Source organism: Stegostoma tigrinum, chromosome 10 (assembly GCF_030684315.1).
Source record: "Stegostoma tigrinum isolate sSteTig4 chromosome 10, sSteTig4.hap1, whole genome shotgun sequence".
In the NCBI taxonomy this organism is placed as follows: domain Eukaryota; kingdom Metazoa; phylum Chordata; class Chondrichthyes; order Orectolobiformes; family Stegostomatidae; genus Stegostoma; species Stegostoma tigrinum.
In genome coordinates, this window is record NC_081363.1 from 1,990,749 (window position 1) to 2,062,837 (window position 72,089).

At 46.6% G+C, this 72,089-nt stretch overlaps 2 protein-coding genes and 1 pseudogene across 3 annotated transcripts in view; 1 reads left to right on the forward strand and 2 right to left on the reverse strand.

The window, feature by feature from the left end:
• Positions 1-1,939: 1,939 nt before the first annotated feature.
• Positions 1,940-3,284, reverse strand: LOC132210086 (mitochondrial cardiolipin hydrolase-like; annotated as a pseudogene).
• Positions 3,285-4,090: 806 nt separating this feature from the next.
• tgfb3 (transforming growth factor, beta 3) lies at positions 4,091-57,522 on the forward strand. The gene is made up of 7 exons (XM_048538571.2): positions 4,091-5,001; positions 16,464-16,624; positions 39,550-39,679; positions 45,869-45,973; positions 52,018-52,210; positions 53,465-53,618; positions 54,534-57,522. Exons 1-7 carry the CDS (start codon positions 4,656-4,658, stop codon positions 54,690-54,692), a joined length of 1,248 nt encoding a protein of 415 aa, XP_048394528.1. The 5' UTR covers positions 4,091-4,655; the 3' UTR covers positions 54,693-57,522.
• Positions 57,523-68,037: 10,515 nt separating this feature from the next.
• The window catches only part of ttll5 (tubulin tyrosine ligase-like family, member 5), a 419,059-nt gene continuing 415,007 nt past the window's right edge, over positions 68,038-72,089 (reverse strand). For both annotated transcript variants that reach the window (XM_059648892.1, XM_059648891.1), the window contains one exon: positions 68,038-69,173. In XM_059648892.1, the coding sequence (XP_059504875.1) occupies positions 69,095-69,173 (79 nt within the window). In that variant the 3' untranslated portion in view covers positions 68,038-69,094. The remainder of the gene's footprint in view (positions 69,174-72,089) is intronic.

Sequence of the window (72,089 nt, forward strand, 5' to 3'; positions counted from 1 at the left end):
ACAGAATATGGCTTGTGCTGCATACATTGCAATAAGCTCTCCTATGATGAAGGTCCATGTCAAAGTATTCCTTCAGAGATAATAGGAACTGCAGATGCCGGAGAATCCAAGATAACAAAGTGTGGAGCTGGATGAACACAGCAGGCCAAGCAGCATCTTAGGAGCACAAAAGCTGACGTTTCGGGCCTAGACCCATCATCAGAGAGGGGGATGGGGAGAGGATTCTGAAATAAATAGGGGGAGAGGGGGAGGCGGACTGAAGATGGATAGAGGAGAAGATAGGTGGAGAGGAGAGTATAGTTGGGGAGGTAGGGAGGGGATAGGTCAGTCCGGGGAGGACGGACAGGTCAAGGGGGCGGGATGAGGTTAGTGGGTAGGAAATGGAGGTGCAGCTTGAGGTGGGAGGAAGGGATGGGTGAGAGAAAGAACAGGTTAGGGAGCGGGGGACGAGCTGGGCTGGTTTTGGGATGCAGTGGGGGGAGAGGAAATTTTGAAGCTGGTGAAATCCACATTGATACCATTGGGCTGCAGGGTTCCCAAGTGGAATATGAGTTGCTGTTGACAAGAGAGTTGCAGTGGGAGAGACATCCTCTCAGCAACTCATATTCCGCTTGGGAACCCTGCAGCCCAATGGTATCAATGTGGACTTCACCAGCTTCAAAATCTCCCCTCCCCCCACTGCATCCCAAACCAGTCTAGCTCGTCCCCACCTCCCTGACCTGTTCTCCCTCTCACCTATCCCCTCCTCCCACCTCAAGCCATACCTCCATTTCCTACCTACTAACCTCATTCCCCCCCCCCCCACCCCGACCTGTCCGTCCTCCCCGGACTGACCTATCCCCTCCCTACCTCCCCACCTATAGTCTCCTCTCCACCTATCTTCTCCTCTATCCATCTTCAGTCCGCCTCCTCCTCTCTCCCTATTTATTTCAGAACTCTCTCCCCATCCCCCTCTCTGATGAAGGGTCTAGGCCTGAAACGTCAGCTTTTGTGCTCCTGAGATGCTGTTTGGCCTGTTGTGTTCATCCAGCTCCACACTTTGCTATCTCAAAGTATTCCTTGTCATCTTCGTTAGAGTGCTCAGTATCTCACTGCCAGAAGAACTGCACTAAACTGTCACATGTTAATGATGTCAATGCTGATTGGTCATAGCATTAAGAACCTGCTTTAATTTGTGATATTCCCCGTGGAGGGTCATTAGAACTGTGCCTGATGAATCCAACTACACCAGGGGTTCTCGTCACTGTTGCTGCGATGCTGCAAAGGTATAGAGAAATGGAAAAGGAACAGATGTGGCAGTAATCCCAGGGGCAGCAACCTCCAACAGACAGGACAGGCTCAAAGTAAAGAGGTCACAGCTGACAGTCCCCTCAGGAGGACCAGTATTTATGGCCCTTGATGTCATTTTCTCCAAATGATGAAGGTGCAGTGGGGATACAGACTGACGATGCCCGGGACACTGTCACTGAACGATCATAGAATCTCTACAGTGTGGAAGCGGACCATTTGGCTCATCTAGTCGACACTGCCCCTCCGAACAGGATCTCACCCAGGCTCACCCCCCTACCCCATCTCTGTAACCCTGCATTTCCAATGGCCAATCCACCCAACTGCACATCTTTGTACTGTGAGAGGAAACCCACACGGATATGGGAAGAATGTATAAACTTACACAGACAAGTCACCCAAAAGTGGAATTAAACCTAGGTCCCTGGCACTGTGACACAGCTGTTCTAACCACTGAGCCTCCTCTCCTGCCCTGTTTTCTTTTCCTTCTTTAAATACAACCTCAGTCATTCACCTTTCAGTCAAATGTAAGTGATTCACAGAAAAACAGTTTCAAAACCAAATGTCAGTTATCCAACCTACATTTTGACACATCTTGATTATTATTTTTTAATACTTCCATACTGGTTCAAAACCTGTTGGGGGTTCTTATTCATCTTTTAGGAGAAAAACTAATCCTTGCTGGATCATTCTAAAATCATCCAAATTCTTCAACAAGTGCCTTCACAATATCACTGTTTTTAATTATGATTACTGTTTCTTTATTTCCAAAAATGCCTTGGACACTGCAGTTCAAAGATCCAGTTATGAGGATCAATACAGCAAGTAGAGCAAATTTGTGGTGCATGTAGGTGGCATCCTGATCATGTCAGACTTCTGTACCCGCTCTCCTGAGCTATCAGCCCATGAGATGGATAGTGCCATGTAGTCCAAGTCAGTGATAGACCCATACCCACCACCCAGTGACCATGCAATGCCAACAGCTGCTGAACATCTCCCAGTGTGACACACCACAGTTACAATGATCACACGCACACATGTCACCGGTGTCGGGAAGAACAGTATCTGTGACTGCTGTTCGCCAAACTGCGTTGAGGTAATGGATTAGATCGTAGAGTCTTTTGACTGCTACAGAAAGGCCGACCATTGTCAGTGAGTCTTGCCAGCTTGATACAACCAATAAGATCGTGGTGCCTGCTTCAGCTAACAGTCTGCCTATGCACAGAGTCTTCCTGCGGTTCTCAGTTGATGCCAATGATCTGAAGGTGTGACTGGTCACCAGTGGATGGCAGCACCAAGGTTTGATACAATGGCCTGCTTCCAAGGAGCACCTGTGTGGTTCTCTCAGACCTCCACCACAAACATGTCAATGCTGTTACTGATGCACTTTGAGCCAGGTCAAACCACCTCATCTCATCTCCCAGTGATGAGGCCCAGGCACTAGGCTTAGCCAAAGTAGCTGGTTTTTCCCCTCAGTGCCAGGTGTGACCGACAGCGCACATCCTGTACTGAGAGCACCATATCAGAAGGTGAGGATTCCATTCCATCCGTTTGCAACTGATGTGTGATCAGTGGCACCATATCTTAGATATCTGCTCCACGAACCCTGGGAGGTGCAACGATGCCCATATCTTTGAGAAACCTCATCTTTCTGCTTGATTTAAAGGTCCAGAGGCCTCACAAGAAGGGTTACTGAGAGACAAGAACTAGCTCATACAACCATTTGATAAATGCCTGCCTGAAGCGGAGTGTTGGGACAGCGCTGCCTGTCTTTCACCCAGGGGCACTATGGTGGTGCAGCAAACAACATGCCTCAGGACTGACATGAGGAAGAATTTCTTCACTCAGAGAGTTGTGAATCTGTGGGATTCTCTCCCACAGGAAGCTGTTGGGGCCAGTTCATTAGATATATTCAAGAGGAAGCTGGATGTGGCCCTTGTGGCTCAGTGGATCAAGGGGTTTGGGGAGAGGGTGGGAATGGGATACTGTGCTTGCATTGTCAGCCAAGATCGTATTGAATGGTGGTGCAGGCTTGAAGGGCCGAATAGCCTAATCCTGCACCTATTTTCCTCTGTTTCCTCAGGTGAGATTTGTATGCTTGGATCTGTCAGGGTTGGGGAAGGAGCCTACAGTACAGCTCAGACACAACATGGTAGCAATCTTATCATGCTGTACTATGTACACATCAGCCTCGGTAAACTCTCACTGCATAAAAACTAAAAGAACTGTGGATGCTGTAAATCAGGAACAAAAACAGAAGTTGACGGAAAATCTCAGCAGGTCTGGCAGCATCTGTGAAGAAAAAAATCAAGAGTAAACGTTTTGGGTCCAGTGACCCTTCCTCAGTGAAACCTTCACTGCACTCTGTAGCCAGAGCCACCTTCCTCAGATGGTGCTGGATAGCATGAGAGCAGCACTGTGGGGGCGAGATGCCAATTTAATCAGGTGAGTGGCAGAGAGTTCTGTGAGAACTCACTCCAGCTCACAGGCAGAATATTACCCCCCACCATCCCTCCCATTGCTGCCTCACCTCCTGAGCTTTCCCAGCAACTTTGTTTCTGATTTCCAGCATTTGCAGTTGTTTGGGGTTTGATGCACCGCTGTTTCATTCTTTCTGTAACCTGTCTTTTTTTGTCCAATCTCTCTCTCTCTCTCTCTCTCTCTTTCTGGTCTCTCCATCCTGTGTTTTTTTTCTCTCTCTCTGCACCCTGTCTCTGTGTCTCTCTTTTCCTGATCATCCTGTTTAAAGATGGCGCTTTGAGCCGGGATTGAGCTGAATGAGCCAACCCGCCCAGAACGTCACTCGAGCCTGGCTATAAAACCCAGAAGGGGAGAGGAGAGAGTGGGAGAGGAGTCGGACTGAGAGGTAGACAGTGTATGCATGTGTATGTGTGAGGGGGGAAGCTGCCAGGTGATCTCACAGGGAAAGGGGTGTATAAACACCCAGGAGGTTTCCAGAATCCCCCCTCCCCAAACAAAGAGACAGAGAGGGAGGCGGAAAGGAGTGGATCCACACTGGGAAAGAGCGGAACATCTGGGAAGTTTAGGAGCCGGGTTTGGAACGCGTTTATGGAGCAGAGACACAGTGTGCCCGGAGCAGTGGATCCCCGCAGCTGGAGAAGTGTGTTCCCGGAGCTGTAGCAGAGTGTTCCCGGAGCAGATACAGAGTACCCCCAGGCTGGAAAGAGTGTATTCCTGGAGCAGAGACTGAACGTCCCCGGAGCTGTAGCAGAGTGTTCCCGGAGCAGATACAGAGTACCCCCAGGCTGGAAAGAGTGTATTCCTGGAGCAGAGACCGAACGTCCCCGGAGCTGCAGCAGAGAGAGATTTTCCCCCCAGCCCCGGGGCTGCAGGCCTGAAGCGGCAGTATGTGTGTACGGCGATTCGTGCTGCTTCTGAGCGCCCTGGACCTGGCGGTGATGACTGGGGCACTGTCTACGTGCACTACGCTGGACACTGAGCACATCAAGCGGAAGCGGGTGGAGGCGATCAGGGGCCAGATTCTCAGTAAACTGAGACTGACCAGTCCCCCGGAGGATCCGAGTCCAGCAGAGGTACCACCCCAAGTGCTGGCCATGTATAATAGCACCCGGGAGTTACTGCAGGAGCTGGCCAGGGACAGGCAGCAAGGCTGTGTCACCCACAACACCGACTTCGAGTACTATGCAAAGGAACTGTACAAGTTTGATATGATCCAGGGCCCTGCTGTGGACAGTAAGTGTGTGAGCCAGGAAAAAAAGCCACCCCCCCCCCGTCCCCCAATGAGTACAGACCCCAACCCAAACTGGAACACTCACTCAGCTTATCATAGCCCAAACTGTAACTGAGCTCCTAGGAATGTCATAGGACCCATCCCCTGGACTCAGCAGCACCTCAGGCTGCCCCTCAAGGGAGGGAGGGGTTTCATTGCACCCTTGGCAGGTGCGAGGTTCTTGCTGCAATTGTTTCCCCCCCCCCCACCAATCTAGTAACAGGTATATCAACTCAGTCACTTCACACTCCCTGCTCTCCCCCTCCCATCCTCTCCATCTTGGTCACCCTGCCCTCAGCCCCACACCACATATCAAAGTCACTGGCCCCTCAGGCAGCTCCCCTCACATTCCCTGTCGCCCTCCCCACTCCTCTCTGCCTTGGTCACCCTGCCCTCAACCCCTCAGACAGTTGGTCAATCTCACTGGGCTGTATTGGGCGTTATGGTGGCCAGGCACTCCCAGCATTCCTGGTGCCAGGGAAAGGCCTGTATCAAAACTTCAGGTCCTGTCATACAAAGAGAGTGAGCTGGGGAGAGTTCAGCGCGAGCAGGGGCACCACAGCAATACTGAGCCAATAAGCTGCAAACAACCAAATCATCTAGGCCCTTTACTCAATGCATCACGTTAACCAAGTTCATTCAGTGGGTCCACAGAAAGATCATGTATTTATAGAATGCTTTTCCCCACCCCCAGTCATCTCAAAAGTCTTTGTAACCAATTAGGTGCCTTTAGAGTGTAGTCACTGTTGGATCGTAGAAGGGGCAGAAGCAGAGATGTGCACAGCAAGCTCCCACATTCCAAACTTGAAATGATGGGATAAACAGTGATATGTCAGCACAGTCAAATACTGGCCATGTGTCCACGGTTATAGAACATAGAACAATACAGAGCAGAACAGGCTCTTCGGCCCTCGATGTTGTCCCAACCTGTGAACTAATCTAAGCCCCTCCCCCTACACTATCCCATCATTTTCCAGATGTTATCCTAGTAACATCCAGCAGTACTGACATAGGTACACGGGAATTGTTTAATATACAAAGCCATTCAGATCACTGGAGTTCAGCCAGCATTAATACTCAGCTCTGCCTGAAATCATTAACGAAAATATCCAACTTCACATTGAATAGGAGAGTACCACCCATGATTCCCCATCAAACACTCCCAGGACAGGGACAGCACGGGGTTATATACAGAGTAAAGCTTCCTCTACACTGTCCCCCCATCAAACACTCCTAGGACAGGGACAGCACAAGCTTAGATACAGAGTAAAGCTCTCTCTACACTGTCCGCCCATCAAACACTCCCAGGACAGGGACGGCACAAGCTTAGATACAGAGTAAAGCTCTCTCTACACTGTCCCCCCATCAAACACTCCTAGGACAGGGACAGCACAAGCTTAGATACAGAGTAAAGCTCTCTCTACACTGACCCCCATCAAACACTCCCAGGACAGGGACAGCACAGGGTTAGATACAAAGTAAAGCTCTCTCTACACTGTCCCCCATCAAACACTCTCAGGACAGGGACAGCACAGGGTTAGATACAGAGTAAAGCTCCCTCTACACTGTCCCCCATCAAACACTCCTAGGACAGGGACAGCACAAGCTTAGATACAGAGTAAAGCTCTCTCTACACTGTCCCCCCATCAAACACTCCCAGGACAGGGACAGCACAAGCTTAGATACAGAGTAAAGCTCTCTCTACATTGTTCCCTCAGTAAAGACTCTCACCACAGGGTTAGATAGAGAGAAGGGCTCTCTCCACACTGTCCCCATCAAAAAGTTCCAGGTCAACTGTAGCATGGAGCTAAGTATAAATGACAATGGTAAGATGTGTAGTTCTTAGTGAGGATCCCGTATTAGGCCTTGGTCAGATTTCTCAGGTTTTGTGTCTAATGATCTGCTGAAATACCATATAAAACCCAAAAGAACTCTGGATGCTGTAAATCAGAAACAATAAACAAAGTTGCTGGAAAAGCTCAGCAGGTCTGGCAGCATCTGTGAATTAAGAAACAGAGTTAACGTTTCGGGTCCGGTGACCCTTCCTCAGAACTAAAATACCATAATGTTTTGTTAATTTAGTGCAGTGTGTATTCCAGGTGTGAGCTTTTTGTAAGTGGGGTCTCAGCTAGAGCTCTTCATATTCCTGGAGACACTAACCCCAAGCCCAGTTTATACAGACTGACTGCCACACTTCCTGTCACTGCCCCTCTGTGACAGTTTTAATGCTGAGGCCCTGACTACCCTGAGGACTGACTCCTCTGCAGAGGAACCTAGCAGCCAGCAGAGGGAGCAGACTGCCATCAGACGGAGCCGAATGTCCCTGGACCGCTTTGCTGCTTCGTCCTATTTACAAATAAGATGTGGCCTTTCTCCTGCCAAACTCTAGATTATCGAGGCGCCAGGCGCTTCACAGGAAACCCTGGCCCCGAGAACCTGCACGCAAGAATGTGAACATTGACACTTGCATAACTGTCTTCACAAGGCCCCTCCCTGACCGGGGAGCTCCTGATTCAGCACCATCAAACATCCAAGAGCAGTGACACAGTAGACAGCAGCCTGTCCAATTGAAAACTCAATACACTTTGCTGAATTCTTGAGCAATATTTTTCACAGGTTGCTGATTGTGCTACCTCCCTTATCACTGACCCAGGTCTGCTCTATGTTTGGGCAGACAGAGCTCCTGAATTATCAATGCCAGCCATATCCCGAGCATAAACGTGCAGTTGATTTTGGCTGTTTGTAGGGGTCTTCTGGTCGGGGGAGAATCAGGGGCAGTTTCAATGTTGAAACTTAACAGTGACAGAAATTCTCCCTGTAATAACCTGGGCTATTAACAGTAACAGGAGGTAAGAGGAGGATCACGTTCAGCTCCGTGCTCTAGCAATGTCACTTCCCCTAGGGAATGTTGTATCTTCAATGGACTGAGGGAGAGGGGCTGTGCTTCTGTTAAAGTGTCAATTGGTTACTACAATACTGAGTAAGGCTCCTGATCCTGGACAATGTGAGACTCCAGCACGGCACTGAGTTAGGGATGATCATTGGGAGCAGTTGCTGCACCTTTTGCATCCTCACTGCCCACTGGACTAGTACCAGATGACTGGAGGGTGACACATGTCATTCCCTTGCTCAATAAAGGGATTAGGGATAATCCTGCGAATTACAGACCAGCCAGTCTTACTTCTGTGGTGGGAAAATTATTGGAGAGGATTCTGAGAGATAGTATTTATGATTATTTGGAAAAGCAGAGTTTGATTAGAAATAGTCAGTATGGCTTTGTGAGGGGCAGGTCATGCCTCACAAGCCTTATTGAATTCTTTGAGGATGTTACAGAACACATCAATGAAGTTAGAGCAGTGGATGTGGTATATATGGATTTTAGTGAGGCATTTGATAAGGTTCCACATGGTAGGTTCATTCACAAAGTAAGGAGGCATGGGATTCAGGGAAATGTGGCTGTCTGGGCACAAAACTGGCTGTCCAACAGAAGTCAGAGGGTGGTAGTAGTTGGAAAGTATTTAGCCTGGAGCTTGGTGATCGGTGGTGTTCCTCAGGGATCTGTTCTGGGACCTCTGCACTTTGTGATCTTTATAAATGACTTGGATGAGGAAGTGGGAAGGTGGGTTTGTACGTTTGCAGGTGACACAAAGGTTGGTGGAGTTGTGCATAGCGTGGAGGGCTGTTGTAGGTTGCAACGGGACATTGACAGGATGCAGAGCTGGGCAAAGTAGTGGCAGATGGAATTCAACCTGGAAAAGTGTGAAGTGATTCATTTTGGAAGGTCGAATTTGAATGCAGAATACAGGGTAGTGGCAGGATTCTCAGCAGTGTGGAGGAACAGAGGGATCTTGGGGTCCACATCCATAGATCCTTCCAAGTTGCTACCCTAGTTGATAGGGTTGTAAAGAAGGTGTATGGTGTGTTGGTTTTCATTGGCAGGGGAATTAAGTCTAAGATCTGCGAGGTTATGCTGCAGCTCTATAAAACTCTGGTTAGGCCACACTTGGAATATTGTGTTCAGTTCTGGTCACCTCATTATAGGAAAGATGTGGAAGCTTTAGAGAGACTGCTGAGGAGATTTACCAGAATGCTGCCTGGACTGGAGGGCAGGTCTTATGAAGAAAAATTGATGAAGCTAGGGCTTTTTTCATTGGAGCGAAGAAGGATGAGAGGTGACTTGATAGATGTGTACAAGATGATGAGAGGCACAGATAGAGTGGATAGTCAGGGACTTTTTCCCAGGGCGGAAATCTCTATTACGAGGGGGACATAATAATAAGATGATTGGAGGAAGGCATAGGGATGATGTCAGAGGTAGGTTCCTTACGCAGAGTGTGGAATGTGCTGCTGCCAGTGGGAGTGGAGTCAGATACTTTGGAAACTTTTAAGTGATTCTTGGAGAGGCACATGGAGGATAATAAAATGTAAGGTAAGCAGGGCAGATTAATCTTAGTAGGATGATAGGTCAGCAAAACATCATGGGCTGAAGGGCCTGCACTGAGCTATAATGTTTTATGTTCTATGTTCAGTTAGACTGTTATCATTGCTTTGAGTTGAGATCTGTCATTGGACCAGAATTCTTCAATAGGAGGTCGGTATGGTGTGGACTGAAGGAAATTCAGAAAGTGCCTGCAGAAGGCAGTCAGTTTTTATAACTCAAGTTCAGATATCGCACATTCTCTTTGTTAATACTGGTCAGTTCCCTTCCTGAACATTGCAATCAGCATAGACCAATTGATCGTTGGTAGAAGTGAGTTTAGAGGATTCAGGATTAGAGATCCTTGTCAGAAAATGTCCTTAACACAAGCATCTTCAGCTGCTTCATCAATGACCTTCTCTCCATCATAAGGTCAGAAGTGGGGATGTTCGTTGATGTTTGCACAATGTTCAGCACCATTCATGACTCCTCAGGTACTGAAGGAGCCCATCTTCACATGCAACAAGATCTGGATGATATCCAGGCTTGGACTGGAAAGTGGCAAGTAACAATTATGCCGCACAAATGCCAGGCAATGGCCGTCTTTAGCAAGAAATAATCTAATGACCACCCAATGACAGTGGTGTTATCATCATTGAATCCCCATCTGTCAACATTATGGAAGTTACTATTGACTAGAAAATGAACTGAACTAACCATATAAATACAGTGGCTTCAAAAGCAGATCAGAGGCTAGGAATACTGCAGTGAGTAACTCACCTCCTGACTTCCCAAACCCTGTCCACTATTCACAGGGCACAAGTCAGAAGTGTGATGGAATACTCCCCACTTGCCTGGATGGGTGCAGCCCCAACAACACTTCAGAAGCTCGACACCATCCAGGACAAAGCAGCCGCTTGATTGGCACCACATCCACAAACATCCCACTCCCCCCACCACTGACGCTCAGTCGCAGCAGTGTGTACCATCTACAAGATGCTCTGCAGAAATTCACCAAAGATCCTCAGACAGCACCTTCCAAACCCACAATCACCTACATCTAGAAGGACAAGGGCAGCAGATACATGGGAACACCATCACCTCCAAGATCCTGTCCAAGCTACTCCCCATCCTGGCTTGGAAATACATCGCCGTCCCTTCACTGTCACTGGGTCAAAATCCTGGAATTCCCTCTCTAGTGGCATTGTGGGTCACCCACAGTGGTTCAAGAAGGCAGCTCACCACTGCCCTCTCAAGGGCAAATAAGGACAGGCATAAAATGATGGCTAGTGACTGATACAACCCATGAGTTAAGTAAAACTATTATTTGTGTGCTCTATGTGGCTGATCATCACAGCTCTGTCTATTTAAGATAATAGGTTACTTAAGTTAATTTTATATAATAGCTAAATAAAATGTAAACCCCTGACGCTAGAGCCTAACCATAGTCTGACCCTGACCCTGAGTCTAACACTAACACTGACCTGATGAAGCAATTTTGTGCTTTTGAAAATTTTGACAAAATCCCATAAACCCCTTCAATACCAGCCAATATCTTCCTGCATTATGTAATCACTCCTTTGAATTCAACTCTTGAGTGCCACATATTATTCCATTCCATCTACTCTGCACTGCTACTGAGGTCAGTTACCTTGGAAGTTTGGAAAAGTTGAGACTGTTTCCCTTGGAGAATAGATTGAGGGGAGATTTGATCAAGGTGTTTAAGATGCTGAAGGGTCTGGACAAGATAGAGAGGGAGAAACTGCTCCTGTTGGCGCAAGGATTTCAAGCCAGAGGACCCTAATTTGTGATAATTCGTAAAAGAAGCAGGAGGCGGGACAAGGAGAAGGCAGTGAGTTGTTTCGGTCTGAAATGTGCTGGCAACAGCCTTAGCTTCCAAAGAGATTTGGATCATTATCTGAACGGGAGAAAACATTGCACGGCTACAACACCAAGAGTCATAGCAGCAGAATCAGGCCATTCAGCCCATCGAGTCTGCTTTTTTAAAAACTCACTTAGATGTGAGCTTAGTCAGCATTTATTGCCATCTCTAAATGTCTTTGAGGAGCAGCAATCCATGTGCCACAGGTTGACCCATAATGCCCTTAGGGAAGGAATTTCAAGCATTTGACCCCACAACAGTGATATATTTCCAAGTCAGGATGGTGAGTGGCTCAGAGGAGATCTTGCAGGGGGTGGTGTTCCCATGTATCTGCACTCCTTATCCTTACAAGTGGAAATGGTCTTGGGTTTGGAAGGTGCTGTGTGAGGGTCTTCGGTGGATTTCTGCAGTACATCTTGTGGATGATACACACTACTAATAAGTGGAAAGAATAGATGTTTGTGGATGTAATGCCAATCAAGCATGCTGCTTTGTCCTACATGGTGTCAAGCTTGTTGAGTGTCGTTCGAGTTCTATCTGCCCAGGCAACATTCCTGACTTGTGCCTTGTGGATAGTGGGCAGGCTTTAGGAAGTTAGGAAGTGAGTTACTTGCTGCAGTATTCCTAGCCTCTGACCCGCTCTTGTAGCCACTGTGTTCATGAGTTTCTCCTCAATAGTAACCCCCTAGGCTGTTAATGTTGGGGAATCCAGTGATGGTAACACCGCTGAATGTCAAGGTTAGCTGTTAGATTGTCTCTTATTGGTGATGGTCATAGCCTGGCATTTCTGTGGTGCAAATGTTACTTACCCTTTGACAGCCCAAGCCTGGATATTGCCCAGTTTTTGCTGCATTTGAACATGGACTGCTTCAGTATTGGAGGAATTGTGAATGGAGCAAAATTTGCATCACAAAGGGACATGGGGAACAGGTTCACGAAACAGGAAAGCTAATGGAATGTATTTCAAGTGGTTTGGAGTACAGGCGTAGGGAAGCCTTACTGCACCTGTACAAGGTGCTGGTGAGATCACATCTGGAGTATTGTGAACAGTTTTGGTCCCCTTATTTAAGAACAAAGAACAAAGAAAATTACAGCACAGGAACAGGCCCTTCGGCCCTCCAAGCCTGCACCAATTGCAGGAACAGCAACTCATATTCCGCCTGGGAACCCTGCAGCCATATGGTATCAATGTGGACTTCACCAGTTTCAAAATCTCCCCTTCCCCCACTGCATCCGTAAACCAGCCCAGTTCATCCCCTCCCCCCACTGCACCACACAACCAGCCCAGCTCTTCCCCCCCACCCACTGCATCCCAAAACCAGTCCAACCTGTCTCTGCCTCCCTAACCGGTTCTTCCTCTCACCCATCCCTTCCTCCCACCCCAAGCCGCACCCCCAGCTACCTACTAACCTCATCCCACCTCCTTGACCTGTCCGTCTTCCCTGGACTGACCTATCCCCTCCCTACCTCCCCACCTACACCCTCTCCACCTATCTTCTTTACTCTCCATCTTCGGTCCGCCTCCCCCTCTCTCCCTATTTATTCCAGTTCCCTCCCCCCATCCCCCTCTCTGATGAAGGGTCTAGGCCCGAAACGTCAGCTTTTGTGCTCCTGAGATGCTGCTTGGCCTGCTGTGTTCATCCAGCCTCACATTTTATTATCTTGGAATCTCCAGCATCTGCAGTTCCCATTACCTCTGTCTAAACCTGTCTATTTTCTAAGGGTCTGTATCCCTTTGCTTCCTGCCCATCCATGTACCTGTCCAGATACATCTGAAAAGACACTAACGTGTCTGCGTCTACCACCTCCGCTGGCAACGCATTTCAGGCACCCACCACCCTCTGCGTAAAGAACCTCCCATTGGAGGCAGTTCAAAGAAGATTCATTAAGATGACCGCTGATACAAAAAGATTGCCTTATGAGAAAAGGCTAAACAAGTTTGGATTCTACTCACTGGAGTTTAGAAGAATGAGAGGTGATCTCATTGGAACATACTGGATTCTTAAGGGGCTTGACAGGGCAAATACTGAGAGGATGTTTCCCCTCATGGAAGAGTCTAGGACCAAAGGCATATTCTCAGAATAAAGGGGCACCAATTTAATACTGAAATGAGGAGGAATTTCTTCTCTTAGAGGGTTATGTGTCTTTGAAACTCCTTGCCACAGAGAACAGTGGGGGCAGAGCCCTTGTACATAGAAACATAGAAGATAGAAGCAGGAGGAGGCCATTTGGCCCTTCAAGACTGCTCTGCCATTCTTCACGATCATGACTGATTGTCAAACTCAATAGTCCAATCCTGCTTTCTCCCCCTAACCTTTGATCCCATTTGCCCTAAGTACTATATCTAGTCGCCTTTATTTTATTCATTAATAGGATGAAGGTGTCGCTGGCTAGATAGGATTTATTGCCCATCCCTAATTGCCCAGTCAAGAGTTAACCACATTGCTGTGGGACTGGAGTCATGTGTAGGCCAGACCAGGTAAGGATTCCAGTTTCCTTCCGTAAACAACATTAGTCCTTGAATCTCTTGAATACATTCAATGTTTTGGCATCAACTACTTCCTGTGGTAATGAATTCCACAGGCTCACCACTCTTTGGGTGAAGAAATGTCTCGTCATCTCTGTCCTGAATGGTCTACCCCGAATCATCAGACTCTGACTCCTGTTTCTGGACACACCCACCATCGGGAACATCCTCCCTGCATCTACACTGTCCAGTCCTGTTAGAATTTTTAAAGTCTCTATGAGACACCTCTCATTCATCTGAACTCCAGCGAACACAATCCTAACCTGTCAATCTCTCCTCATACATCAGACCTGCCATCCCAGAATCAGCCTGGTAAACCTTTGCTGCAGTCCCTCAAGAGCAAGAGCATCCTTCCTCAGAAAAGGAGACCAGTTTATATTTAAAGCTGCGATAGACAAATCCTTGGTCAGTCGGAAGCCAAGGTTGATGGGTAAAGGCAAGAAAATGGATGCAAGGAATGTCAGATCAGCCATGATCCTGTGGCATGGCAGAGCTGCCTCAAGCAACCAAACGCCCTCCTGTTCCTATTTCTCACGGCCTAATGGTCCCCTCAGAACCTTGTAAGTTAAAGTAAGATTGTCTCTTCTGAACTCCAGCAAAATACAGGCCCAATCTACTCCACCTCTCCTCATATCTGAGATCAGCTGAGTGAACCTTCTCTGGACTGCCTCCAATGCCAGTCTATCTTTCCTTAGTTAAGGGCCCCAAAACTGCTCATATATTCCAGCTGTGGTCTGTTAAGCGTCTTTTATAGTTTTAGTAAATCCTCCCTATTTTTCTACTCATTCCCTTTGCCTTCCCTATTACCCACAGAATTTGGATGCTATTTTTATGATTCATGGATGAGGATTCCCAAATCCCTCTGTGCTGTAGCTTTCCGCAGTCTTTTCCCATTTAAGTAATGCTCAGTTCCTTTATTGTTGCAGCCAATGTACATAACCTCACATCTTCTCAGGTTATATTTCATTTACCAAGATTTCATCCACAGGCGTAATCTTCCCATAATTCCCTGTAGGCTCTTTGTGTCATCCTCACCACTTGCCTTCCCGTCTATTTTTGTATAATCCAGAAACCTAGAGAAAATACATTCATTTTCCTCATCCAAGTTATGCATAATATTGTAATTAACTGTGGCACCGCACTGATCCCTATGGCCCTCCACTTGTTGCAGATTACCATTCTGTTCCCCTTAAACCAATTCTCTGCCTTCTATTTCTTAGTCAATCTTCTATCCATGCTAATTTACAACCTCCAATGCCCTGGCTCCTGACTTAATATGTAGGAACTTATCAAACACCTTCTGAAAATCAAAATATATCACATCCTGTGCCTCCCCTTTATCTATCAGGCCTGATTTCTCCTCCTTCATGAAACCACACTGACTCTGCTTGATCGTATTATGTATTTCTAAATGCTCTTTTATTACATCATAATAGATTCTTCACATTTACCTAATAACAGCCATTAAGCTAACTGGCCTACAAGGAGGAAAGGATGACATGAAGTAAATTACCCTTCAAAGATCTAGCACAGATGAAACTGGCTGAATGTCCTCATTTGATATATTCTACATAAAAGTCTGTGATTCACTGATTCCTTTTGAAGGTGTGGTGCCCAGAACTACTGATAGTGCCTCCGGGGTGGTCTGGCCATGGTCTTGTACAGCTGTAGCATAACTCTGCTCTCCTTGTCCTGGTGATAGAAAGATTGTTCTGTACCTGTTCATGAAATTTATTAAGCTTTGCACCAGAATGTGAAAGTCATTTCTACTGTTTGTAGTTTCTCACCTTTTACAACACGTCTGATTTCATCCCTTTTAAGTACAGCCTGGATGCGCTCACATTCACTGACACTGAAATCCATTTCAAGTTTTGTCAATTAATTGACTCTCTCAGTACCCCCAATGCTTCTGTTCCTATTGCTTACAATGACCCCCATTTTTGTGTCATCAACACACTTGTAAACGTGACTTTCCATCTTATCATCCTAGTTGTTGTTGGCTCAGGGGTTAGCTGCGCTGCCTCATGGTGCCAGGGTCCCAGGTTCAGTTCCACCCTCAGGTGACTGTCTGTGTGGAGTTTGCACATTCTCCCCGCGCCTGCGTGGGTTTCCTCCCACAGTCCAGAGATGTGCAGGCTAGGTGGGTAGGCCATGTGAAATAGCTCCTAGTGTTCAGGGATGTGTAGATTAGGTGGGTTATTGGCTTGTGGGATGTCTTGTAGACTTGTTGGGCCGAATGGCCTGTTTCCACACTGTAGGGATTCTATGATTCTGTGTCAGTGTGTAGTTGAGGCTGTAACACAGATCCTGATGGGACACTACTAGGCACTTCCTGCCCAGACTTTCAACTTTCTATCTCTGCCCCACATCCTGCCTTTTCTTTTGCCAATTATAACCCTTCAAATGAAACGCCAGTAAGCAATTCACTCTCTTGCTATTCACATTATTACAGTATATGTTATTTTATATATAAACACCGTTGATTGCAGAGCATTCACGAACTCAGACCAGTTTGTTTCTGCTCTGTACAATTGTTGTGACTGTACCTGGCTTGAGGACGCAGCCACGATGACACTAAAGTGATGGTTTGGTTTTTCAGATGACGTCAGTTCATGCCGTGGGATCACATCGAAGGTTTTCCGATTCAATGTGTCCTCCATGGAGAAGAATGTTTCCAACCTATTCCGGGCAGAATTCCGAGCTCTCCGTGTTCCAAACACCAGCGCCAAACGGAATGAGCAGAGGATTGAAGTGTATCAGGTAGGGACGCACACCATGGGCATTATTCCTCAGTTAATGCATCATATTTTCCATGATGAAGATATTCAGATGTGAGGGCCTCACTTCTGGCCTGTTTCTCTCCTTATCAAGCAGAGGTCATCAGTTAGTGCCCAGCAGCAGGACATTTCGAATGTTATCCCTTCCTCCTTTCATCAGGATTATAAGGAAATTGGGATAACTCAACTTTTAGCCTGTCAGAAAAACACCCAGCAGCATTTACAGTCCCAAAGCAGTCCATTCAGCACATTATATTGTATATTCTTCTGCTTCAAGTATTTACCCCATTTTCCTTACCATTCTGTAATGGTGTGTGCTTTGGTCATTCCAGCCCACAACCCTGTGTCCAGAAGCTCTGTTCTAGCCTCTAGCTGATCTATAGCCTCAGTGTTGTATTGGCTAATGCACACATATCCTGAGATGTTATTTGCATCATAAACATTTGTTGGTTTTGTTGTGCTCATATGAGTCAGAAAACACTGGCAGGTTTTGAAATTTTATTGAGTGTAAAAGTTTTGCAATTATCAGTAAAAATGGTAATGAACGTCTGGGATTATTGTGAAAAAATCTTTTTTTTACCAAGTGATGGAAATTTGGCCTCACTGGCACTCCAGTCCCATGTCATTTCCAGCTGCAGTGGCCCAACATTTCCGATTTTATCTCAGCGTTAACAGGTGTTCAAACACAGCACCCTTCACCACCTTCCCAGGTAATGAATAATAACCAGTGAGAATACAGAAAATGCATGAGGTTAACTGTCTGAATAAGTGGACTGTCAATGATGAGGGTCCACACAGTCAATCATCCCAAAATCTATCAGCATCTCTCAGACCCATCTTTCACTGTCTGGCTGAAACATCATCTCCACATTTCTGCTCACTCATACTTTTGAGAAGAGGGAAAATATTTGGGGCTAACTTACAAATGATGAACTTAGAGAGCTGCGGAGATAGAGCTGTCCAGCTCATCTCACTCTCCAGCCTTTCCAGAGCCAGTACAAAGATGAATGGCCACATGACTGCTTTCTGTACTATAAAATCCTATGATTCTAATTTGTTTGACATCGGGGTAAGGAATGATCTCTTTGTGTGTTATTGGGATTGGGATTTTGGAGCAAGGCCAGGATTTATTGGCCATCCGTTTAATGGCTGACCAGGCTCAGGCCATTTCAGAGGGCAGTTAAGAGCCAGTCATGTTGCTGTGGGTCTGGAGTCACTTGAAGGCCAGACCAGGTAAGGATGGCAGGTTTTCTTCTCTAAAAGGGAAAATATGGTAGGGTTGGTGCTAAGATGGTGCCTAGTTTAGTAATCCATGAGCTTGACCCGGGGTCATTGGTTTATATCCTACTTAAGCAGCTGGTTCAATTCATAAAAAGTAGAACACAAGAACATAAAACAGTACAGTACAAAAAAGGCCCTTTGGTCCATCCTGTCTGCCAACCACGATGCCATTCTAAACAAATCTCATCTGCCTGCACATGGTCCCTATCCCCCTATTCCCTGCCTGTCCATGTATTTGTCTGAATGTCTCTGAAACATTGCTATTGTATCTGCTTCTCCACCTTCCCCAGGCAGCATGTCCCAGACACATGGCTACTCTCTGTGTAAATAACTTGCATTGCGCATCTCCTTTAAATTTTCCCCCTTTTATTTTAAATCTATGTCCCCCTAGTATTTGAAATTTCTACCCTGGAGAAAAGAATCTGACTGTCCATCCTATCCATGCCGCTCATAATTTTATATACTTCTATAAGGTCGCCCTTCATCCTCTGATGCTCCAGCACAAACAGTCCAAGTTTGTCTAACCTCTCCTTATAGCTAACACCCTCCAAAACAGGCAACATTCTGGTAAGGGGTAGTAGGAACTGCAGATGCTGTAGAATCGGAGATAACAAGGTGTGGAGCTGGATGAACACAGCAGGCCAAGCAGCATCACAGGAGCAGGAAGGCTGATGTTTTGGGCCTAGGTGCTTCTTCGGAAATGGGGGAGGGGAAGGGTGCTCTGAAATAAATAGGTAGAGAGGGGGAGGCGGACAGAAACAGACAGAGGAGAAGATAGCTGGAGAGGAGACAGTCAAGTTAAAGAGGGAGGGTGGAGCCAGTAGAGATGAATATAGGTGGGAGTTATGGAGAAGATAGGTCAGTCCAGGGAGGATGGACATTTCAAGGGTGCAGGATGAGGGTAATAGGTAGGAAATGGGGGTGCAGCTTGAGGTGGGAGGAGGGGATAGGTGGGAAGAAGGACAGATTAAGGAGGTGGGAACGAGCTGGGCTGGTTTTGGGATGCAGTGGGGGGAAGGGAGATTTTGAAGCTGGTGAAGTCCACATTGATACCATTGGGCTGCAGGGTTCCCAAGCGGAATATGAGTTGCTGTTCCTGCAACCTTCGGGTGGCATCATTGTGGCACTGCAGGAGGCCCATGATGGACATGTCATCTAAGAAATGGGAGGGGGAGTGGAAATGGTTTGCGACTGGGAGGTGCAGTTGTTTGTTGTGAACTGAGCGGAGGTGTTCTGCAAAGCGGTCCCCAAGCCTCCGCTTGGTTTCCCCAATGTAGAGGAAGCCACAGCGGGAACAGCGGATGCAGTATACCACATTGGCAGATGTGCAGGTGAACATCTGCTTGATGTGGAAAGTCTCCTTGGGTCCTGGGATGGGGGTGAGGGAGGAGGTGTGGGGGCAAGTGTAGCATTTCCTGCGGTTGCAGGGGAAAATGCCAGGTTTGGTGGGGCTGGAGGGGAGTGTGGAGCGGACAAGGGAGTCACGGAGAGAGTGGTCTCTCCGGAAAGCAGACAAAGGTGGGAAGGGAAAAATGTCTTTGGTGGTGGGGTCGGATTGCAAATGGCGGAAGTGTCGGAGGATGATACATTGGATGCGAGGTTGGTGGGGTGGTACGTGAGGATGAGGGGGATTCTGTTTTGGTTGTTATTAAGGGGACAGGGTGTGAGGGATGAGTTGTGGGAAATGCGGGAGACACAGTCAAGGGCGTTCTCGACCACTGAGGTGGGGGGAGATTGCTGTCCTTGATAAATGAGGACATCTGAGATGTGCGGGAGAGGAATGCTTTATCCTGGGAGCAGATGTGGCAGAGGCGAACAGATTGGGAATAGGGGATGGTGTATTCTAGCTAGCTGTGGGTCTTGGTGGGCTTGAAATGGATATCGGTTCCTATGTGGTTGCCCAAGATGGAAACAGAGAGGCCCAGGAAGGAGAGAGAGGTGTTAGAGATGGTCCAGGTGATCTTGAGGTTGGGGTGGAAGGTGTTGGTTAAGTGGATGAACTGTTCGAGTTCCTCGTGGGAGCACGAGGTGGTGCCGATACAGTCATCAATGTAACGGAGGAAGAGGTGGGGTTTGGGGCCTGTGTAAGTACGGAAGAGGGACTGTTCCACGTAACCTACAAAGAGGCAGGCATAGCTTGGGCCCATGCGGGTGCCCATGGCCACCCACTTAGTCTGTAGGAAGTAGGAGGAATCGAAAGAGAAGTTGTTGAGGGTGAGGACGAGTTCGGCTAAGTGGATGAGGGTGTCGGTGGAGGGGGACTGGTCGAGCCTGGGGGACAGGAGGAAGCGGAGGGTCTTGAGGCCATCTGCATGGGGAATGCAGGTGTATAGGGACTGGACGTCCATGGTGAAAATGAGGTGTTGGGGACCAGGGAATTAGAAGTTCTGGAGGAGGTGGAGGGCGTGGGTGACATCATGGACAGAGGTAGGTAGTTCCTGGACCAAGGGGGAGAAAATGGAGTCATGATAGGTGGAGATAAGTTCAGTGGAGCAGGAGCAGACAGAGACAATGGGCCGACCAGGGCAGGCACGTTTGTGGATTTTGGGAAGGAGATAGAAGTGGGCGGTTTGGGGTTTGGGAACGTTGAGATTGGAGGTCACCTGAGGGTTAGGCTCACAGTTGAAGAAGTAAGCATGGAGGTGGAGATGGTGGAAAAACTGCTCAATGACCAGATGTGACCGGTATTCGTTGACGTGTGGATGGAGGGGGACAAAGGTGAGCCCTTTACTGAGGATTGACCGTTCTCCCTCAGTCAGGGGGAGGTCTGGGGGGATGGTGAAGAAAAGGGCTGGGTGCTGCTGTCTCCTCTGGAGCTGCTGGCTGTGGTTGGCCGTGGATGGAACGACGTCGGCGGTAGTGGGCGGAGCTGCGTCGGCTTTGGTGGAAGTTGCCTCTTATCCCTGCAACAGCAGGAAATGCTACACTTGCCCCCACACCTCCTCCCTCACCCCTATCCCAGGCCCCAAGATGACATTCCACATTAAGCAGAGGTTCACCTGCACATCTGCCAATGTGGTATACTGCATCCACTGTACCCGGTGTGGCTTCCTCTACATTGGGGAAACCAAGCAGAGGCTTGGAGACCGCTTTGGAGAACACCTCCGCTTGGTTCGCAGTAAACAACTGCACCTCCCAGTCGCAAACCATTTCCACTCCCCCTCCCATTCTCTAGATGACATGTCCATCATGGGCCTCCTGCACTGCCACAATGATGCCACCCGAAGGTTGCAGGAACAGCAACTCATATTCCGCTTGGGAACCCTGCAGCCCAATGGTATCAATGTGGACTTCACCAGCTTCAAAATCTTCCCATTCCCCCCACTGCATCCCAAAACCAACCCAGTTCATCCCCTCTCCCACTGCATCTCAAAACCAACTAAGCTCATTCCCTCCTCCCTGATCTGTTCGTCTCACCTATCCCCTCCTCCCACCTCAAGCCGCACCTCCATTTCCTACCTACTAACCTCATCCCAACAACCCCCCCACCCCCGCCTTGACCTGTCCGTCCTCCCTGGACTGACCCATACCCTCCCTAACTCCCCACCTACACTCACCTTCACTGGTTCCACCCCCGCCTCTTTGACCGTTCTGTCTCCTCTCCACCTATCTTCTCCTCTGTCCATCTTCTATCTGCCTCCTCCTCTCTTCCTATTTATTTCAGAAAACCCTTCCCCTTCCCCATTTCTGAAGAAGGTCTAAGCCCGAAACGTCAGCTTTCCTGCTCTTGTGATGCTGCTTGGCCTGCTGTGTTCATCCAGCTCTTCTCCTTGTTATTCTCTAACATCCTGGTAAACCTCTTTTGCACCCTTTCCAAAGCCTCCACATCCTTCATGTCGTGTGGTGACCAGAACTGTACCCAACGTGGCTCACCTAAGGTTTTATCCAGCTGTAACATGACTTGCCAGATTTTATACCCAGTGCCCTGACCAATGAAGGCAAGCATGCCATATGCCTCCTTTATCACTTTATCCACTTGTGTCGGTACTTTCAGGAAGCTGTGGACTTGCACTGCGAGATGCCTCTGTACATTCATGCTCCTCAGGGTCCTGCCATTTACTGTATACTTCCCTGTTGCGTTTGAGTCCCCAAAACACATCACCCTCACACTTGTCCAGATTAAACTCCATCTCCACCCAATTTTACAACTTATCTGTATCCTAGTGAATCCTTCCTCATTACCCACAACACTACCAACTTTTGTGTACTCTGAAAACTTACGAATTAGACCGCCTACATTTCCATGCAAATCATTTATATATATATTGCAAACAGCAGAGGTCCCAGTATTGATCCTCACGGAATACTACCGGTCACAGACCTCCAATCAGAAAAATACCCCTCCATCCTGGGACGAAGCTAATTTTGTATCCACCTTACCAGCTCTCCATGGATCCTACGTGACTTAATCTTCTGGACCTGCCTACCATGGAGGACCTTGTCAAACGCTTCAGCAAAATCCTTGAAGACAACACCCACTGCCCGACTGGTATTCTAGCTGTGGTTTGACTAGTACCTTCGACAGATTTAGCAAAACCTTCCTACTTTCAAACTCCATTCCCTTTGCAATAAGAGCCAACATCAGACCATAAGACGTAGGAGTGGAAGTAAGGCCATTCGGCCCATCAAGTCCACTCCGCCATTTAAATCATGGCTGATGGGCATTTCAACTCCAGTTCCCTGCACTCTCTGTGAGATCAAGAATTTATCGATCTCTGCCTTGAAGGCATCTAACGTCCCGGCCTCCACTGTGCTCCGTGGCAATGAATTCCACAAGCCCACCACTCTCTGGCTGAAGAAATGTCTCCTCATTTCCGTTCTAAATTTACCCCCTCTAATTTTAAGGCTGTGCCCATGGGTCCTCGTCTCCCCACCTCATGGAAACAACTTCCCAGCATCCATCCCTTCTAAGACATACATTATCTTGTAAGTTTCTATTAGATCTCCCCTCAACCTTCTAAACTCTAATGAGTACAATCCCAGGATCCTTAGCTGTTCATCGTATGTTAAACCTACCATTCCAGAGATCATCCATGTGAATCTCCACTGAACACGCTCCAGCGCCAGTATGTCCTTCCTGAGGTGTGGGGCCCAAAATTGGACACAGTATTCTAAATGGGGCCTAACTAGATCTTTATAAAGCCTCAGAAGCTTTCCATTTGCGTTTCTTGTTACCCAATGAATTTGGATGCTGGCTCTTTGTGATTCATGGTTGACGATTCCCAAATCCCTCAGTGCTATAACTTTATGCACTCTTTCCCCATTATAATATACTGCTCCTCTATTCTTCCTGACAAATTGTATAGCCTCACATTTCCCCACATTATATTACACATCTGCCAGCTTTCTGCCGACTCACCTAAGCTATCTGTATCCCTCCATAGACCCCTTGTGTTATCCTCACCACTTGTCACCTATTTTTGTATCATCTGCAAACTTGACAATAGTGACTTCACTTTTCAGGAACAAAAACAAAGTTGCTGGAAAAGCTCAGCAGGTCTTACAGTGTCTGTGGAGGAGAAAACAGAGTTAACGTTTCAGGTTGAGTGACCCTTCCTCAGTCACCAGACCTGAAATGTTAACTCTGTTTTCTTCTCCACAGATGCTACCAGACTTGCTGAGCTTTTCCAGCAATTTTGTTTTTGTTCCTGACTTACAGCATCCGCAGTTCTTTTGGTTTCTTCAGTTTTCTCATTCAAGTCATTAATATATTGTAAATAATTGTGGCCCAGCCGAGGATGATGACTTCAGCTTGTACAAGGGGGCATAGCTACAAATTGAGGGGTGATAGATTTAAGCCAGTCAAAGACAGAAGTGGGAAGTTGTGTGTGGACCCTTTGGAGATCGGAGAGGCGCTAAATGATTATTTCTCATCTGTTTTCACTGAGGAACAGGACAATATTGTAGAGGAGACGACTGAGTTACGGGCTACTAGAATTGAAAGGATTAAGCTTAGTAAGGAGGAGATGTTATCAATTCTAGAAGGTGTGAAGGTAGATAAATCCCCTGGGCTGGATGGAATTTTTCCGAGGATTCTCTGGGAAGCTCAGGAGGAGGTGGTGGAGCCTTTGGCCTTGATCTTTGAGTCCTCGTTGTCTACAGGTTTAGTACCAGAGGACTGGAGGATTGCAAATGTTGTGCCCTTGTTCAAGAAGGGCAGTAGGGATGACCCAGGTAATTATAGACCAGTGAGCCTTATGTCTGTTGCAGGAAAAATTTTTGAAAGGATTATAAGAGATAGGATTTATGATCATCTAGCAAGCAGCAATTTGATTGGAGATAGTCAACATGGATTCGTCAAGGGCAGGTCGTGTGTCACAAACCTCATTGAGTTTTTTGGGAAGGTGACCAAGCATGTGGATGAGGGTTGGGCAGTTGATGAGGTGTACATGGACTTCAGTAAAGCCTTTGATAAGGTTCCACATGGTAGGCTATTGGAGAAAACATGGAGACATGGGATTGAGGGAGATTTAGCAGTTTGGATTAGAAACTGGCTTTCTGTAAGAAGGCAACAAGTGGTGGTTGATGGAAAATATTCAGCCTGGAGTCCGGTTACTAGTGGTGTGCCTCAAGGATCTGTTTTGGGACCACTGCTGTTTGTCATTTTTATAAATGACTTGGACGCAGGCATAGGTGGATGGGTTAGTAAGTTTGCAGATGACACTAAAGTCGGTGGAGTGGTGGACAGTGTGGAAGAATGTTGCAGATTGCAGGGAGACTTGGATAAACTGCAGAATTGGGCCGGAAGGTGGCAAATGGAGTTTAATACGGATAAATGTGAGGTGATTCACTTTGGGAAGAATAATAGGAAGGCAGAATACGAGGTCAATCAAAAGATTCTTGGTAGTGTGGATGTGCAGAGGGATCTTGGTGTCCATGTACATAGATCCCTGAAAGTTGCCACCCAGGTTGATAGTGCTGTTAAGAAGGCTTACGGTGTGTTAGGTTTTATTGGTAGAGGGATTGAGTTCTGGAGCCGTGATGTCATGCTGCAACTGTACAAAATGCTAGTGCAGCCTCACTTGGAATATTGCATACAGTTCTGATCGCCCCATTACAGGAAGGATGTGGAAGCATTGGAAAATTTGCAGAGGAGATTTACCAGGATGTTGCCGGGTCTGGAGCGTAGGCCCTATGAAGAAAGGCTGAGGCACTTGGGTCTGTTCTCATTGGAGAGAAGGAGGCTAAGAGGGGATTTAATAGAGACGTAAAAGATGATCAGAGGATTAGATAGGGTGGACAGTGAGAGTCTTTTTCCGAGGATGATGACATCAGCTTGTACGAGGGGGCATAGCTACAAATTGAGGGGTGATAGATTTAAGACAGATATCAGAGGCAGGTTCTTTACTCAGAGAGTGGTAAGGGCATGGAACACCCTGCCTGCCAATGTAGTTAACTCAGCCACATTAGAGGCATTTAAACAGTCCTTGGATAAGCATGTGGATAATGATGGGATAGTGCAGGGGGAGGGGCTTAGATTAGTTCACAGGTTGGCGCAACATCGAGGGCCGAAGGGCCTGTTCTGCGCTGTACTGTTCTATGTTCTATGTTCTGTGATCCTTGTGGCACTCCACTAGTTACAGGCTGCTATTCTGAAAATGTCCCACCTTATCCCAACTCTCGATCTTCTGTTAATTAATTCATTCTCTATCTGTGCTAATATCCTACCTCCAACATGTTACTGAGTAGTCTAACATGTGGTACCTTTTCAAACATGTTCTGAAATTCCAAATATATTACATCCACTGCTTTCCCATTATCTAATCTGCTTATTAACTCCTAAAAGAATTTTAGTGAACGTGTCAGATAGGATTTCCTATTCATGAAGCCATGCTGACTCTGCTTCATGATCGTGTATTTAAGAGTTGCTCTGCTATTGCAACCTTTATAACAAACTTGAACATTTTCCCAATAATTGAAATGACCTATAGACCTGTATTTTTTTTGTTTCCTTCTCTTTTTAAGCAAAGATGTTATATTGGCATTTCTCCAATCTCTGGGACTTTTCAGAATCTTAAGATTCCTGGAAGATTACTGTCAACGTATCCACTTCTCTGTATCTTCCTCCTTTAACACTCTCGGATGTATCCTATCAGGTCCATTTGTTTAGACATATTTATTTTTGCAGTACTCTTTCTCTAGAGGTAACTATTGTTTGTATTTCCTTTCCTTCTTTTTCCCTTGAATATTTTGTAAATTTTGGAGCTATTAATGTCCTTTACTGTGAAAATTGACGTAAAGTAGTTATTCAACTCCTCTGCCATTTCCTGGTTCCCATTTTCATATCCCTAGCCTTGGAATCTGAATTGTCTTGGACTCGCTCTGTTTTGTATATTTAAAGAAGTTCTTACTGTCCTGAGATAACACAGTGTGGAGCTGGAGTAGCACAGCAGGCCAGGTAGCGTCAGAGAAACAGGAAAAGGTGATGTTTTGGGGCACCCTAAACATCAGCTTTCCTGTTCCTCTGAAACTCCCTGGCCTGCTGTGTTCCTCAAGCTCCACACTGTGTTATCTCTGACTCCAGCATCAACAGTTCTTACTATCTCGATATTTTTTGCAAATTTACCCTTTCCTCCCCCTTTTATTTTTTGGTTGTCTTTTGTTGATTTTTAAAACAGTCCTAATCCCTTGGTTTACCACTAATCTTCAATACATTGTGTGTTTTTTATTTCAATATGATGCAATGCTTAACTTCTTTGGTTAACCATGGTTGGAGGAAGATTTGTGATGGAGTTTTCCAGGGCACAGGTTTGAGACCCTTGCTTCTCCTGATAAATTTGAATTATCTGGATCTTGGTGTGCACGGAAGAGTTTCCAAGTTTGTGGATGACACAAAACCTGGAAGAACTGTTAAACTGTGAGGAGGACAGTGGGCGATTCCAAAAGGACTTTGAAACGTTTGTGGAGTCAGTGGGCGATGTTCAGTGAGGAGAAGTGTGAAGTGATACACTTTTGTTGGTAGAGCGCACAGAGACACAATAAAGAATTCCATTCTAAAGCGAGTGAAGGATCTGCAAGATAAACCTGATCTTCCTGGACCTAGGTGGGAAGAGGGTGAAATGACATTAGGCATGCCAATGCCAGACACCAGACTCCTCTAGGCAAGACAGACAGTTTACTTTAGAGCTCATCTGTGCACAAGTCATTGGAAGCGGCAGGATAAATAGAGACAGCAGTTCATAAAGCATGGAGCTTTATTTAAAAGGGCATAGAGTACAAGAACAAAGTGGTTATGCTGAAACATTCAATATACTTGCTAGACCTCAGCAAGAACATTGTGTACAGTTCTGGGTATCGCATTATAAAAAGGATGTGAAAGCTGAGAAAAGAGAGAGTACAGAAAAGGTTGACAAGAATGGTTCCAGGGATAAGGAACTTTAATCCTAAAGTCACAATTTTCTCAGGATCGATAGCATTTTCAGCATTCTTGCAGTGTCCTCTTCACCATGTTGCTCTCTGATCTCACTGAATGGCAGAACAGACTTAATAGACCAAAAGTAGATTCGCCAACTTTAAGTACATTTAAGGCGTCATTGGATAAGCATATGGACGTACATGGAATAGTGTAGGTTAGATGGGCTTGAGATCGGTATGACAGGTCAGCACAACATCGAGAGCCGAAGCGCCTGTACTGTGCTGTGATGTTCTATGTTCTATGTTCTATGACCTGCTTTACCTAACTGGGGTGGCTCAGTGGTTAGCATTTTGCCTCATACACCAGGAACCCAGGTTCAATTCCAGCCTTGGGTGTTGAGTTTGCATATTTTTCCTGTGTCTGCATTGGTTTCCCCCGGGTGCTCCGGTTCTCCCCACAGTCCAAAGATGTGCAAATTAGGAGGCTTGGCCATGGGAAATACAGAATTACAGGGATAGAGCAGGGCAGGTGGATCTGGGTGGAATGCTCTTCGCAGGATTGGTGTGTCTTTGATGGGCTTATTGGGATCTGCTTCCACACTGTAGGGATTTTATTCATTCTAATTCAGATGTCTGCCAACCAGGTGGAAACTGAAATACCTCCACAGAGATCAGTATCCCATTGCTAAATTACCCTTTATTTACATCTACATAGTACTTCACACTGACCCAGCTCTCAGAGTGAACAGAACCTCTGATACTACTGTTTCTAACTGTCAGCCAGGGCTCCCTGATTGGACCAGGTTCACAGGCCCAATCAGGGAACTCATTCTATGATATCCACCCACCTGGTTGACCTTCTTCCAATCACTAAATCCATCCCCGTGTAAGTCCTGTGATATTGGCCTGTTCTTTTTCCTGTAGCTTCTCCTGGGGCATTTTGACACCAGGTCTGGATCTTCCTCACATACTGGCTGCATGTATCAAACCATAGTCTGTTTATTTTTCCCAGAGCATCTTGGCCAAAACCCAAGATAATAAAGTGTGAAGCTGGATGAACACAGCAGGCCAAGCAGCATCTCAGGAGCACAAAAGCTGACGTTTCGGGCCTAGACCCTTTATCAGATGAAGGGTCTAGGCCCGAAACATCAGCTTTTGTGCTCCTGAGATGCTGCTTGGCCTGCTGTGTTCATCCAGCCTCACATTTTATTATCTTGGATTCTCCAGTATCTGCAGTTCCCATTATCTTTTGGCCAAAACTCATCTTTCTCGTTCAGGCAGCAACGGCATCAGGGCTGCAATATTTGCCGTGTCCATCTCAGATTCTGAGGTTTCTTCTGCGTTCGGCAGCGGGGGAGAAGCCGCAGGTTGTGAAAGCCTTTCTGGATGTTCTGAGGGACTGGGTATACTTTGCTTCTGCCTTGTTTGCGACATTGCAGCTTTCATGTGGTCCACGAGCTTGATCAGGACTGCCTCACCGACTCGAACTTTGTACATCATGGGACCTGACCTCGTGTCGAAGATGCCTTGTACTCAGTCAGGGCCACTCCCATGGTTTCAACACCAAACTCCATCCCCTAAAGTAAACTGTCTCTCTTGCTGAGAGGAGTCTGGAGTCTGGCATTGGCATGCCTGATGTCATTTCACCCTCCTCTCACCAAGGTCCAGGAAGATCAGGTTTAACTTGGTGCCAGAGCCTTCTCTCCATTAGCAGCTCTGCTGGAGCTGTCCCTGTAGTTGTATGAGGGGTGGTCTGATAATCAAATAGGAACTGGGACAGTTTGGTATTGAATGAAGCTGTAGGCTGTTTCTTTAAACCTGCCTTCAAAGTTTGAACTACTCTTTTTTCCAGACAATTGGACATGAATGGTTTGGAGCTGACCTTATGTGCTGAATGCCATTCAACTTTAGGAAATACTCAAAGACCCTGCTGGTGAATGATGGCTCATTTACTGTGACTGACACCAGTAGCAGTCTGCATATTGAGAAAGATGCTCATAGGCTTTCTATCAGGGTCCCCATGTTTGATGAATTAACTCTGTGCACATCCAGCCACTTTGAATGGATGTCCACAATGACTCAAAATATAGAGTCTATGAAAGGCTTGCTTAATCGACATGTGACTAGTCCAGGGTTGACCTGGCCATGCCCATGAATGTGGGGCAGCTGCTGGTAGTAATTATTGTCCTTGTTGGCACTCTGGGCACTTCCCCACCAACGCAGCAATGTCTGCATCCAATCCTGGCCACCAGGCATAACTTCTCACCAGCATCTTCACCCTGGAAACCCCTGGATCACCCTGGTGGGGTTCAGGCAGTGACCTTTGCTCAGCACAATCACTCTCGCTCTCCACAACAAAATGCTGCCCTCCGCAGTGATCTGGTTTCCCCGAGTCAGGAAGGATTTCAGTTCTAGTTGTGATGGTCCCTTTTGTTTGCCCCATCACCACCAGCTGGTTTTGTTTTTCTAGGACTGGGTGGCTTTTTTCGCCCACAGTCCGATATTGTCAGTGGTGACTGAAAGGGTGTCCAAAAGTTTAAAACCAGAATGGACTGTTCCAGGGGAGGCACCACTGACAGTGAATCTGCTTGTGGGAGGCAGCTCAAAGCATCTGCATTTGCTACTGGCTTTCTGGGTGGTGGTCCAAATTGTACTTGTACACATATAGAATGAGAGACCATTGCTGATTTGATCTGAAGCCTAGTCCTCTTTAAGTAGCCCGAACAGGAGTTTGTCTGTTACTATTACAAATTTACATCTGCAAAGATATTGGTGGAACTTCCTCACATCAAAGATGACTGTCAAACCTTCCTTCTCTCTCTGGGCATATTTGTGCTGTGCATCAGCTAATGTCTGGAAAGCATACATTATTGGGCATTCCTCTTCATTGGGCCATCTGTGAGCCAACACTACCCCGATACTTTACGGGGAGGCATCGCATGTCAGCACCAGATCTTGTTTGGGATTATGGTGTGCCAAAACCTTAGATAGCTGCTGCTTCACTTCCCTGAAGGCTATATCTTGGCTAAGAGACCATTTCCAAGGCTGACACATTTTCAGTAGCAGGTGTAACGGTGCCAGGACAGAGGTCTGGTTATGTATGAACTTTCCATAAAAATTTTTCCCTTCTGGGAATGCATATGCCCACCTGGGAGAAATGTTTAAGCACTATGTCCAAGTTCTCAAAGTGCTGTTTATTCATCTTCAAGGTTATGAGCATGTCATCCAAATAAATGGCGTATTCTTCATTGTCAGCTAGGAAACGGCACAAGCTAACAATATCCCAAATACCCAGCCTGGTATATTGGTATGAACACTTATGGGAATCAGTTGTAGCATACTTCTAGGAATCTTCATCTAACTGTAAATGCAGGCAAGCTTCACTTATGAGATAATGGGAACAGCAGATGCTGGAGAATCCGAGAAAACAAGGTGTGGATCTGGATGAACACAGCAGGCCAAGCAGCATCAGAGGAGCAGGAAAGCTGACGTTTCGGGCCTAGACATTTCTGATGAAGGGTCTAGGCAAGGTTCACTCATGTGCAGCTTTGTGAAGGACAGTACCCTGCTAGTTTAGTGCTCAAGTCCTCTGTGCGAGGGACTGTTTATTTATCCAGCTGCAAGACGCAGTTTACTGTTTGTTTAAAATCTCCACAAAGACAAGTCAAGCCGTCAAGCTTCACAATGGGTGTGACTGGAGGTGCCACGCCTGCAAACTGGACTGGTTTGAAGATTCCTTCACTTTGTAACCTTATTTCTGCCTCTAGGTTTTCCTGTAAGGCAAATGGCACTGGGTAGGCCTTGTGGAATTGTGGGAATTGCTTCCTGGTCAGTATGCAAGGTGCCTTGGCTCCTTTGATTGTCCCTAGATCTTCCTGAGAAACTTCCAGGTCTTTAGTTAGGACTTCAGTCAGGCAGCCATTCTCAAATCAAAACATGTTGAACCAATCTAGGTCACAGAGTCATGGAGTTGTACAGCTTTGGTCCAACTTGTCCTTGCCAACTAGATATTGTAAATTAATCTCATCTTATTTGTCGTCATTTGGCTCATATCTCTTTAATCCTTCCTGTTCCTATACCCACCCAGATGCCTTTTAAAAGATGTAATTGCACCAGCCTCCACCACTTCCTTTGGCAGCTCATGCACCATCCTCTGTGTGAAAAAGTTGCACCTTTCAAATCTTTCTCCCTTCATTTTAACCCTATGCCTTCTAGTTTTGGACTCTCCTACCCTGGGGAAAAGACTGTCTGTTTACCCTACTCAAGCCCCTCCTGATTTTAAAAAAACTCTATAAGATCACCCCTCAGCCTCCAATGTTCCAGGGAAAATAGCCCCAGTCTACTCAGCCTCTCCATGTAGCTCAAACCCTCCAACCCTGGCAACATGCTTGTAGATCTTTTCTGAACCCTTCCAAGTTTCACAACATCCTTCCTACATCAGGGAGACCAGAAGAGCATGCAGTATTCCAATAGTGGTCTAACACATGTCCTGTACTTGCAACATGACCTCACAATTCCTGTACTCAATGCACTGACCAAATGCTTTCTTCACTATCCTCCATTTTCAGGGAACTATGAACCTGCACTCCAAGGTCTCTTTGTTCACAACATTCCCCAGGACCTTACCATTAAGAGTATAGTCCTGCACTGATTTGCCTTTCCAAAATGCAGCACCTCACATTTATCTAAATCGAACTCCATCTGCCACTCCTTGGCCCATTAGCCCCCCTGATCAAGGCCCCGCTGTATTGTGAGGTAACCTTCATCACTGTCCACATCTCCAATTTCGGTGTCACCTACAAACTTACTAACCATACCTCCAAATCATTTATAGAAATGACAAAAAGCAGTGGACCCAGCGCTGATCCTTGTGGCACACCTCTAGTCTTAAAAATAACCCTCCGTCACCACCACCCTCTGTCTCCTACCTTTGAGCCTGTTCTGTATCCAAATGGCTAGTTCTCCCTCTATTCCATGTGAATATTTCTCAGCAATATTGCCCCATTACACTTGGGCCAGAACCTTTTCCTGCAATGAGTGAAGAAACTGTGCCATCTTATTTGCAGACTTCAATGTGTCATTGATGACAATTAGCATCTCACCAAGGTCTTCTGTAAGCACCCACTTCGCACCTTCAAACACCATCACACCTTAAACAGACCATTGTTTGTAGCGAAGAGCCTTGAGGACAACACCAACCACAACATTATACAACCCTGTCATGGTAACCTCTGTAAGACATGTCAGATCATTGACATGGACACTACCATCACACGTGGGAGCACCACCCACCACGTACACGACAGATACCCATGTGACTCGGCCAGCGTTGTTTATCTCGTGCACTGCAGGCAGGGATATCCTAAGACATGGTACCTTGGTGAAACCATGCAGATGCTGCCACAGCAGATGAATGGACACTGCGCAACAATGGCCAGACAGGGATGTTCCCTCCCAGCAGGGGAACACTTCAGCGGTCAAAGACATCCAGCCTCTGATTTTACAGTAAGTGTCCTCCGAGTTGGTCTTCCAGATACACAACAATGCAGAGTAGCCGAGCAGAGGCTGATAGCCATGTTCCGTACCCACGAAGACTGCCTCAACCATGATCTTGGGTTCCCGTTGTGCTACAGGTGACCCCACCCCACTGTTCTGTATCTGTAAAATCTTCCTTACTGTCCTGTTTTACCACCATCACTTTGATAAATTATGATCTCTCTACCCTAGTTAGTTTAGAACATAGAACAGTACAGCACAGAACAGGCCCTTCAGCCCACGATGTTGTGCTGACCATTGATCCTCATGTATGCACCGTCAAATTTCTGTGACCATATGCATGTCCAGCAGTCTCTTAAATGTCCCCAATGACCTTGCTTCCACAACTGCTGCTGGCAACGCATTCCATGCTCTCACAACTCTCTGTGTAAAGAACCCGCCTCTGACATCCCCTCTATACTTTCCAACAACCAGCTTAAAACTATGACCCCTCGTGTTAGCCTTTTCTGCCCTGGGAAATAGTCTCTGGCTATCAACTCTATCTATGCCTCTCATTATCTTGTATACCTCAATTAGGTCCCCTCTCCTCCTCCTTTTCTCCAATGAAAAAAGTCCGAGTTCAGTCAACCTCTCTTCATAAGATAAGCCCTCCAGTCCAGGCAGCATCCTGGTAAACCTCCTTTGAACCCTCTCCAAAGCATCCACATCTTTCCTATAATAGGGCGACCAGAACTGGACGCAGTATTCCAAGTGCGGTCTAACCAAAGTTTTATAGAGCTGCAACAAGATCTAACGACTCTTAAACTCAATCCCCCTGCTAATGAAAGCCAAAACACCATATGCTTTCTTAACAATCCTGTCCACTTGGGTGGCCATTTTAAGGGATCTATGTATCTGCACACCAAGATCCCTCCGTTCCTCCACACTGCCAAGAATCCTATCCTTAATCCTGTACTCAGCTTTCAAATTCGACCTTCCAAAATGCATCACCTCACATTTATCCAGGTTGAACTCCATCTGCTACCTCTCAGCCCATCTCTGCATCCTGTCAATGTCCTGCTGCAGCCTACAACAGCCCTCTATACTGTCAACGACACCTCCAACCTTTGTGTCGTCTGCAAACTTGCTGACCCATCCTTCAATCCCCTCATCCAAGTCATTAATAAAAATTACAAACAGTAGAGGCCCAAGGACAGAGCCCTGTGGAACCCCACTCACCACTGACTTCCAGGCAGAATATTTTCCTTCTACTACCACTCGCTGTCTTCTGTTGGCCAGCCAATTCTGTATCCAAGCAGCTAAGTTCCCTGTATCCCATTCCTCCTGACCTTCTGAATGAGCCTACCATGGGGAACCTTATCAAATGCCTTGCTGAAGTCCATATACACCACATCCACAGCTTGACCCTCATCAACTTTTCTAGTCACATCCTCAAAGAACTCGATAAGGTTTGTGAGGCATGACCTACCCCTCACAAAGCTGTGTTGACTGCATTTAATCAAGCCATGCTCTTCCAGATGGTCATAAATCCTACCCCTCAGAATCCTTTCTAACACCTTGCAGACGACAGACGTGAGACTTACTGGTCTGTAATTGCCGGGGATTTCCCTATTTCCTTTCTTGAAGAGAGGAATTACATTTGCCTCTCTCCAGTCCTCAGGTACGACTCCAGTGGAGAGCGAGGATGCAAAGATCTTTGCAAGTGGCGAAGCAATTGCATTTCTCGCTTCCCAAAGCAGCCGAGGACAAATCTGGTCTGGGCCTCGTGACTTGTCAATCTTAATGTTGGACAAAATTTTCAGCACATCAGCTTCCTCTATCTCTATCCATTCCAGCATGCACACCTGCTCTTCAAAGGTTTCATTCACTACAAAGTTCGTTTCTTTTGTGAAGACAGAAGCAAAAAACTCATTTAGGGCTTCCCCTAGCTCCTCAGACTCCACACACAAGTTCCCTATGCTATCCCTGATCGGCCCTACTCTTTCTTTGACCATTCTCTTATTCCTCACACAAGTGTAAAATGCCTTTGTGTTCTCCCTAATCCGTTCTGCCAAGCCTTTCTTGTGCCCCCTCCTGGCTCTGCTCAGACCATTTTTGAGCTCCTTCCTCACCTGCCTGTAATCCTCTAGAGCTGAAGTTGACCCTAGCTTCCTCCACCTTATGTAAGCTACCTTCTTCCTTTTGACGAGAAGCTCCACCGCTCTCGTCATCCAAGGTTCCTTTATCTTACCCCTTTTTGCCTGTCTCAGAGGGACATATTTATTCATCACTCGCAACAACTGTTCCTTAAACAGTCTCCACATGTCTATAGTGCCTTTACCATGGAACAATTGCTCCCAGTCCATGCTTCCTAACTCATGTCTAATCGCATCATAGTTTCCTCTTCCCCAATTAAATATCCTCCCATTTTGCCTAATCCTCTCCTTCTCCATAGCTATGTTGAATGTGAGGCAGTTATGGTCACTATCACCAAAATGCTTTCCCACCACAAGATCTGATACCTGCCCCGGCTCGTTTCCGAGCACCAAGTCTAGAATGGCCTCTCCCCTCGTCGGCCTGTCAACGTACTGCGTTAGGAAACCCTCCTGAACACACCTTACAAAAACAGCTCCATTCAAATCTTCTGCTCGAAGGAGGTTCCAATCAATATTAGGAAAGTTAAAGTCACCCATTACAACAACACGACTACGTCCACACTTTTCCAAAATCTGTCGACCTATGCTTTCTTCAATCTCCCTGCTGCTATTGGGGGGCCTGTAGTAAACCCCTAACGAGGTGACTACTCCCTTGCTGTTCCTAATTTCCACCCATACTGACTCGGTAGGCAGATCTTCCTCGACGATGGAAGCTTCTGTAGCTGTGATACCCTCTCTGATTAGTAGTGCTACACCCCCTCCTCTTTTTCCTCCCTCCCTATTCTTTTTAAATGTTCTCAACCCTGGAACATCCAGCAACCATTCCTGCCCCTGAGAAACCCATGTCTCTGTTATGGCCACAACATCATAGCACCAGGTACTGATCCATGCTCTAAGTTCATCACTTTTATTCCTGATACTCCTTGCATTAAAGCAAACACACTTTAACTGATCCCTTGGTTCCTTCCCAGGAAAATCCTTCCCACTAGCTGGTCTACCTCTTACTACTGCCTCACCTGCATCAACTCTCACCTCTGGTATACAGCTCAGGTTCCCACCCCCCTGCCATACTAGTTTAAACCCTCTCGAACTACTCGAGCAAACCTTCCACCCAGGACATTGGTCCCCTTCCAGTTCAGATGCAACCCGTCCTTCTTGTACAGGTCCCACCTTCCCCAGAAGGCATCCCAATTGTCTACAGATCTTGTTACATCTTGTATCTACATAGTTTGTACAGTTTTGGATTCCTTTTGGATTCCTGTTTGGCTGAGGCTTGGCTTTGTTTGGGATTTTTCTGTCAGCTCTCCTAGAGTCCTCTGTTCAGGATATGTCCTAAGGGATGCTATACTTCCACTCAAGTGGCGTCCCCCAAACTCATTCAAATTAGTGAGTGTGTCCACCTCTATTGTTTTACCCTGCAACCCCTAAGCTCCATTTGTTGCATTTTCTGATGATAAAGCCAGTTGTAATGCCTGTTGGAAGTCAAAATTGGGCTCCCCCAGTAGGTGCTTTTGCAAGGTTACATTAATAATCCCACATACCAAATGCTCTCTTAGCATCTCATGAAGGCTTAATCCAAGGTCATCTGCTAGTCATCTGAACCTCATTAAAAGTCCTGACATGGATTCCCTGGTTCTCTCCCAGTAAAACCAATAGCAAGTTAAAATTATAGGAGGCTTAGGATCATAATATTCCTTCACCAATTCTCTCAACCCTTAGAAGATTTTAGTATCTGGTGCCTTCAGAAAAGCAGCCTCCCAATAACTAAAAAAGCTGCGGGTCCACAAGCTGTCAGGAGAATTGCTCATTGCTTTTCATCTGCCACAATGTCATTTGCCCAGAAAAAATAATGCATTCTTTCCACATACAGAGGCCGGTATCCCATCACCAAGTCACCTTTTATTTACACATGGAGAGTCCTTGACACGGCTCCAGCTCTCAAAGCAAGCAGAATGCCTGAGACTCCTGTTTCTATAAGGCCTCCCTGATTGGACCAGATTAACAGCCCCAATCAAGGAACTCATATTCTATGAGGTCCACCTGTCTGACCTTTTTCCAATCACTACAGTCACCTTGAGTGATTTTTATAAAAGATTCCTGCACAAGATGAGGGTGTCACTATCCATGCTAGCATTTACTATCCATCCCAAATTGTGCAGAGGGCAGTTCTGAGTCAGCCACATTGCTGTGCGTCTGGAGTCACATGTGGGCGAGACCAGGTAATGCAACAGATTCCTTTCTGAAAAGGAGGTTTTTACAACAACTGACAGTGATTAGTTATTTTAGCCTTGCTTTATAGTCTGTATTTTTAGCACATTCAACGATTACCGTGTGCCAGAGTAGGATTCAAGCCCATGTCCCCAGAGCATCATCCCGGGATAGAACATAGAACATAGAAAAGTACAGCACAGTACAGGCCCTTCGGCCCACGTTGTTGTGCCTTGGATTAATCCTAATCCAAAAATAAAATAACCTAACCTACATTCCCCTCAATTCACTGCTGTCCATGTGCATGTCCAGCAGTCGCTTAAATGTCACTAATGACTCTGCTTCCATGACTACCATTGGTAAACTATTCCGTGCGCTCACAACTCTCTGGGTGAAGAACCTCCCTCTGACGTCTCCTCTATACCTTCCTCCTAACACCTTAAAACTATGACCCCTCGTGGCAGTCAATCCTGCCCTGGGAAAAAGTCTCTGGCTATCGACTCTATCCATGCCTCTCATTGCCTTGTACACCTCGATCAGGTCACCTCTCTTCTTCCTTCTCTCCAGAAAGAAAAGCCTGAGCTCAGTCAACCTCTCCTCGTAAGATAAGCCCTCCAGTCCAGGCAGCATCCTGGTAAGCCTCCTTTGCACCCTTTCCAAAGCCTCCACATCTTTCCTATAATAGGGCGGCCAGAACTGGATACAGTATTCCAAGTGTGGTCTCACCAGGGTTTTGTAGAGCTGCAGCATAACCTCACGGCTCTTAAACTCGATCTCCCTGTTAATGAACGCCAAATCACCATATGCTTTCTTAACAACCTTATCCACCTGGGTGGCAACTTTGAGGGAGCTATGCACTTGAACACCAAGATCCCGCTGTTCCTCCACACTGCCGAGAATCCTGCCTTTGATCCTATATTCAGCATTTAGGTTCGACCTTCCAAAATGCATCACTTCGCATTTATCCGGGTTGAACTCCATCTCCCATTTCTCAGCCCAGCTCTGCATTCTGTCAATGTCTCGCTGAAGCCTGCAACAGCCCTCGATACTATCAACGGCACCTCCAATCTTTGTGTCAACAGCAAACATACTAACCCACCCCTCAACCTCCTCATCCAAGTCATTTATAAAAACTACAAAGAGCAGAGGCCCAAGAACAGAGCCCTGTGGGACACCACTCAGCACTGACCTCCAGGCAGAATACTTACCATCTACAACCACTCTCTGCCTCCTGTCAGCCAACCAATTCTGAATCCAGACAGCCAAATCACCCTGTATCCCATACCTCCTGACTTTATGAATGAGCCTGCCGTGAGGAACCTTATCAAATGCCTTGGGTTTCTGGATTACTAGTCATGTGACATTCACTGCACCACCTCCTCAAAGTGACTGTTGGTGGAGAGCCGAATGAACTGTTTCTGAAATGGCGACAGTAGCCAGGCTTCAGTGTTGGGAAAGTAACGTCTGGATCCAGTGATTACAACTAACCCCTGATTGGGATCTTCCCAGGCTCTGGGCAGTGGTGGTGTAGGTGATAAAATCAGCAAGGTGGTCAGTAAGTCCTATCTCAATATTGAGATCATCTTGCCACATCTTGTAGCCGTTTATCAAGTGGTGTGGCAAATTTCTCATGAGACAGCAGCGCGTTTCCAGCTAACGTTCATTATGGCTTGTTAAACGCCTTGATGACAACCCAACTCAGCACAGATAGTGACCTTACCAAACTTACCAAATAAACTAGTCAACAGGGAAACTAACACGGGTTCTTGTGGGTTCAACTCATTGTTTGCTCCAAAAGACCCCCTAGTTGCACACTGGGCACCAACATCTTGAGCATGCTTCTGAAGATTTTTCTGAGGAGTTTGATGCTCTTGTACTGGCTCCAGCTTTCATCTGTTTTGTGTAAGTAACCTGGGTCAGGAGGAGGTCACTATCCCAGGTTTCGGTCTGTTATCGCTGAGGTCTGCTGAGAATGGCATTAGGTCCAGTATCCATACCCAGAACCAGTAAATCTGACCAAGCTGAGGAACAGCCAATGAAACATTTGACCTAAGGATCAGGTAACTGAGGGAGCAACTCAATGAAGTGGGGAAAGGAACCAGAAACTAGGAAGGGCTGGAAAATATTGTGGTGAGGGGAAATAAAGGCACCCAGTAGACAGGCCAGGAAACTAGAGAAAGGAAATGAAAATGGAACTGGTGGGGGTGGGGGTGGGGTGCAGGGATGTTTGGGAGCACATCAAAAAATCTGCGAAGCACCAAAAATATACCAGTAAAAGAATCAGGAAAACTCAGCTTTGAGGCTAGAGTACCCAGGGAAAGGAGTAGGAAAATCAGCATAGGGAGGGATCAGGGAAGTTGGGGCATGGGGGTTTATGGAAGAGCAGTACACTCATAAGAACAATCTGAGCCAATGTTCACTGTTGGTGTTTCAGATTCTGAAGCCTGATGATCATATTGCCAAACAGCGATACATTGCTGGCAAAGTGGTCCTTACAAAGGGGATCAGCGAATGGGTGTCGTTTGATGTCACTGAGAGTGTGAAGGAATGGCTAATTAACAGAGGTGAGTGTTACATCAGCATTCTGACAAATCAAACAGAAATCATGATCGAAGGAAATCCTCACTCTCCTTATTCTTGACAATTGAAGTTGGATGATATCGTATCACATCAAAGGTTATGTTGGATGATGAGATAACATGGTGTGAAGCTGGATGAACACAGCAGGCCAAGCGGCATCAGAGGAGCAGGAAGGCTGACATTTCAAGATGATGTTTCCTTTCTGAAGAAGGGTCCCGACCTGAAACATCAAGCCTTCCTGCTCCTCTGATGCTGCTTGACCTGCTGTGTGCATCCAGCTCTACACTGTTTTATCTCAGATTCTCCAGCATCGGCAGTTCCTACTATCTCTGATGTTTCCTTTCAGTTGGGTCTTTGTTGTTTTCTATGAGGACTCTGTCGGATGGTATTGTGTTTGTGATGGACAATATTAGGTCTACGTTGGATTGGTTTTTAAAGTCAGAAGTCACACAACACCAGGTTATGGTCCAACAGGATGAAGGAGCAGTGATCTAAAGGCTGGTGATTTCTAATAAACCTGTTGGACTATAACCTGGAGCCATGAGATTTCTGACCTTGTCCACCCCAGTCCAACACCTGCAACTTCACATGATGATTGTTTGTTAGCCACTCATGGGATGTGGGTTACACTGGTTGGGCTAGCGTTTATCACACATCCCTAGTTGCTCCCCTTGAGAAGGTGGGGGTGAGCTGCCTTCTTGAACCACTGCAGTCCATGTGCTGTAGGTTGACCCACAATGCCCTTAGGGAGGGAATTCTAGGATTTTGACCCAGCGACACTGAAGGAACAGCGATATATTTGCAAGTCAGGGTGTTGAGTGGTTGGGAGGGGAACTTGCAGGGGGTGGTGTTCCCATGTACCTGCTGCCCTTGTCCTTCTGGATGGAAGTGGGTCGTGGGTCTGGAAGGTGCTGTCTGAGGATCTTTGGTGAGTTTCTGCAGTGCGTCTTGTAGATGGTACACACTGCTGCGACTGAGTGCCGGTGGTGGAGGGAGTGGGATGTTTGTGGATGTGGTGCCAATCAAGCGGCTGCTTTGTCCTGGATGGTGTCGAGCTTCTTGAGTGTTGTTGGGGCTGCACCCATCCAGGCAAGTGGGGAGTGTTCCATCACACTCCTGACTTGTGCCTTGTAGATGGTGGACAGGCTTTGAGGAGTCAGGAAGTGAGTTACTCGCTGCAGTATTCCCAGCTTCTGGCCTGTTCTTGTAGCAAATGTGTTTATATGGTCACTGTGTTAATGTAGTCACTGTGTTAATGAGTTTCTGGTCAATAATAAACCCTGAGGATGTTGATAGTCGGGGTGGGGGGGGGGGGGGCAGGATTCAATGTTAAGGGGCAGTGATTAGATTGTCTCTATTGGAGATGGTCATTGCCTGGTATTTGTGTGGCATCAACGTCTCATATCACTTCATTTGACTTGATTTATTATTGTCACATTTACTGAAATATAGTGAAAAGTTTTGATTGTGCACTAACCAGACAAGCCATAATTTACAAATATATTAGGGTAATAGAACAGAATGCAAAATATAGTGTTATAGCTGCAGAGAATGTGCAGACAAAGATCAAGTCAGCAACTCAACCTGTCAGCCTAAGCTCTGATATTATCCAGATCTTGTTGCATTTGGACATGGACTGCTTCAGTGTTGTGAATGGTGCTGAACATTACGCAATCTTTGGCGAACATCCCCACTTCTGACCTTATGATGGAGGGAAGGTCATGGATGAAGCTGAAGATGGTTGGGCCTAGGACACTACCCTCAGGAACTCCTGCAGAGATGTCCTGGTGCTGGGATGATTTACCTCCAATAACCATCTTCCTATGTGTCAGGTATAACTCCAACACCAGAGGGTTTGCCCCCTGATGCCCATTGATTCCAGTTTTGTTCAGGCTTCTTGATGCCACACTTGGTTGAATGCAGCCTTGATGTTAAGGGCTGTCACTCTCACCTCACCTCTGGAATTCTGCTCCTTTCTCCATGTGTGAACCGAGGCTGTAATGGGGTCAGGAGCTGAGTGACCCTGGCGGAACCCAAACTGGGCGTCACTGAGCAGGTTATTGCTGAGCAGGTGCCACTTGATAGCTCTGTTACTGACACCTTCCATCACTTTACTGATGGTCGAGAGGAGACTGATGGGGCGGGAATTGGCCGGGTTGGATTTGTCCTGCTTTTTGTGTACAGGACACTCCTGGGCAATTTTCCACACTGTCGGAGAGATGCCAGTGTTGTAACTGTACTTGTCTGTTGTAGCTTGGCTAAAGGAGCAAAAAGAGGCTGCATTTGATTAGCCGAGTGTGTCATCAAGGAGCCCCGGCAAAACCGGCATCAGGGGACAAACTCTAAGCCGGTTGGAGTCATACGTGGCACATAGACAGAGGGTTGTGGTTGTTGCAGGTTAGTCAGATCAGCCACGATGCACACACTTCCAGATGAGGTGACGATCTCTAGTTGTTCCTTCTGCCTGCTACCCTTACATTTCTGTCTTTAAGTTTACTTCTTCTAGGATAAAGAATGTCCAGTGGACTTTTCATCTGACTTCTGTAAGGACTGTGTCTTCTTTTCTTTTTGTCTTTTTAATAACTGAGGATTGAAATGAGGAAGAAGTGTTTTAAAACCAGTGATTGAAGCAATTTAGGGGGAGCAGTTTACTTCTGAAATTTCCACTGACAACAGGAAGTTGTTTCGTCCAGGGACTAGTGACCAGTTATCAATGACAGAGACAAACACAGAAATTGCTGGAAAAGTTCAGCAAGTCTGGCTGCATCTGTGGACAGAAATCAGAGTTAACATTTCTGGTCCAGGGATCCTTCCTCGGAACTCATGGGTCATTTTTGGGGAGAGAAGACTTTGACCGTGAGCTTCCAGTTGCCTGTCACTTTAACACACCAGCTGTTCTCTGGTCAACATCTCTTATCTCAGGCTTGCTGCAGTGTTCCAGTGAATATCAGCACAAACTGGAAGAACATCACCTCATTTTCTGTTTGAGGGCCCTGCAGCCCTCCGGAGTCAATGTCGAGTTCAATAACTTTAGGGCTTGAGCCCTTCCGCGTCTTTACCCCAATTCCCACACACCAGGCCTTGTGATCACACAGCCTGACATAATACACTATGCATTGTTAGCCACTAACAGTCCACATTAGCAGCTATTCACCCTGCTTAGTCTGTCCAATAGTTCTTCTCTCTCTTTGGGCTCCACCCCCACCTATCATTTACTCCTTACCCTCTCCTACCACCCTATCTTCTGTTTTCCTTGCTACCTTCAGTTCAAAGGAAGGGTCACTGAAAGCGAAATATTAACTCTAATTTCTCTTAGCAAATGCTGCCAAACTGCTGGGCTTTTCCAACAATCTCTGTAATGTTTTTGATTTCCAGCATCCGCAGCTCTTTCGGTTTTAGTCAGAGGCAGAGACGTGTATACATGCTCAGAACTCTGTGATTGGTTCTGATGCAACTGAGCAGCTTGAAGCAGGGAACAAGTTGCAGACTGAGAAAATTATTTGATTCGTTCCCAGCTCAGGAGTGGTCTGTCTGGTCCCTGCTATCAAAACTGATGGTCAACCTGAAGAAAACCAGTTTATCTTTCATCCAACAGCTGTTGTAAACCGTGATTTTTAACTGATAAGTCAGAGGATTTCTTTGTAAAGCCACCTTGTGTCTCTCACCAACCAGTGGGAGCATCTAGAGAAAGATGACAAAAGCAATGTGCCAGCTATAGGCTGTCCCAGTGAGAGGGGGGCAGGGGACACAGACTGTCCCAGTGAGAGGGGGGGCCGGGGAACATAGACTGTCCCAGTGAGAGGGGGGCCGGGGAACATAGACTGCCCCAGTAAGAGGGGGGCAGGGAACAGACTGTCCCAATGAGAGGGGGGCCAGGGAACATAGACTGTCCCAGTGAGATGGGGCAGGGTACATAGACTGTCCCAGTGAGAGGGGGGGCAGGGGACATAGACTGTCCCAGTGAGAGGGGGGGCAGGGGACATAGACTGTCCCAGTGAGAGTGGGGGGGGAGTCGCAGTGTGTTGGGGTCAGTTCTTTTTAAACACAGCTCAATTTCAGGCCTTTATGGAGTGGATAGTCAGAATGCTCCCTGCGTGAGTGTAGAAGTTGCACATATCCAGGCAAGTTGGGAGAGATAATGGGGACTGCCGATGCTGGAGAATCCGAGATAATAAAATGTGAGGCTGGATGAACACAGCAGGCCAAGCGGCATCTCAGGAGCACAAAAGCTGATGTTTTGGGACTAGACCCTTCAGAGAGGGGGATGGGGTGAGGATTCTGGAATCAATAGGGGGAGAGGGGGAGGTGGACCGAAGATGGAGAGAAAAGAAGATAGGTGGACAGGAGAGTATAGGTGGGGAGGTAGGGAGGGGATAGGTCAAGGGGGCGGTATGAGGTTAGTAGGTAGGAAATGGAGGTGCGGCTTGGGGTGGGAGGAGGGGACAGGCGAGAGGAAGAACAGGTTAGGGAGGCAGGGATGAGCTGGGCTGATTTTGGAATGCAGTGGGGAGAGGGGAGATTTTGAAGCTGGCGAAATCCACCTTGATACCATTGGACTGCAGGGTTCCCAAGCGTAATATGAGTTGCTGTTGCTGCAACCTACGGGTGGCATCATTGTGGCACTGCAGGAGGCCCAGGATGGACATGTCGTCTAGAGAATGGGAGGGGGAGTGGAAATGGTTTGCGACTGGGAGGTGCAGTTGTTTATTGCGAACTGAGCAGAGGTGTTCTGCAAAGCGGTCCCCAAGCCTCCGCTTGGTTTCCCCAATGTAGAGGGAGCCACACCGGGTACAGTGGATGCAGTATACCGCATTGGCAGATGTGCAGGTGAACCTCTGCTTAATGTGGAATGTCATCTTGGGGCCTGGGATAGGGGTGAGGGAGGAGGTGTGGGGGCAAGTGTAGCATTTCCTGTGGTTGCAGGGGAAGGTGCCGGGTGTGGTGGGGTTGGAGGGCAGTGTGGAGCAGACAAGGGAGTCGCGGAGAGAGTGGTCTCTCCGGAAGGCAGACAAGGGTGGGGATGGAAAAATGTCTTGGGTGGTGGGGTCGGATTGTAGATGGCGGAAGTGTCAGAGGATGATGCATTGTATCCAGAGGTTGGTGGGGTGGTGTGTGAGAACGAGGGGGATCCTCTCTGGGCGGTTGTGGCGGGGGCGGGGTATGAGGGATGTGTTGCAGGAAATGCAGGAGACGCGGTCAAGGGCGTTCTCGACCACCGTGGGGGGAATGTTGCAATCCTTGAAGAACGTGGACATCTGGGATGTGCGGGAGTGGAATGCCTCATCGTGGGAGCAGATGCGGCGGAGGCGGAGGAATTGGGAATAGGGGATGGAATTTTTGCAGGAGGGTGGGTGGGAGGAGGTGTATTCTAGGTAGCTGTGGGAGTCAGTGGGCTTGAAATGGATATTGGTTTCTAGGTTGTTGCCTGAGATGGAAACTGAGAAGTCCAGGAAGGTGAGGGATGTGTTGGAGATGGCCCAGGTGAATTTGAGGTTGGGGTGGAAGGTGTTGGTAAAGTGGATGAACTGTTCGAGCTCCTCTGGGGAGCAAGAGGCGGCGCCGATACAGTCATCAATGTAACGGAGGAAGAGGTGGGGTTTGGGGCCAGTGTAGGTGCGGAGGAGGGACTGTTCCATGTAACCTACAAAGAGGCAGGCATAGCTGGGGCCTATGCGGGTGCCCATGGCCACCCCCTTAGTCTGTAGGAAGTGGGAGGAATTGAAAGAGAAGTTGTTGAGGGTGAGGACGAGTTCGGCTAGGCGGATGAGGGTGTCGGTGGAGGGGGACTGGTTGGGCCTGCGGGACAGGAAGAAGCGGAGGGCTTTGAGGCCATCTGCATGTGGAATACAGGTGTATACGGACTGGACGTCCATGGTGAAAATGAGGTGTTGGGGGCCAGGGAATTGGAAGTTCTGGAGGAGGTGGAGGGCGTGGGTGGTGTCACGGATGTAGGTAGTGAGTTCCCAGACCAAGGGGGAGAAAACGGAGTCCAGATAGGTGGAGATGAGTTTGGTGGGGCAGGAACAGGCTGAGACAATGTTGGGAGGGTGTCACTGTCCTGAGCTGAACATTATATTGGGTCATGCACAGTTGTGTTTAGCCTGAGCTGTTTTCTGTTCCACCTTTGAATTATTTTTTGTCCATTTTGTATACTAACAGGCTGTTTGTTACAGATACGAATCTCGGTTTGGAGATTAGCGTTCACTGCCCGTGTCACACCTTCCATGCCAACGGTGTCATCTCCAATGAACAAGAGGTCCTGGATGTCAAGTTCAAGGGTAAGAAACTGGGGGTTTAACTTCTGCATCGATCACTCTCTGTGTGCAAATCGGCCACCATTCACTTCGTCAGGCTCATCTCCAGTTACCACCATCTCCATCAGTTGTCCCAGATTTAAGAGACATCCAGTGAAGGTAGGATTGATGAATATGGAGTGATGTGAGATTCGGAGAAACTGAATGATATTGGAATTGATTGATATAGCGTGATGGTGGGTCAGCGGGGAAGGAGCGATGGTGAGATTGAGTGAATGACGGTGAGATTGAGGGATGCGGAGTGACGGTGAGATTGAGGGATGCGGAGTGACGGTGAGATTGAGGGATGCGGAGTGACGGTGGTTGTACTTTCTCCCCAAGGCTGCCATGTCCTTCCTAAATAGTGTGGTTTCAGGCTCAGGCTGATCGTGTAGTATCCCCATGGCAGGCCAGACTGAAAGGAAACCCTAACGGAGGCATTTTGAAATGCTTGTAGAGGCAGCAGGAAGAATATTGATTCATGGTTAATGAGCTGATAACCTCATAAGAGCAGACCCACACTGATGAAAGAAGTTCTCCTTTGGATATTTTAGGAATTCCACACCCTCCTGTGGATAGAGGAAAGGAGAGAAGAACTGTAATTAGAACAGTGAATATTTTTCAACAGTATTCACTCTAGAAAACGACAATGTTGCCGAGGAGAATACTGAGATACAGGCTACTAGACTAGGTGGGATTGAGGTTCACAAGGAAGAGGTATTAGAAATCCTACAGAGGGTGAAGATAGATAAGTCCCCTAGGCTGGATGGGATTTATGCTCGGATCCTCTGAGAAGCCAGGGAGGAGATTGCCGAGCCTTTGGCATTGATCTTTAACTCGTCATTGTCAAAAAGAAAAAAAATGAAAAAAAAAATGGACAAGCATATGGACATACATGGAATAGTGTAGGTTAGATGGGCTTCAGATCGGTATGACAGGTCGGCACAACATCGAGGGCCGAAGGCCCTGTACTGTGCTGTAATGTTCTATGTTCTGTAGTAATATTATCACGCAAGAATGGTGTCCCAGTCTGTCCCTCCTGAACACACAATAACCCTGAGTCCAGTTCCTCTCCTATTGTCAGACTGTGCAGAAGTTGCCTTTCCCTCTCATGAGGACTGAGACACTCCTGTAAACATAGGGGATAGGTGCAGGTGTAGGCCATTCAGTCCTTCAAGCCTTTACCACCATCCAATAAGATCTCGGCTGACCATGCAATCACAGTGTCCCATTCCCACCCTCTCCCCAAACCCCTTGAATCCCTTCAGCCACAAGGGCCACATCCAGCTCCCTCTTGAATATATCTAATGAACTGGTTCCAACAGCTTCCAATGGGAGAGTGTTCCACAGGTTCACAACTCTCTGAGTGAAGACATTCTTCCTTATCTCAGTCCTGAATGGCTTACCCCTTATTCTCAGACTGTGACTCCGTAGCTCTGGACTTCCCCAACATTGGGAATATTCTTCCCGCATCTAGCCAGTGCCGTCCCTTCAGGATTTTCTACGATTCTGTGAGATCACCCTATTCTTCTAAATTCCAGCGAGTGCAAGCCCCGTTGATCCAGTCTTTCCTCTGATGTCAGTCCTGCTATCCCAGGAATCAGTCTGGTGAATCTTCACTGGACCCTCAATAACAAGAACATCCTTCCTCAGAATAGGAGACCAAAACTGCAGGCCATACTCACCAGGCCCTGTATAACTGCAGCAAGACATCCTTACTCTGATAATTAAATCCTCTCGCAATGAAGACCAGAATGCTATTAGCTTTCCTCACTGCCTTCTGCACCTGCATGCCAACCTTCAGCAACTGTTCCACCATGACACACAGGTCTCATTGCGCCTCACCTTTTCCTAAAGCGCCACCATTCAGACAATAATCTGCCTTCCTGTTTTTGTGACCAATGTGAGGTTATCCACTTTTATCCACATTATATTACATTTGCCCAATATTTGCCCCCTCACCCTGCAGCCTCTTAGCATCGTCCTCACAGCACACGCTGCCACCCAGCTTAGTATCATCTGTACATTCAGTTCCTTCGTCCAAGTTGTTCATGTATATTGTGAGCAGCTGGGGTCCCGGCAGTGAACCCTGCAGCATCGCATTTGTCACTAAGACCCATTTATTCCACCTCTCTGCTTCCTGTCCGCCAACCAGTTCTCTATCCCTGTCAATACATTGCCTCCAATACCATGAGTTTAATTTTCCTCACTAATCTCTCGTGTGGAACTTTGTCAAAAGCTTTTGAAAGTCCAGATACACAAAATCTACTGATTCACCCTTGCCCATTCTACTGGTCACATCCTGAGAAAATTCCAGAAGATTTGTCAAGCATGATTTCCCTTTAGTGAATCCAGGCTGACCAGGATCGATTCTGTTACTGTTTTTCAAAGGCTCAGTTATTACACCGTTCATGATTGACTCCAGCATTTTCCCCACCACCGATGCCAGGCAAACCCGGCTATAATTACCCATTTTCTCTCTCCCTCCTTTTTTAAAGAGTGGAGTTACATTAGCTACCCTCCAGTCCATTGGAACTCTTCCAGAGTCTACAAAATGCTGAAAAATCATCACCAATACATCTGCTGTTTCTAGGGTCACTTCCTTATGTACTCTGGGATGCAGAACATCAGGCCCTAAGGACTAATTGGGTTGGAATCCCATCAATTTCCCCAATACCATATCCTCACTGATAAGGATTTCCTTCAATTCCTCCTTCAACTTGACCCCTCTGTCCCTTAACATTTCCTGAAGCTTATTTGTGCCCTCCTTGCTGAACACAGATCCAAAGTATTTGTTCACTCAGCTTGAACATCTCTCTAGAACCATTTCCAATCACACACATAGTGGACAGGTTCTGCCTGATTCACCACCTCTTCACCATCTCCTTATTTTGTCATCAAATATCGAAATAAAGGAGCAATTTGTAAACTTTAATAAATCTCCAGTTACTAAGGTTTTGGTGGAGATTTGTAGCTTGGCTTGTGGGTGTTGTGGTTGGCTGGTTCGCCGAGCTGGTTCATTGTTCCGCACATGTTTCGTTACCGTGCTGGGTAACATCCTCAGTGCAGCCTCTGATGAAGCGTCAGTGTGTTTTCTCGCCTGGTTTTTAAACTCTGGGGTCTGTTGCGATGGATTGCCTCCCTTCCGGGTTTCCTCCCCAGTGGAGGAATTCCCGTGATTGTCTCTGCTTAGACTGGGACAACACCAAAATCCTGGGACAAGCAAAGCAGAGACAGGCATGGGAATTCCTAGAAGCCTGTTACTCCACAAAGAAAGCCATCAACAAATACATTGAACTCGACCCCAGATACATTCCACTAGGGAGGAAACCCGGAAGTGAGGCAATCCATCGCAACGGACCCCAGAGTTTAAAAACCAGGCGAGGAAACACACCGATGCTTCATCGGAGGCTGCAATGAGGATGTTACCCAGCACGGTAATGTAACGTCCGCGGAACAACAAACCAGCTCAGCGAGCCAACCAACCACAAATCTCTGGTTAGGCCTGCCGTGAGTTAGTGTAGGTTATAAAGCACACGTCAGAGATCTTAAAATAATGAGTGAAAGACAGAGAGTAAAAAAGACAGACCCTTTTCACCCCCTGAGAGGGACCTGCTGGATCTGGTCAATACTGGGGCAGAGGGATTCATTGATTTGATTTATTATTGTCACATGTACCAAGACAGCATAAAAAGTATTGTTTTACATGCTATCCAGACAAGTCACACCTCCCTAAGTACCAGCGGAGGCGGTAGACGCAGACACGTTAGCGTCTTTTAAGATATATTTGGACAGGTACATGGATGGGCGGGGAGCAGGGGGACACAGACTGTTAGAAAATAGATGACAGGTTAGACAGAGGATCTCGTCGGCGCAGGCTTGGACGGCCGAAGGGCCTGTTCCTGTGCTGTAGGTTTCTTTGCTTCTTTCTTTACATCAGGGTAATAGAACAGAATGTGGAATATAGAGTTACAGCTAAAGAGAAGGTTCAGAGAAAAATTAACTTTAATATATGAGAGGCCTGTTCATTAGTCTGATAACAGCAGGTGGGGTAACTGTTCTTAAATCTGTTAGTATTTTTTCAACAGTATTCACTCATTCACTCTAGAAAACGACAATGTTGTCGAGGAGAATACTGAGATGCAGGCTACTAGACTAGGTGGGATTGAGGTTCACAAGCAAGAGGTATTAGAAATCCTACAGAGTGTGAAGATAGATAAGTCCCCTGGGCCGGATGGGATATACCTCGGATCCTCTGGGAAGTCAGGGAGGAGATTGCCGAGCCTTTGGCATTGATCTTTAACACATCATTGTCTACAGGAATAGTGCCAGATGACTGGAGGATAGCAAATGTGGTTCCCCTGTTCAAGAAGGGGAGTAGAGACAACCCTGGTAATTATAGACCAGTGAGCCTTACCTCAGTTGTTGGTAAAGTGTTGGAAAACGTTATAAGGGATAGGATTTATAATCATCCAGAAAAGAATAAATTGATTCCGGATAGTCAGCACGGTTTTGTGAAGGGTAGGTCGTGCCTCACAAACCTTATTGAGTTCTTTCAGAAGGTGACCAAACAGGTAGATGAGAGTAAACCGTTTGATGTGGTGTATGTGGATTTCAGCAAGGCGTTCGATAAGGTTCCCCACAATAGGCTATTGTACAAAATGCGGAGGAATGGGATTGTGGGAGATATAGCAGTTTGGATTGGAAATTGGCTTGCTGAAAGAAGACAGAGGGTGGTAGTTGATGGGAAATGTTCATCCTGGAGACCAGTTACTAGTGGTGTACCGCAAGGGTCGGTGTTGGGTCCACTGCTGTTTGTCATTTTTATAAATGACCTGGATGAGGGTGTAGAAGGATGGGTTAGTAAATTTGCAGACGACACTAAAGTCGGTGGAGTTGTGGATAGTGACGAAGGATGCTGTAGGTTGCAGAGAGACATAGATAAGCTGCAGAGCTGGGCTGAGAGGTGGCAAATGGAGTTTAATGTGGACAAGTGTGAGGTGATGCACTTTGGTAGGAGTAACCAGAAGGCAAAGTACAGGGCTAATGGTAAGATTCTTAGTAGTGTAGATGAGCAGAGAGATCTTGGTGTCCATGTACACAGATCCTTGAAAGTTACCACCCAGGTTGACAGGCCTGTTAAGAAGGCATACAGTGTTTTAGCTCTTATTAATAGAGGGATCGAGTTCCGGAACCAAGAGGTTATGGTGAAGCTGTACAAAACTCTGGTGCGGCCGCACTTGGAGTATTGTGTACAGTTCTGGTCACCGCATTATAAGAAGGATGTGGAAGCTTTGGAAAGGGTGCAGAGGAGATTATTTAGGATGTTGCCTGGTAAGGAGGGAAGGTCTTACGAGGAAAGGCTGAGGGACTTGAGGCTGTTTTCATTAGAGAGAAGAAGGTTGAGAGGTGACTTAATTGAAACATATAAAATAATCAGAGGGTTAGATAGGGTGGATAGGGAGAGCCTTTTTCCTGGGATGGTGACGGTGAGCATGAGGGGGCATAGCTTTAAATTGAGGGGTGAAAGATATAGGACAGATGTCAGAGGTAGTTTCTTTACTCAGAGAGTAGTAAGGGAATGGAATGCTTTGCCTGCAACGGTAGTAGATTTGCCAACTTTAGGTACATTTAAGTCGTCATTGGACAAGCGTATGGACGGACATGGAATAGTGTAGGTTAGATGGGTTTGAGATCGGTATGACAGGTCGGCACAATATCGAGGGTAATGTTCTATGTCCTATGGTATGTATTTTCAAACTTCTTGCATCTTCTGCCCAACAGAAGAGGGTGGAAGAGAGTAGAACCAGGGTGAAGGGGTCTTTGATGATGTTAGCTGCTTCCGCAGGCAGCGGGAAGTATACTCCCAGAAAAGCACAGGACTGTAACTGAACAGAAGAAATTTGCAAGATGATGGGGCAAAGGATGAGCTGCAGGATTCACCCCTCCAGGGGAGAGCTAGCAGGCTGAATGGCTCTGTCTTCTAGAAGCTTCTCTCACAAATATGCCTATTGTTGTTCCCTGTGCAGGGATTGATGACTATGAATTCGCAGACAGTGCGGATCTGGGCAGACTGACCAAACGGAAGGAGCCAAAGCTGGTGCACATGGGTCCGACAAACCCCCACCTGATCCTCATGGTGCTGCCCCCACACCGTATGGACAACAAGCAGCAACACAGCCACCGCAAGAAACGGGCACTGGACACAGCTTATTGCTTCAGGTACTTCACCATGAAACGCTCATTCATTCACCCAAACACTCCAACCAAGTATCAGGAGGTCACCTCATGGGTTAAATCGTGGTAGTACGACTTGAACCACTCGGAGGACAGTTTTGGCTCATGGTTTGAAAACAGCAGTAGCCACGTGGAGACAAAACTGGCTGAAAGACAGGAAGGAAGCTTTGTCGGAGGGTCAGCGCTGAGAGAACGCCGCACTGTCGGAGGATCAGTGCTGAGGGCGCACCGCACTGTCGGAGGGTCAGTGCTGAGGGAGTCCCGCACTGTCGGAGGGTCGGTGCTGAGGGAGTCCCGCACTGTCGGAGGGTCAGTGCTGAGGGCGCACCGCACTGTCGGAGGGTCAGTGCTGAGAGAGCGCCGCACTGTCGGAGGGAAATTATGTCTGAATAATTGATTTGTTTGTGAAGGAAGTCTCACACAGTGTGAATAGACTGGAATGATTAGGTGTGTGTTGTATTTCATTGAATCATTGAATCCCTACAGTGTAAAAGCAGGCTGTTTATCCCTTCAATTCCAAACAGCATCCCACACTCCTTCCCTATCAAGGTATCCATGCATTTGCAGGATGATGATAATGGTTGTGGGGGTAGGGTGGGGGTTTGAAGCCATGTCCCCACACCCTGAGGCTGGATTGTAAATGTGGTGATATTGCCAGTGCTCACCAATTCCTGCATGTTACTGGTCAGTCGGCACTGGGCCAGACTCGTACAATGAGAATCAGGACTGGAATGCTGCTGTGGCAAAAGCCTACGCACAGACTCGTTTTATAAACCTGCATTTTGAAGCTAATGGCAAACTCAAGCTCTCCCAGTTGTTGTTGGAAAGAAATCTGCCTTCCTTCCCCTGTCTGGCCTTCATGTGACTCCAGATCCACAGCAAAGTGACTGAAGACACCACTCACTTTGGGCCTCTTAGGGATGGGCAATAAATGCTGGCCTCAGCGGTGGCAATCTGCATCCCAGAAGGCTCACACAGAGAATGATCTCCCACTCTGTGACAATCCTGTTCGAATACTCAAATACTGACCCACTGAGCTCCTGAAGCAATGGCCACAGACTGGGTTTGGAGCTCAGTACTGCTGGGAGCACTCAGACCCACACCAGCCAATGAGTGCTCGCTGAAGACTGGGGTTCCTGGTTCAAAGGCAGGGACACTGCACCACACCTCTTCAACAGCTCATTAACACTGAAACATGCTGCAAAGAATTGGAGGGCTGATTATTTTTGTTTTTGTCAGGAATGATGAAGATAATTGTTGTGTGCGACCTCTCTATATCGACTTCAGGCAGGACCTCAGGTGGAAATGGATACATGAACCCAAAGGATACTATGCAAATTTCTGTGCAGGTCCCTGCCCGTATCTACGCAGCACCGATACCCAGCACAGCACGGTAGGATGTTCTCCCTTACCTGTCAAACACAGTGAGTTGTATTCACCCACACTTACAATTTCCATTCAACATTCAGCTGCACTGGGAGAGTGGGCCCAAATGGTTTCCTTCTGCACTATAACAGTGCTGTTATTTCCTCTCCCATTTCCTGGTTACTCCTACATTCAGTGATGCTTCTCCACGTTCCTGAGAGCTGAGTTGTAAATCATAGCAATATGCAGTTGAAGTAGGGAAATAGGATAATGGAAGTAGGATAATGAGTGAGTGGGGTATTGGACTGGGTGAGTGGGGTATTGGACTGGGGGGGCGAGTGGGGTATTGGACTGGGTGAGTGGGGTATTGGACTGGGTGAGTGGGGTATTGGACTGGGTGAGTTGGATATTGACCACAGAAATCCCCACAATGCCCTTAGGGGGGAATTCCAGGATTTTGACCCAACAACACTGAAGGAACGGTGATATATTTCCAAGTCAGGATGGTGAGTGGGTTGAAGGGGAACTTGAGAGGGTGGTGTTCCCATGTATCTGCTGCCCTTGTCCTTCCAGATGGAATTGGTTGTGGGTTTGGAAGGTGCTGCCTGAGGATCTTTGGTGAATTTCTGCAGTGCGTCTTGTAGATGGTACACATTGCAGCTACTGAGCGTCGGTGGTGGAGGGAGTGGGATGTTTGTGGATGTGGTGCCAATCAAGCAATTGCTTTGTCCTGGATGGCGTCAAGCTTCTTGGTGGAGCTGCACCCATCCAGGCAAGTTGAGAGTATTCCATCACACTCCTGACTTGTGCCTTGTAGCCTCGAGGATATTAATCGGGGCATTTTCAAGGATGGTGATGTGAATGAGTTTCAAAGAGTGATGATAAGATTCTCTTTTCTTGGAGACAGTCATTGGTGTTTCATGTTGTTTCTTATTCATTGTAGGTTCTGGGACTGTACAACACATTAAACCCAGAAGCATCAGCGACCCCATGCTGTGCTCCTCAGGACCTCGAGCCTCTTACCATCCTGTACTATGTCGGTCGAACACCCAAAGTGGAACAGCTGTCCAACATGATTGTCAAGTCGTGTAAATGTAGCTGAGATCCCTTACGTTGTGTGTCAGTGCAGCTGGGTGGTGAGGTTTGCATGTTTAGGTGCGCAAGGGATAGGGGTGTATGTGTACAAGGAACCTGTGTGTGTATGTGTCTGAGGTCTGTTTGAGTAACGTACGTGTGAGCAGCCTGAGACCTGAAAAGCCACTGTCCTGTAGGTGCAGGCTGGAGAGGGATGGTCCCTGGCTGAACTGGCAGGAGAAACTCAACAAAGACAAAAGGGGGAAAACGTCTGAGGAAGAACCTCGAATCTGAATCACCCCAGACCAGAGTGGGATGGAGTGACCAACTGTCCAATCACACTGTACTCATGGGTCTTTGAGCTGTGTCCTGGTGGATTTTATGGACAGCAAACAGACGGAATCTGAGAGCTTTGGCTGAGGATGATTCACATCATGAGAAACGAAGGCCAGTGGATTTACAGAATTCAAAGTGAATTCAAAAGATTTTAGTAATTTTTTTTGCGCTGTGCGCAGTCTTGGGAGAGGGAGGTTATGGTATTGGTGAGGGGCTGGGGTGTAGGGTGTAAGGGGAGGGTTAGAATCATGGATTTAATCCCCAGGTTGGAATGTAGCCAGTCGAAGCTTGTTTCCCTGTTGGTGAATTTCAAAAGCTCGCAGGGGGCCAGCCGTGTTCACAGGGATAGTCTTGTTCATGAGGGGCCAGCATTGCTCACGAGGGACTATCTCACTATGGGCCACAATCCCAAACATTCCAGAGAGCTTCCAATAATTTTGGTCTAATTCAGACTGCAATGTCTAGGAGTCTATGTGTGGGACATGAGACTAAAGCTTTGCTCGCCCATGGCTGGTGTTTCTGGGAAATGATACAGACCTTTCTGGAACATTCTGTTCCTAGGCAAATTTACTTCCAGCTGAAAATGGTGACATCTTCCTGTCACATCACCAGCTCCGTACCTGCTGAAATTATTGACTCAGCTTCAAACACTTTTACCCACAGAGACCCTCTTTCTCACCTCCTGACTCACAGACCCCCTTCCCCCATCACTGACCCACAGAGAAGTCCCCTTCCCCATCACTGACCCACAGAGAAGTCCCCTTCCCTGACAATGACCCACAGAGATCCCCTTTCCCCCGTCACTGACCCACAGAGACCCCTTCCCCCATCACTGATCCACAGAGAACTCCCCTCCCCTGTCTCTGACCCACAGAGAACTCCCCTCGCCCGTCACTGACCCACAGAGACCCCCTTCCCCCTTCACTAACCCACAGAGACCCCCTTCCCCCTTCACTGACCCACAGAGAGCCCCTTTCCCCCGTCACTGACCCACAGAGACACCCTTTCCCTCGTCACTGACCCACAGAGATCCCCTTTCCCCCATCACTGACCCACAGAGACCCCTTTCCCTTCCCCCGTCACTAACCCACAGAGACCCCTTTCCCCCGTCACAGACCCACAGAGACCCCTTTCCCCCATCACTGACCCACAGAGACCCCTTTCCCCGTCACTGACGCACAGAGACCCCTTTCCCCCGTCACTGACCTACAGAGACCCGAGGACGGAATGAGTTACATTTGCTGATGAAACCTAGATGTGTGGAAGAGTGAGGTTAAATAACTGACAAAGATCTGGCAGATGGCGCACATTGTGGGAAAGTGTGAAATTGTCCATTTTAGTGAAAGCATAGAAAAGAAGCATATTATCTAAACTGAGAAAAGTTGCAGATCTTTGCGATGCAGAGAGATCTGGGTGTCCTAGTGCAGCAATCACAGAGTGTTAGTGTGTAGGGTCAACAAGGAATCAGGGAAGCTAATGGAATGTTGTTTTATTATGAGGTGGATTGAAAGCAAGAGTAGAGAGGTTATGCTTCAGTTATACAAGGTGCTGGTGAGACTGCATTAGGTGTACAGTATTGGTGATAAATTTGAATGTACTCCCCATCACTAAGAAACTAACCACAGAGGAGTCCTCCCCATCATTGAGACACTTATGTATCTATGATAGTCTATTCCATTAATCATTCTCAGTGTTGAGCTCGTTGGGAATATAGGCATTAGCAACCACAATGACTGTGTCTGAATAGGTATCTGAGTCAGGGATGGTGTCTGCTTGATGGTTTGACAGTAATAATGCTACCTTCAGGGAACCTCACATCAGAAATGTAGTTTTCCGGCTGTTTAAAATGTTGTCTGTACAGTACTAGCCCTTAATTTGTCAAGTCCCAGTTTAAAGACATAGCAAGAACTGCAGATGATGGACTCAGAGACAACACAGTGTGGAGCTGGAGGAACACAGCAGGCCAGGCAGTGTTAGAGGGGCAGGAAAGTTGGGGTTAGAACCCTCCTCTGATGCTGCCTGGCCTGCTGTGTTCCTCCGGCTCCACATGGTGTTGTCCCAGTTTAAAGGGCTCCAGCTACAGATAACACCAGCTTTATCACCTGTCAGAATATTGTCCAACTGGAAATGGTGACTGCTTCCCATTGCAATGTCGATGTTTACCTTGTGACAGAGGGTTTTACCAGGAATATTTTAAATTTATAACTGCAGTCATTTTTAGTATCTTGTCTCTCAGTTCACATCCATGCTCTCCTTTTCACTCCAAGGTGCCCTGATCATTAAGAGTTGTCTGGTCCTCACATCCCAAACATGCATTTCATTTTATTCCTGTCTGGGATGTTGGTGTCACTGGCTGGTCACTGTTTGCTTCATATCCCTGTTTGTTCCACAATCTGAAAGTGTCAATTACTCATTTCAGACCAGGTAAGGATGGATGACGTCTTTCCCTAAGAGAGATTAGTGAACCAGAGATAATGGGAACTGCAGATGCTGGAGAATTCCAAGATAATAAAATGTGAGGCTGGATGAACACAGCAGGCCAAGCAGCATCTCAGGAGCACAGGAGTCTCTGATGAAGGGTCTAGGCCCGAAACGTCAGCTTTTGTGCTCCTGAGATACTGCTTGGCCTGCTGTGTTCATCCAGCCTCACATTTTATTATCTTGAGATTAGTGAACCAGATGGGTTTCTGCTGCAATGTTTGCAGGATTGCCAGCTTTTAATTCCAGATGTTCTTTTTAGTGAATTTGAGTTTCAACATCTGACATGGTTCGAACCAATGTCCCCAGACCCTTTATCCTGGGTCTTTGGTTTAGTACTTTACCATGACATCACTGCTTCCTATTCTTCAATACCCCCACTTATTTCTCCGGTTACATCTGCATCTCTTTGTTTCCAAGGGTTTGACTCCAAACATAACCAGCTCCCCTCACAAGGTTTCAGCTCCCCGCTGTGCTCAGTGTGTCTGCTTGTTACTCCTCTCCCCAAATCTCTCCATATCCGACCAAGTCTTTTCTTCCATTAAACTGGGCAGGCACTGTATGACCTTTGTCAGTCTTTGTGCAGCAATGCAAAAGGGAGCAATTTATTCTTGTGTATTATTGTATAGCTCATGTGTCTCAGCGACAGCTCCAGGACACCATGCCTTGAGTAAAAGGAAATGTTCATTTTTAAAATATTTTCTTGGAATTGTGATCATCATTGGCAGGGACAATATTTTCAATGGCCTATAATTACCCTGGAGAAAATGTTGGTGAGCTTGAACTACTGTGGTTTATGTGGTGTAGGGACATTGCTGTTAGAGAATTTAACCCAGAGACACTGAAGGGACAGGGATAAATTTCCAAGTCAGGATGGTGAGTGGTTTGGAGGGGAACTTGGAGGTGGTGATGTTCCCATGTATCTGCTGTCCTTGTTTTTCTAGATGAAAGTGGTTGTGGGTTTGGAAGGTATTGCCTGAGGATCTTTGGTGAATTTCTGCAGTGCATCTTTCAGATAGTACACAATGCTGCTACTGAGCGACGTTGGTGGAGGGAGTGGGATGTTTGTGGATGTGGTTAATCAAGCGGCTGCTTTGTCCTGGATGGTGTCAAGCTTCTTGAGTGTTGTTGGGGCTGCCCCCATCCAGGCAAGTGGGGAGTATTCCATCACAATGGTGGACAGGCTTTGAGGAGTCAGGAGGTGAGTTACTCGCTGCAGTATTCCCAGCTTCTGGCCTGTTCTTGTAGCTACTATCTTAATATGGTGAGACAAATTGAGTTTATGTTCAATGATAAGACCTCAAGATATTAATAATGGTGAAATGCATCCATTAATGCTATAAAATATCATGAGGTGCTAGGTTCTCTCGTTTCAGAGAAAGTCACTGCCGTGGACTTAATTGGTGCAAATGTTAGTTGCACTCTATTGGTGACCAGTTTTATTGCGATATGAACAATGACTGCATCTGCAGAGCTGTGACTGGTGCTGAACATTTGTGCAACTGTCAGTGGAAATCCCCATTTCTGGGTATATAGGGACATGAGTAGGCCATTCAGTCCATCAAACCTGCCTGCACTCGATAAGGTCAGAATGGATCTAGTCCACCTCCCCAAGACTCCCTTATTAATTAAAAATCTGTCTAACTCAATCTTGAAATAATTCAATGACACAGCCTCCGTTAGATTTCATAGATTAACATCCCTCCGAGGGACAACTGCTCTCTTCATTTCCATTTTAAAAGGAAGTCCTTTGTTCCAAAACTGTGGCCCCTTGCTGTAGTCTGTCCCACACAACAAACATCCTGTTCCTATCCCCTCAATCCAAATAATTCCAGTTCTTATCCAATGGGTTAAGTCTTTACACAGCAGGTAAGAGGAAATGATTCATTTCGGTCTGGTTCTGTAGGACACTCAGCAAGATTCACTTGTTGCTTGTCAGACAGGCATCATTTTGCAAAGATCCGCTGTCTGATTGGGAAGGGCTCACATTTGTTCTAACTGGATGAATGTAACTGTAGCAGCATAGAGTTTGTTATCAGGAGCATATCTCTGCAACATTTGAAATGCACTGAGCAAGGACAGTTGAAAAGTCCGATAGCAGCTGAATAATTTGGGGTGGGGGGCTGGTGACATCACTCCATTTCCTGACCTTGCTCATTCTTTCAGCTGGGACCTTGGATCTTGAATAGAGTGTGTTTAAGCAGCCCGGGCCTGACTGTTGTCCAGGTCTTGCTACATGTGGGTATGAGCTGCTTCAGTGTATTATGTCACAAATGGCATGACATTCATTGATAGTCACAGCACACAGAAAAAGGCTATTCAGCCTGTCATGTCTGTACATGTTAACAATGATCTGACTATACTTCATTTTCCAGCTCTTCATCCATGGCTGTGCAGGTGATGGTAACGCAAGTGAATCTCGAAATAAAGGCAAAATCCTGCAACTGCTGGAAATCTGAAATAAACACAGAATGCTGGAGAAACTCAGCAGATCTGCTTAAATGTTAGCAAGAGTTTCTGACTCAACCACCCTTTCGGGTTCAGACTCCCACCACTGTCTGGGTGGAAGAAATTCTCTTCAACTCTCCCCTTAGTCTTCTACCTTTTAGTCTGTCTCTCTTCTTTATTGACCTATCCAGCCCAGGCAGCATCCTGGTAAAATCCCCTTGTGCAATCACATCCCTCCTACCATGCAGTGACCTGAATGTGTGCAGGACTCCAGTTGTGACCTGACTAATATTTTATACAATTCCAGCAGAACCCCCCTGCTCTGGTATTCTGTGCCTCAGCCAATAGAGGGAAGTATTCCATTTGCCTTTTTAACCACTTCATTTAATTGCCCTGCTGGTACCCTCCTGGCTTACTAGTCTTCCCCAAGGATATTATTTCCCACTTTTTCCAGGCTGGATTCCATTTGTCACTGCTCTGCCCACCTGACTAATCTGCTGACATCCCCCTGCAGTTTATGGCTATATTCCTCACTATTACCTCCTCATATTTATGTTATCTGTGAACATCTTGATCATACGTGCTACATTTCAGTCTGAAACATTAATGTACACCAAAAAGAACAGGGACCCAGCAGCAAGCCCTGCAAAACCCCATTGGAAACCTTCCCGTACCACCACTCTCGCTTTCTGCCTCAGTCACTTTGCATCCCATGGGCTCTTACTTTCTTCATCAGTTTGCCATGTAAAACCTTCTCAAAGGCTTTGGTGTTGTTCATGTAGGCCACATCAAATTCATGACCCTTATTGATACTGCTGGCTAATCTCCTTACCACATTCAATCAAATCTGTTAAACAAGACCCTGCCTTAACAAATCCATGCTACCCTCATTAATTCACGTCTCTCCAAGGGTAAATATATTCTGTATCTCAGAATTCTTTCTAATAACTTCCCCATCGCTCAGGTTAGACTGACTGTTCTGAAATTTCCTAGGTCTACCCCTCCCATCCTTTTTAAATAACGGACAATGGTAGTAGTGCTCCAGCCATCTGGTACCTCGTTTGTGGGCAAAGAAGAATTGAAAACAACTGCCAGGGCTCCCATTATCTCCACCCTTGTCTCCTTCGTCAGCTTGGAATACATCTCATCTGGGTCTGTTCAGAGGAAGGGTCACTGGACCTGAAACATTAACTCTGATTTCTTTTCACGGATGCTGCCAGACCTGCTGAGCTTTTCCAGCAACTTCTGTTTTTGTTCCTGACTTACAGCATCCGCAGTTCTTTTGATTTTTAATTCTGTGCTCTTCATCCCATCCTTTGTGTTTACAGGAGCGTATTTGCTCTGGACTCTGGCACGTTCTTCCCTCAGTGCCTCACACTGCCCTGACATTGTTTTATCAGGAACTGCTCCCAGTCAACTTGGGCCAAGTCATTTTTTTTTTAGTAAACTAGCCTTTCCTCATTTTCAAACTTTTACAATAGAGCGCACAACAGGCCCTTCGGCCCTCAATGATCCTCATCCTTTCCCATGACTATCCTAAATCTAACTGAGTTATGGTCAATGGTCCAAAATGCTCCTCCACTGAAATGCCTGCCACTTGCCTGGCTACATTTTGAAGTATTAGGTACTGAATTTGCTTCTCTCTTGTTTGGCTAAAAGAACAGTCTGACGCAATTTAAGAATTTTACTCCCTCCTTACCTTGGACACCTAACTACCCAAAAATTAACTGGGAGATCATTTTAAATCCTGTATTACCGCCTTGCTGCCTGAACACCTCTCTAAAATGTGATTCCATATTTGGTCCTCAATCTCTCCACGAGTATGTGAGGGTCTATAGAGCACACCTGACAGTATGTTCGCCTCTTTTGTCTTTATTACTTTGATCCATTTGGCCTCATTCAATGCTCCTTTCAAGATATACCACTTCTTACTGCTAGAATTGATTCATCATTATTGAAAGCCCCCTGTCTTGTCCTCGTTCTGTATTTTGTATGAACACCCTATAACCAGGAATGTTGAGCTGTCAGTCCTGCCCATTTCCAGCTAGCGCTTTGTTATAGGAATACAGGAGATAGGTATCTGTGCCCTTAAGTTCATTCTGCCTTCTTCCTCAGGCTTAACAAAACTCACCTGTTTTATCCAGCCTTTATTTCCTTACCTGGTCTGGTCTACATGTGACTCCAGAAACCAGCAATGGGGGTGAGTCTTCATTGCCCTTAGCTTAACAAGTCTCTCAGTTCAAGGGCAGTTAAGGTTGGACAACAAACGCTGGCCTTGTCAATGGTGCCACATCCCGTTAAAGAATAAATGTTAAAGTAGTCATGCAACGATGCCTTGGGTCTCAGACAATTGACCTCAAACAACTACAATCCTTTCCCTTTGAGCAAGGTGTGGCTCCAAACCAGCAGAGTTTTCCGTCTGGTTTCTACTGACTTCAATTTATTTGACTTCCTAACACACAGTTGACCAAACATTCTGACCGTGTTAAGCACGCTACAAAGGTAAATAATTAGTTCATATTTCCCAGGCTTGAAGGGAATGCAGCAAGGTGAAGTTTGAAGGTCATTGAATGAAATAATTCCATTGGGCATTTTTTTAATACAATAAAATGGCTGTGAAATTAAAATTGAAATTGGCTGGAACAGATTGTGTACAGATGAGTTGGCAGGTTTGAATGCGCAGTGTAATGAAGCTGACAGTCTGTGGACCACTAATACTGGGCAGGTAAAGGAGTTGAAGTTCTTGCCACACTGTCAGAGTGATATCACAAATTACTTTGAGTAGAGTAACTGTTCTGTGCGCAAACAATCCCACACAGGAGGCTCCTTAAATGGCAGCTAGGTAAATCTGAATTTGCTTCATTTGAGGGATTGGCTAAGACATTTGTCATTATCGTGGAGGATTGTGAACTAGAGGCGGAATCTCATTTTAAAGTCACCGCCAATAGATATCATCTGTAACAACGTCAAAGTGCTACCAACTAAGTCTGAAAGGTATATATTGTTTTAAATATAAAAGTTAATCAATTAAATTAATTCTAAAATTAAAACAATGGGGTTTGATGAGGTATGTTAGCAATTAGTTCCAAAAAAAAACAGATAATGGCAAGTGAATCAATTACTCACACTTATTTAACCAATCTTGGAACTTCTTAAGAGTGAATCCAAAGATGATTTGTGTGGTGTTAACAATACCATCATTTATCATCCATTGCCTTTTGGCAATGAGAGGCTGGTTCTGAGCTGCCTTCTTGAACTGCTGCTGCCTCTGTGATTTAGCTACATCTACAGTGCTACTTGGGACACAGTTCCAAGATGTTGAACCAGTGACAGTGAAGGAGGGGGGTAAATAGTTCCAATAACCCTGGGTGGTGAGTGGTTTGCAGGGGATCCTGCAAAAGGTGGTGCTCCCCACATTTCTACTGCCCAGTAGTTGTGGACGTGGGAGACGGTCCTGAAGGAGCCCTGGTGGGATCTCTGCAATGAATCCTGCAGATGATGTGCCATTTCACTGCAGTGCACCAATGGTGAATGTTTACCCTTGTGGTTAAAGAGTCCTACAAGTCAGTCTGAGCTTGGCAATTCCTGACAGTTTTAACTGGACGACAGCAATGTGAGTGGAATGAGAGTGAACACAAACCGGTTTGGGTTGGGAATGGTGGAGGGGGTTTAACATTGGTACCTTTTTGTGGGCGATTAACTGTTTCAGTAAATGTGTATAAACATTTCGTGTATGAACAGGAATAATAAAAACACAGATCTGTGCAGTTAATCAAGACTGCCAATTGGCAATGATATGAGAAACCTTGCCTCCTTTCAATCTGTGTGACAGTGTGGGACAGGGCTTCTGACTGGCTTACAGCCTGTTGCCCTCAGGCGTGTGCAGTTCAAGAGAAGAGTTGTACATTCAGCCTGATAATTTATTTTTAGTCTATTTTTCCATTAATGAGCCAAATGGTTTTTTTTAAAAGCAGGTTTGTTGTATGCGAACTAGCTGTGAATAAACTATAACTTGGATTAATTTTCAAGTTTTCTTTTTGTGGCTCATTTCATTTCAAAGGTATACATCAGGAACCTAAAACAAAGTGAGAGGTGGGAGTGTGTGAAAGTAACTTAGTTCCTGAATAGGACTCAGGCCACATGTTTATGGAGCACAAAGAGATAAGGGCCAAAGGATAGTTAACTGCAGTGAGCAAGTCATCACATCTTGTTCTCAGCTTCTGACTTGCATTTATTGGGCATTGTTCGTGGTGTTAGAACTTTGCAAGTACTCTGCAGTGAAAGAGAGCACTTCTTGCAAGGTGGTCACTGTTGTAATACAGACAGTTTACACATGGCATGATCCCACAAAGAAATGATAATGACCAGATAATCAAAGAATAAAGAAAATTACAGCACAGGATCAGGCCCTTCGGCCCTCCAAGCCTGCGCCGATCGAAATCCTTTGTCTAACCTGTCATCTATTTTCTAAGGGTCTGTGTCCATTTGCTCCCTGCCCATCCATGTACCTGTCCAGATAGCTTTAAATTGAGGGGTGCAAGATATAGGACAGATGTCAGAGGTAGTTTCTTTACTCAGAGAGTAGTAAGGGAATGGAATGCTTTGCCTGCAACGGTAGTAGATTCGCCAACTTTAGGTACATTTAAGTCGTCATTGGATAAGCATATGGACGTACATGGAATAGTGTAGGTTAGATGGGCTTGAGATCGGTATGACAGGTCGGCACAACATCGAGGGCCGAAGGGCCTGTACTATGCTGTAATGTTCTATAGATCTTAAAAGACACTAACGTGTCTGCGTCTACCACCTCCGCTGGCAACGCGTTCCAGGCACACACCACCCTCTGTGTAAAGAACTTTCCACGCATATCTCCCTTAAACTTTCCTCCTCTCACTTTGAACTCATGACCCCTAGTAATTGAGTCCCCCACTCTAGAAAAAACCTTCTTGCTATCCACCTTGTCTATACCTCTCATGATTTTGTCAACCTCAATCAGGTCCCCCCTCAATCTCTGTCTTTCTAATGAAATTAATCCTAATCCACTCAACCTTTCTTCACAGCTAGCACCCTCCATACCAGGCAACACCCTGGTGAACCTCCTCTGCACCCTCTCCAAAGCATCCACATCCTTTTGGTAATGTGGCGACCAGGACTGTACGCAGTACTCCAAATGTGGCCGAACCATAGTCTTATACAACTGTAACATGACCTGCCAACTCTTGTACTCAATACGCCGCCCAATGAAGGAAAGCATGCCATATGCCTTCTTGACCACCCTATTGACCTGCGTTGTCACCTTCAGGGAACAATGAACCTGAACACCCAGATCTCTCTGTACATCAATTTTCCCCAGGACTTTTCCATTTACTGTATAGTTCGCTTGGTCAATGATAGGTATTGTCAGGGGCACCAAATAAATCAACTAGGCCTGTTCGGAATAGTGGCCATGAGTTCTCTTACATTAACCTGAGAATACAGGCCGGGTCTCAGGTTAACATCTGATCTGAAAGACAGTAATTCCCCCAGCATGGCGCTCCCTCAGCGCCGACCCTCCGACAGTGCCCACACCCTCGGCGCTGACCCTCCGACAGTGCGGCGCTCCCTCAGCGCTGATAATTCAGCTGGTGGTGAACTTCCTTCTTGAAGCACCGCAGACCACATTGTGATCCACATTTGCAATGATCTGTCTCTGTCCAGTGACACTGATTCATATAGAGCTATCCAGATTAAATCAGCATGTTTTCTTTGTAATGTCAGTGATAGAGGTGAAGGTGAGATGGGTATCGCCATTCTGCCAAACGGAATTTTAAAATCAATTCAAGCAAAGTTTGAGCAACAACTGAAAAAAAAGGGAATATTTTATATCATCGAATAGCTTGTGGCTCACTCACCCAGATCAATTCTTATCCGAAGATGGCAGTTTAACTCGTTTCTCCCGATCTCCTTTTCTTTTTCACACCTCACTGAAACTGTCGCATATCCATTGGTTTCCATTTGCAATGAAGGGTTGGACATAAAATGTTTTCTTGCCTTTTTGGTTTACAGCAGTACTTTAATTTACTCTGCTGTATATTTCCAACATTTTGTTTAGTTTGGAAGTTGAATGTTCACCAAATGTTTCTTCATACTCCTTTAACAAACTAAGACTTTTAAACATAACTGTTGTGCAGGTCCTTACACAATGCTGCAGACCACAGAAATCCAGTGAGTGCATTGTGAGAGGGTCAGGATAGTTCAATGCATTCACCGTCACCGCATGTGGCTAATTTATCATCTCATTTAAAGATGTGTCTAAACTGAATCCAGATGTGGATAATTGGGAACCCACTTGTGGCTACATGTGTAGCCAGATGTTGCTAATTGGGAATCCACATGTGACTAACTGGGAATCCACACACAGATAATTGGAAATTTGCATGTGACTGATTGTGCTTCCAGATGTGGAGAATTTGGAATCCAGATGTTGAAAATTAGGAATCCCCATATGACTAAATGGTTAAATGTATCTATAATCAGTAAATACAATTAGTGCCAACTGCTTGAACAACATCTTGAGGCCAATGACCACAATGTACATTCACAGAACTGATCTCCATTCACTTTGCTCGAATAATCCCTCAATGATCATATCCACCAAAAAATTATGTCAACCTCAGTCTTGTAAATTCCAATCATCAGCTCAGCTTCTTTTTAAGGGCTTGTCTTGTGAAGGGGAAGAGAGATGTAGTGTCCAACACTTCCGACCAGGTGGTGGCAGGGTGAGTTGCTCCATTCGGAGCTCCACTCTGCTCGCCCGTTCTCTTTCTCTGTCTTTTCTTTCCTCTTCTCTCTTCTTCTCTCTCATTCTGCAGTAATTCTATTCCTCCACCATCCCTTTTAACTACCTACCTAAGGAGTAGGGAATGAACCAGGTTGCGACCAGGAACCATGTGGCGGGAGCTGAACGTGCGGGTTGTGTCCTGCAGTGACGGCAGACTGAACGTGAGCTGGCGAGAACGGGGCACTGGCTGCAACGTGGGGACGGCTGGAAGGCCCTCAGTGGGACTGTGGCAGTGGAAAGGAAATTTGTAATCTCTTATCCTTCTTTCTTACTTTATTCTAATTCAATTCAATTCCAATCTCCAGTCCCATTTCCATGAAGAAGTGTTTCCTGAGATCACCATGAAAGTTTTGGCTGTAAATTTAATGTTCTCGATATTCTCAGCAGAGAAAATAGTTCTCACCGCTGACAAGCTTGAATGCCTGGGTCATTTTCAACATCTCTAAAGATCATACGTTGTCAAACTCTCCCTCCACCAACCACACCACAGATTAACTGCTCATGTCTCGTTTCTACTTTCTACATGTAAATAACTTGGAGGGATGACGACTGCTCAATATATCTGAAAACATTACCATTTATTTTAATACATAGCTGTAAATTTCTTTCTCAAACACCCAGCCCTGTCTTGATCACAGTACCAAATCCAGTGGTGTTTACTGGAGGGCTGACAATGGACTCCCCTCTGATAATTAAAAAAAGGCGCGATAACGCCAACACCATTATTATATACAAATTAGTCACAGAGTAACACACTCCAAAAAAATAAAATGAACAATGAATCATAAATACCCACATTAAAGTTGCTTTCTGCAGCAAGGTTGTTATACAGTAGCACTGTGATAAAGCTCGGGAGTAAATGGAGCTATGGGGAAGGGGGATATACTCCCTGCATCTCTCAGCCCGTGTAATACCCATGTAAAATAATGCAAGCATTTTTGCGCCAAACACAATCCCTCCCTCCTGTGAAAGGAGATTGTATCTGTAGAGTGGGGGACCTGTTCACATGGGAGTACTGTTGGGACATGGAAGGTTACTGAAGTGGGCAGAGTTCGTTTGGAATAGCCAGAGCAGTGAAAGAGTCAGGGCAATGAGTTAAAATGTTTAGTAACAGTCTAGAATAGATGAGAGCTCGTTGCCCACATCAGGGACAATCAAACACTTCTCGATTATGTGGCAGACTGGGGAACCCCTCGCCTCCGTCTGTCCTCCACTGTTGGATCTTGGCAGACTTGTTGCTGTGTGTGGCTCCCAACACAATCTCCTCAAGAACAGGCAAGCAGGCAATACTGAACCCAGGCCCTTGTAACTTCCCCTACACGTCCTAAAGGCATTGGGGGTCAACCCACAGCACGTGGGCTGCGACAGGTCAAAAAGGCAGCTCACCCCCCCCACCCTCTCAAGGGGCAACTAAGGACAAGTGATGAATACTGGTCCAGCCAGTGATGCCCACATCCCAAGACTGAATCATAGAAGAATGAGTTAAACTACTCAATGCTCAGTGATGCTTAATGTTCATATCCTGTCTCAAAGAACAGAAAGCAAGGACTAGGAACACGCAGGCACTGCCTAAGACTCTGCACAGTTAGTAAGAAGCTCCATGAAGGTGCAGGGATGTGCCACTGACTGCTCATGGCTTAGCAGTATTAAGGTGAACAGAATGTGGGGGCTCTCAGGAATAAGTCCATTTATTCCCCCGCCCCCTAATTGTGCCTCTGCCCAAAGGTCAGCACTAGCTTGTGAGCAGTTGTGCTGTGACAGCCTCAGAACGAGCAATCCGTGGGCATCTGCAGCCTTCCTTCAGGCAATGACGACTGTGTATCTCTGAGAACTTTGTGTCCCAGCCTACATGGCTCTCACAACGAGCAGTACATGTAGCACTCAGAACAAAATTCTGGACAGTTTCTGACAACATTGGCTGTGTGTGGACAGGCCTCCTCACTTGGCATCTGGTGGCTCAGTGACAGGTGACCCATTTGGAGCAGTTGGCAGTACTGCCATTCCTCTGGCAGGAGAACGCTCACCTGCTGCCTGCTCTTTATTTCACAGCGACGACGGGGCTTTCCGTCAGGCCCAGGCCTGGTGGCATTGGTCCGCAGTTTGTAAGTTTCCACACCGTGTCACCTCCTCAGTAATTGCACCACTGCTGCCAGTCATTAATCTCTGAGTCCATCTCCAAACTGATAGGTGTTGATGGGTGAGGGAGAGGGCAGAAAGGGACAGCACCGAAGACAGATCTCTGATGTGGTTTCTGTCGTCTTGGTACCACTACATTCCTCAACTTATTTCTACCAGTGGGTTTCTGATCCCCCTGTATCAGTGGATTCAGGGAATCTAGCCTGCGAGGATCAGCTGGTCCATTCACTCCTATTTTCTGACTGATTTCTTGACGTATGGTTGACGCTCAATCTGCTTGCCTGGGCTGTGCTGTAAATACGCAAACAGAAAATAATATTTTAACAAATTACAAACTCTCCAAATTCAAAGCTACACATCAGAAATCCACAATTCACACTGGTAAAAGGTTAGAGCTGTAGGTCACAGTAGCTGTACACAGAATCCTTACAGTGTGGAAGCAGGTGTTTCAGTCCACCAAGTCCACACTGACTCTCTGAACAGCATGCGAGCCAAACCCACTCCCCTACCCTACCTTATCCCTGCCACCCTGCATTTCCCATAGCCAATCCACAAAGCCTGCACAACCCTGGGCACATGATGGGCAGAAGCTACTTCCTATCCCTCAGAAACTGCTACTGCCTCCAGACTCGGGGGTCTATAGTGGGTGCTGCTCAGGCCTAACCCTGAAGGTAGAGTTGGCTGAGACTCACTGAACAGTACTCAGCTCTAAGACAAGATGTTGTGGGTTCCAACCCCACTCCAGACACATATACACAAAATTCAAGGTTGACATTTCAATGCAGTCCCAAGGGAATCATTAAATACGCTGAAATGAACTCATGGCACTATGTCAAAGAAAAGATAGTCAGTGATGGTGGGTTGTCTCAGTTATTCTGGGACAATATTTTAGCCTCAGTGAATGTTATTGAAACAGTTTGGCCATTGTTACAGTGCAGCTTATGAGACCTTGCTGTGCAAAATTTGGCTGCTACATTTTGCACATTGCAATAGTAACCACACCTCAAAACATTTCCTGTGGCGGACATTGGTGAGTCAGGAGATGCAAGACAAAGCCTGTCCACCATCTGCAAGGCACAAGTCAGGAGTGTGATGGAATACTCCCCACTTGCCTGGATGGGGGCAGCCCCAACAACACTCAAGAAGCTCGACACCATCCAGGACAAAGCAGCCGCTTGATTGGCACCACATCCACAAGCATCCCACTCCCCCCACCACCGACACTCAGTAACAGCAGATGGGCAGTTTCCTTCCCTAAAGGGCATCAGTGAACCATGTCTACAAGATGCTCTGCAGACATTCACCAAAGATCCTCAGACAGCACCTTCCAAACCCAGGACCACGTCCATACAGAAGGACAAGGGCAGCAGGTACATGGGAACACCACCCCCTGTAAGCTCCCCTCCAAACCACTCACCATCCTGACTTGGAAATATATTGGCGTTTCTTCACTGTCGCTGAGTCAAAATTCTGGAATTCCCTCCATAAGGGCATTGTGGGTCAACCCAGAGCAGATGGACCGCAGAGGTTCAAGAAGGCAGCTCACCCCCACCTTCTCAAGGGGCAACAAGGGAAAGCAATAAATGCCGGCCAGCAGCAAAGCCCATGTCCCACAAATGAGTTATAAAGAAATTGTCAAACGTACTACTGAAATGCAAGTCTTTTTACGTTGGTTATTTTGTAATTTACAAACAGGCTGCTTGCACAAACAGCCCATGTAATCAGTCCTTTGACACTTTACGACCTCCTAAAGCCACACACACATCCCTTTAATTCGAAAGCCACCCTGTCACATTGTGGAAACGGTTCGCATTAATGCAACAAATTCTCTCCTGTGCTACTGGCCAAGATATACTTTCCCTGTCTGTCCTCTCAATCTGCTTGCAGCCTTTGCCAGTGCAAACCTTAGTATTCTTTACCATTGTCTCTCAACCTCATCCTGCTGTACGGAAGTGCATTCACCTGCATCTTATAGAATCACAGCACAGCACAGCAACAGACCCTTTGGCCCAAACTGATCTGCGTGGACTAAGAGATAGTAGGAACTGCAGATGCTGGAGAATCTGAGATAACAAGGTGTGGAGCTGGATGACCACAGCAGGCCAAGCAGCATCAGAGGAGCAGGAAGGCTGACTCTTCAGGCCTAGACCCCTCATCTGGGCACGAAACATCAGCCTTACTGCTCCTCTGATGTTGCTTGGCCTGCTGTGTTCATCCAGCTCCACAGTGTGTTATCTCGTGTTGACTAAAACATCCATTCAAGTGAAGCCCAATTCCCTGCACTTGGCCCGTATCCTTCTAAATCTTTCTCATCCATGTATTCGTCCAAATGCCTTTTACACCTTGTTAATGAACCCGCCTCAACCAGTTCTGCTGGCGGCTCATTCCATATGCATACCACCCTCTGTGTAAAAAAGTTGACCCTCAGATTCCCATGTATTTCTTTATAATTTATTCATTCATGGGATGAGTGCGCTGCTAGCTAAGCTGCATTTATAGTCCATCCTTAATTGCCCAGAGGGCAGTTAAGAGTCAGCCACATTGCTGTGGGTCTGGAGTCACATGTAGGCCAGACCAGGTAATGATAGGCAGTTTCCTTCCCTACAGGGCATCAGTGAACCAGATGCGTTTTCCTGAAAATCGGCATTTGATTTGTGGTCATCATTAGATTCTTAATTCCAGATATTCATTGAATTAAAATTCCACCATCTGCTGTGGCAGGATCCAAACCTGGGTCCCCAGAATGTTATCCGGGTGTCTGGATTTACAGTCCATGAATAATACCACTAGGCCCTTGCCCATTCTTTCCCCTCTTCCCTTAAATTGAAGGCCTCTAGTCTTCAATTCCCAACCTGGGAAAAAGACTGAGTGCATTCACCCTATCCACGCCTCTCATGATCTTATACACTTCTATAAGATCCTCCATCAGTTTCCTATGCTGGAAAGAAAATTTACCTAGCTTGTCCAACCTCTCCCTACAACTCAGTCCCTTGAGTCCCGGCAACATCCTTGTAAATTTCTTCTGCACACTTTCCAGTTTAATAACATCCTTCCTGTAGCAAGGTGTCTAAAACTGAACACAATTGTCCAAGTGAGGCCTCACCAATGTCTCGTACATTTGCAACATAACTTCCCAACTTCTGTCCTCTGACTGATGAAGGCCAGTGTGCCAAAAGCCTTTCTCACTGCCCAGTCCACCCGTGACTC

What these genes read in the sequence shown, in the direction of transcription:
- tgfb3 (XM_048538571.2), top strand. Translation starts at nt 4,656, where the DNA reads ATGTGTGTACGGCGATTCGTGCTGCTTCTGAGCGCCCTGGACCTGGCG. An exon ending in CCAGGGCCCTGCTGTGGACA is followed by an intron (nt 5,002 to 16,463) that starts GTAAGTGTGTGA and finishes TTGGTTTTTCAG; the next exon opens with ATGACGTCAGTTCATGCCGT. An exon ending in AGAGGATTGAAGTGTATCAG is followed by an intron (nt 16,625 to 39,549) that starts GTAGGGACGCAC and finishes TTGGTGTTTCAG; the next exon opens with ATTCTGAAGCCTGATGATCA.